The sequence below is a fragment of the Trachemys scripta genome, chromosome 1 (assembly GCF_013100865.1).
Source record: "Trachemys scripta elegans isolate TJP31775 chromosome 1, CAS_Tse_1.0, whole genome shotgun sequence".
NCBI lineage: Eukaryota > Metazoa > Chordata > Testudines > Emydidae > Trachemys > Trachemys scripta.
Genome location: NC_048298.1, coordinates 92,293,076 through 92,363,578, shown reverse-complemented (window position 1 = coordinate 92,363,578; position 70,503 = coordinate 92,293,076). Strand labels below are relative to the sequence as shown.

Sequence of the window (70,503 nt, the reverse complement as noted above, 5' to 3'; positions counted from 1 at the left end):
CCCCCAAGGCAGCAGAGAATTGGCTCTGCACCAGGTATGAAGGCTCCCTGTGCCAATGCTTATGTCTTCCTTGTGGTCCCTTTAGGTCAGGCTCCCTGGTGTAAAGGAATCACAGGGCAATGATGAAGTAGGCCCCTTGTCCATTTCACAGCTGGTGAACTGAAGGCTGGGACTATCCAGATACCAGACAGCCCCATAGCCTATAAACGAACAGCTTTCTGGTGTCAAGACTTGACCCAGTACTGACCTATGGGTGCAGAAAGCTAGTACTCCTGATGGTTGTGTGTCCCTCTGCCCTCCTGCTTGCCCTCTGCCTGGCCCCCCAACCCCCCATCTGCTGGATACTCACACAGTGGGGATGTATTCGCCTGGGAAGGCATTGGTGGTGTAGCTGATGAGGAGACAGGTTTTACCCACAGCTCTGAAAGAGACAGAAAACACACCCAGGACCTGTTACTGTGATTCCTGCTGGGGGGGGTGGGGGAGGTTATCATGCCTTCCCTGACCAGAAAGCCAGACGTAGCAGAGGGCTGGAGGAGAAGAACAGAGAATCCAGATTCTCAGCCCTAATCACTGCACAAGCAGGGTTAGAGTGTTAGAGGGAAAGGGAAGGAGAGAGGATGTTACATTGCACTCATGTCTTCTAGCCTAAAAGTCGAGGCATTTTAGGGACCTTACACAAGGATCACTTAGCTGAAATGCAGTCACTCTGGGCTGGAGCACAGCAGCTGTTTATCAGTGCACAGCAACAAAGAATTTCTGACAGGAAACGGAGGAATATATGTATCCGTTTGATACAGCAGTGACAACGTAGAGTAACCAAATGCAATAGCCCAGATGGCACCCCCAACAGGATAGCACCCTCTAATGCCACGATGGGACATGTACCAGGGAAAGGACACCTCACGCTATATGAGCACGGCACTATATTGGCTTCCCTGAGGCTACCTACCAAGCGTCATCGCGCATTCCTTCCATCTGACATGGCCCTCATGAGCGGGGCTGCCGGCAGCGAGGCTGCTCTTGGGGCTTCAGAGCAAGCAGCCAAAGCTTCCTCCCCCCTCCTCCCCTTCTCCTTTCATAGAGTCATAAGGTTTAAAGCCAGAAGGGGCCATCAGATCATCTAGTCTGACTTCCTGTATAACACAGCAACTAGACACCTGCAGCTGGCCTGTGCCCGCCGACTCAGGCTCACGGAGCAGGGCTGTTTCTTTGCTGTGTAGACGTCCGGGCTCGGGCTGGAGCACAGTGGAGGGTCTAGAGCCCAGGGTCCAGCCCGAGGCCAGAAGTCTACACAGCAATGAAACAGCCCTGTGAGCCAGAGTCGGCTGGCACAAGCAGCCATGGGTTTTTCTTTGCTGTGCAGACCTACCCTCGCAGGCCACCGGCACCACCCAGCTTTCAGTGGAGCATGGTGGAGAACTAGGTGGCCAGAGCCACAACGCATTCCAACCCCAAAAGAGGGCGCTAGTGGGAGAGAGACCAGGCCAAAGGGACTTCAAAGAAATGCAGGGAGAGCAGGGACTTGAACCTATGTCTCCCACAAACTGAGTGCTCAAACCACTAGGCTGTGTCCAGAAATTCCATCCTGGACCTGAGACACCATTCCAATGAATTGGCATTTTCTGTCACACAAAAAAAGGTTCCACGGAAAAGTTTCCAACCATCTCTAATGAAGGGCAAGGGAGCCAACTGTGAAGGAACAAAGAGATTACAGAGAGGGAAAGGAATCACAGCCAAGACAAACAGGGGAAGGATGGCCTAGTGGCTAATGGCCTGGCCTTTCCCAGCTCTGCCTCGCTGGGTGACCTTGGGAAAGTTATATAACCTTACTGTGCCTCCATTTCCCCATCTTTAAAATGGAGAAAACAATACTGACCTGCCTCCCAGGTGGGTGGCAGCACCTTAAAGCAATGGAATTAGCAGAGTTCTGGAGGAGGGTTATAGGGTTACTGTGCTGGGGGCCGGTTATGGGGATAGAGCCATTGAGCTGAAGGAGGGATATGGGGTGGCAAAGCTATGGGGGAGGGTTATGGGATTATTGTGTTGGAGGGCCATGATGGGGTCAGTGGGGAGAGATATGGGGCTAGCAGAGCTATAGGGTTTATGGGGTTAACAGTTATGGGGGAGGCTCTGGGACTGGTAGAGTTATGGGGCAGAGTACTGGCGTTGTGTTGGGGGAGGGTTGGGGGGTTAACAGAATTCTGAGGAGAGGTTGTGGGGCGGCTGTGGGGTTAGTCCCAGGGTGTTTCCTGTGCAGGTGGTTTCAGGTACTGCTCTGTAGCCCTTACTTTCTGGTCTTTACGGTACTTTCCTGGCAGGTACCAACATTTGTTTGGGGTTTGCTCTGTATTTCTTTGTCCCTCCCCCACCCTCTCGCCTGCCCCTGCCTCCAAGGTGGTTTCTATAATTTGATCGTTTGTTTGCAAACTTCCTCCTGGGGCCAGTTGAAAGGAGGAAGTGACTGCAGGGTGCTGGGCCTCTGCAAATGTCACTTCATCTGCTACCGATAGCTGCCCCAGATAACAGCATCACCAGCTCCTAGCCTGGAAGTGGCTTAACCCTCACAGTGCCAGACACTACTCTCGCCTCACAGCTCTCCTGGGCCCTGGCTGCTTGTCTCCCAGTGCCCCTGTGGGGCAGCAGCCCACTGGAGCCCACCTTGAGGAAGCTCCTGCTGTTGAAGGCCTTGGCTGGGCCATATCCACTGACAGCAGGGTGCACACTGGCCAAGCGGTGGATAAGCCAGGCAATGATTATTCTGGGTTCAGATGCCCAGGGTTTCATTGCCTCACATACCTAAGGCAGACAGAGGGCATCGCGTGTCTCAGGGGTGAAGGGGAAAGGAACATCTTCTCCCTGCTGCGCCCATGGAAGTCCCACTGAATGATCTCCGGGACAACTCATGGAGAGAGCGTGGGTTCTGAGATGCACAGAAGAGGACCCACAGTGCCATCCATGCACCACTGCCATGTGTCAGTCACCGCCCCCCACCCATGGCTTGTGGCGTGGCCCAGTAGAAGGGAAACCACAATCTCCCCCACTGTGTGTTAAACCTGACTCCAGTTCTACCAGCAATAGCTGCAGCGGGGGAGGCACTGTAGAGGGGACACCTTCATCTAGGGGAGATCGGCCAATCTACAAATAGTTCGTCCTTCAGCGGGCCTTCCCCGGAAAATGCCCGTCCCCCATCCCGACATAACGCACAACCTCCATCGCAGACTGCCCCCCTGCACGCCCTGCCTGGCAGAGAAAGAGAGCGAAAGCAGTTCAGAGGAAGTCAAAAGCAAAGAAGGTGAAATGTCACCAAGAAACTACCTTCCCCCTTCTCTGCCCCCCCCCCAAAATAGAAGGGTACGTACCCATCTCCCACCACCACACACTTGATGGCCTGCATTTCTCTGGCCTCACGGAGGAGGGCGGCTCCTGTGGCAGGAGGAGTCAGGCAGAGCTAATGCTCTCAGGGGACCAGAGGAAAGACCTGTACAAATGTAATGTCAAATCTAGCGTTGAAGGGAGCAGCAGATCGTGGGGAGGGAGGAAGTGGAAGAGAGACTGTTACTTAACCCTCCCTTTCTCGTCAGTCCCTCCCCTCTGGTAGTCCAGGCCACTGGCTGAAGGCGGGGCATGTGCAAACATGCAGTTTGAAAGACAGTTTCATGCACCAGATGACTCAAGTAATTTCTTTTCTATGCTTCCTGTCCCCAGCTTTGAGCAGCAGGGGGTGCTGTGCTGCATCCAGCCAGGGGTTAAATTAAGGAGGAGAAAGGGGGAACACCATTCCCTCCCCTTTGCAGAAAGAAGAGGGAGGGGTCCTCCTTTTCTTCCTGGCTTCCCCAGAGCTCCCTTTCCTCTCGGGCAGGTGCAGTGAGGACTCACCACTCAGGGTAATCTGCTGTGGTTGCTGGAGGAGGAGCCGGCTCCTGACTGAGGAGTTTCAGGGCCTCCCAGCCTTCCTGTTCTCAGGTGAGCATGGTAAAGAATCACAGAGAAAGCTGAACAAGGAACTTTACTGGAATTGGGAAAGCAGCGTTATCCCTACCGCTACTAACCTCTCCCTCTGCTTCACTGCTCAGCTTCTGCCTAGAACCTTCCCCACTCCCCCTCCTGCTCGGCTTGCTACTGTGGAGAAACAGTACTCACCTATAGGTGGGGCAGCAGTAGCAGCTCCTGATGGAGGAAGAAGAGGTGTCTCCTATCCATCTCCTTTCCCCTAAAGGAAGATCTATCTGTCCCAGCTAAATTCCTATACTGTGCCTGTCACTGTAGTATCTAAGTGCCTCCTTGGCTAGCTTCATGCTATATGGAGACCCAGTCCATCTTAAACAGGAGACTTTTATTAAACAAGTCAGCTACAACTACAGCAAAACCAGGCTTCCCTGCAGCTTGAGCCCCAGCTTTGTCTCCTTTGTTTACCAGGAACCACCTCCCTGCCTGGAACATGATACAATCCACAGAGACATCTAGTGGCTGAACAGCATAATTGCACGTGAACATACCATTTCAGACCCCCTTCCAGCCACTTTGCCCTGAGCAGATGGTCTCCCTTCTATCCAATCTGCTCGCATTATTCTTAAACAAGGGACCCTCAGCTGGCTGGAAGGGACATGATTATATAACAAAAGGGGAAATTAGCTTGGTCTGTGAAATACACGCACACATCCATGGAGGGCCAGACTGTGAGCCATTCAGTGAAAATATAACAAACCAAATAATGCAGGGGTTGGCGGTTCACTAGCTATATAAGCATCTCAAACCTCCTGCCATTGTCCCAGCCAGTATCACATGCCCTAATCTCCTGCCCAGCAGGGCAGGGCAGACCCTTGGATGCTGGGTCTCAGATGCTGCTCTGTGTCTCTCTCTCAGAGGGCCTAAGGACTCCTTCCTGGTAGTCTGTACAATGCAGCATCTTGAGAACCAAGCCGCATGGGGGCAGGGACTGCAGTGTTACCAATAACCAGCCTTGCCACCCGCATTGGAATTTCAGCCTGGGGTGGATGGTAGAGCCCCCTCTGATTGGCTGCTTCTGGGAAAGAGCAGCCAATCACAACTGCTGCAGCAAGCAGGCAGAGCTTTCCCCCACTCCAAAGGAGTTTTTGGGTAGGGGAACAGTGTGAGGGATTAGCCAACACCATTCTCACAGCAGGAGAGGAGGGACTAGAAAGCACCTAGCAGCTCAGGGCACTTCTTCACCTTCCTCCCTCCCCTCCTATGAACAATGGGTCAGTCTGCTCTCTGCTCTTCCTCCCCCACTCCCATTCCTGGTGCATTCTCAGGCCTGGAAGGGGGCATGGGATGCCTGGAGCTGCCGGTGGGGGAGGGCAGTGGTTCACTGAGGGGCAAGGGGCAGGTGTGGGACTGGGCCGGGGGGGGGGGGGGGGGCACAGAATTAATTAATTATAATTTTGGGGCACCATCAGGCAGCCAGAGGTAGCCCTCTGGTGGGGACAAAGGCCATCTTAGTATATAAATTTACTGCACCCTATCCCCCCCCCTCCACACACACACACACAAACTACACTGGGGCTGGGCCGGGGGAGTTCAAAAACCAGCAGACAGACCAAAACCACAATATTAGCTATAAAAAAATCTCCTAATTTTGGGGCTAATCTCCTGATTTGTTAGGATTCTTGAATTTTTGGGGTTAGCAAGACTGGGCCTTGGGAAGGTTGTTCTCCGGTGTCCTGCCTCCCACAGTGGCCAGTCACTGATCTTCCCAAGCGAGGTGCAAGAATCCCAGCAGGTAGGCAGTCACGAGATAACCTGCCCCCAGGGGAAGTTTCTCCAGTTGCTAGAGGTTGGCATTAGTGCTGAAGCATGATGGAGTGCAACCCTTCCACAACTCCTGGTTACTTATTGTAGGTGGAGCTACCAGCTATGGTTATGTCTATGCTGGAGCTGGCCGGTCTCATTCCCAGCTCAGGCAGACATACACATTCCAGCTCACGCAGCACTGGCATGCTGATGACAGGTGATGGCAGCCCCATCGGAGATAGCAGATGTATATTCAGTGGGCTAGCCCAGCCGCTGCACCGCTATTTTTAACACACTAGCTTGAGCAAAGCTAGCTAGGGTTGTGTCAGATGCTACCGGTGTGGTGCTCTGCTTTCTCCTATGTTGATATCACTCGGCTGCATGCGTGTGATCCCTCTGTGTGCTGCCCCAGCTCTGCAGATAGCTGACACAGCAAACCCGACGAGAACCCCCAATAACCACAGACTCTAGTAAGGTACGAAGGCACCTCAGCCAGGTTTATTGCGACCCTGACACAATTGCAGTTCCCTGTAGGTTTCTTAGCCTAAGTCAGGGCATACTACGAGAAAGTGCCTCTTGGCAATGGACCCGGCTCAGTCAGTGGCGGGACTTTCCACTGCCCCTACGGCTGGACAAAGACACCACCCCAGGGATATATTCTGATACACAGGTACAAACAAGTTACACATCACTCCTGACGTATTGAGGTGCAACCCCTCTACGTAGCAAGGTGCCGCCTCTCACCTTGTACAGATTGGTTCGATCAAAACAACTCTATCCATCATTTTACCCTTTTGCCCCTGTCATTGGGATGGGTCGGCCTGTTCCATGTTATCTGTGGAATGTTCCAGTATTGGAGTGTTCTAATATCTAGTGTTCAGTACTTTTTAGGTATGTCTCTTTTTGCAGCATCAGCCCTTTCCTTGCCAGCTTCTGTGAGCAGGGCCTGCCTCTGGCTCACAGCCTAACTTTGCTTTATGTTAGCGAAGTCATGACCATTACTTTAGTTCAGGCCTTAGGCCTCACACCGGGCCTCTGATACCGCGGTTTATATCTCAGGGCCTCCTCTTACTACAAGGGTGACCAGATGCCCCAATTTTATAGGGACAGTCCTGATATTTGGGGCTTTTTTTATATGGGCTCCTATTACACCCCACCCCCTGTCCCGATTTTTCATACTTGCTATCTGGGGAATTGGCGCAGTATAGATTGAGTGTAACAGCATTGAAGAACAAGGACGGAGAGACAGTAATTGACAGAGCAGGGATGAAGGAGGTCTGCAAGGACTTCTATACAGAACTGTTCAAATCAAGAATCAACGTCCCTCTCCCAATGCTCCAAGAGTCAGAAGAACGCATCCCCCCAATAATCGTCAGCGAAATCCGAAGCACACTACACCAGATGAAGAAGGGGAAAGCTCTAGGCAAAGATGGAATAACGTCAGAAATTATTTCCGCAGGAGGTGAAAAACTTTGAAAGGCCCTCGCTTTAAGATTCAGTTGATATCTTGAAGAAGGAAAAATACCATCAAGCTGGAAGGAGTTCAACACCATCTTGCTGTACAAGAAGGGGGATCGAGAAAATCTTAAGAACTATCATCCTATATGCCTGCTCTCTCATATCTATAAACTCTTTACAAAGGTGATAACGAACCGACTCTCGCAGAGTCTGGATGAACAACAGCCGAGAGAGCAGGCAGGGTTTCGAAGAAATTTCAGCACGATCGACCATATATTTACCCTTAGCCAGCTCCTAGAAAGAGCAAGGGAATACAAACTCCTGCTGTGCATTGCTTTCGTCGACTATGAAAAGGCCTTCGATAGCGTCGAGTTCAACGCAATATTAAAGGCGCTCGCAGAGCAGGGCATTAACACGCAGTACATCAGTTTGTTGAAGGAGGTGAATACTGGATGTACAACAGACATTACTCTCCTCGAAACTCCCCTCTGCATCACAATTGAGAAAGGCGTAAAGCAAGGCGATACGATTTCACCGAAACTATTTACCGCCTGCCTTGAAATGGTTATGAACAAGATCAGTTGGAGGAGTGGTGTTAATATAAATAGAGAACGATTATCTCATCTCAGATTCGCAGACGACATCATACTAATTGCCGAAAGCACCAACCAACTACAGAGCATGCTACAAAGACTTGACAAGAAAAGCAGTCAGGTCGGTCTGAAAATGAACCGTTGCAAAACGAAATACATGCAATCAGATGTCTTACGAAAAGCCCGAATAACGGTAACAGGAGAAGAAATTGAAGAAGTGGAACAGTACATATATTTGGGCCAAGAAGTTAATATTCGCCAAGACATGAACGGAGAACGCTTGCGAAGGATTCGGGCAGGATGGTGTGCGTTTAATTCCATCAGGGACATCCTCAAAGGAAAAATCGACAAGACCACACGTACAAATATCTTAAATTCAACAGTGCTGCCAGCCATGCTTTATGGCAGTGAAACGTGGGCAGGGCCGGCTTTAGCAGGTGCGGGGCCTCATGCCGGGATGCGAATTGTCTCGCGCCCCCCTGCCCCAACTCCACCCCAGCCCCACCCCGACTCCGCCCCCTCCCTAGCCCATTGGATCCCTCCCCAAATCCCCACCCTGGCCCCGCCCCTAGCCCCGCCCCTCACTGTCCCATTGGATCCCTCCCCAAATCCCTGCTCTGGCCCCGCCTCTTCCCCAAGCACACTGCATTCCTCCTCCTCACCCCTCCCTCCCAGGCTTGCGCTGATCAGCTGTATGGTGGCACAAGCGCTGGAGGGAGGGGGGAGAAGCAGGACACGGCATTTTTTTTTTTTATTTCCCGCTCTGCCGGCAGCCCCGGACGTTGCGGGGCCCTCTTAGGCGTGGGGCCCCATTCCGGGGAATCGGCCGAATCGGCTTAAAGCCGGCCCTGAACGTGGGCACTGACGAAGAGAGAAGAACAGCCGCTGTCAGTAGTTGAAAGGGCAATGGAACAAGCTCTGTTGGGAATTTCCCTTCTGGATCATATCCCAAATGAGATGATCAGAGAACGCAGTGGCGTGAAAGATATTGTCGTGGAAAGCAGATATAATAAGATACGATGGGCGGGCCACATAGCACGGTTCACGGACAATAGGTGGACAGCAATCATTACTGAGTGGTACCCACGAGAACAGAAAAGACCACCTGGTCGGCCTCCAAGAAGATGGAAGATGACATTGTTAAACGTTTCGGACGAACGTGGAGAAGAAAGGCAAGAATGCGAGAAGAATGGCGGATGTGTTGTGATCGGCGCAGTCTTAATGACAGCTGAAGACCGATCGATCCAGGTGAGGCTATCTGGTCACCCTAAAACTAGCACATATGTGTAGGGTGACCAGATGTCCTGATTTCATAGGGACAATCCTGATATGCAGGGATTTTTCTTATATAGATGCCTATTACTCCACTTCACCCCCATCCTGATTGTTCACATTTGCTGTCTGGTCACCCTACGTATACATCTACCTGAGCTGGAAATTGCACTTCCCAGCTGCAGCGCACACATACCCTGTGGCTCCAGGCACAGGAGCTGAGAGCAGGGCCACAGTGCTCCCTCTACTGGCACCGATGCAGGATGGAGGAGAAGGAGGAAGCTGTCTGTGTGGTGGGGGGTAGGAGTAGGAGCAGAGAGGGACAGATGTGGGGGGATAGGAGCAAGGGTGGAGAAGGGCAGGAACCAAGGATGAGGGAGGGTAAAAGCACGGCAGAGGGGGACGACAAGAGCCATGGAAATGGGAGGATAAGAGTGGGACGGGGTGGGGAAGATGTGCAGGAGCTGGGGACAAGGGCAGGAGTGGGAGGATGAGGCAAGGATAGGAGCCAGGGGAGGACTGGAATTGGGGGACAGGGACAGGAGTTGGACAGAGGGAGAGCAAGAAGCCAGGCGGATAGCAACAAAGGAGAGGTCAGGGGCAGGAATGGGAATAAGGATAGAAGGGAACAGAGAGAGGCTGGGGAAAAATATCTGTAACCACTAGAGCACACTCCCCTACAGAATCTGAAAGTTCACAGAACCCAAGAGTCCAGAGTTTCACCATTCCTCTGCTGTCTAACAAATAGCTGTGAAACCCCATGGCAAAGTATGTGTCTCCATCCCCCTCTACTGGCAGGTCCACAGAGAAGATAACAGACTTCTACTGCTACCAGTTACGCCATTACTTCCAGCCTAGAGGACTGTGCTGTGAATCTAAAGATTCCAACCCTGCTGATGACCCATAGGGTGGTGGGAAGGACAGTCAGTATGGTTCCATGTGAAGAAATTATTGGCTTTTAAATGTTTAAAAAACTTAGAAATTTATATTCTGAAAAATCTGTGCTAAAAGAACATTAAGGTTGCAAAGTCAAGAACAGCAGTGTTAAGACAGGCCAACATTAGACTAGGAGAATTGGTGGCATCTGCCCCCTTGAGACCTACTAGCGCAGGTGCCATGCGCTTGGAGGCCCATGGGCGGAAGAGGCTTATATCCTGGAATTACTTGGCGCAGCTACATCCTCAGCATGCTATGATTTGCCTTGTGCCCCCCTCCAGCCACCAAGGGGTGCTCTTGGCCAGGGTTTGCTGCCCTGGACGTAAGGGGGGGAAGGGGAGGCTGGCTTCCGGCATGTCTTGTTTCTCTTACAGAGTTTGAGGAAGAAGCTAGGAGGAAGAGGAAGAGGAATTTGTCGGTGAGATGGCTGTGCTCTGACAGACTCACCCAGGCCTTGCTGTATCGTCTCTGCAGCTTGGTGACCCACAGGAGGTGGGATTGCTGCGGAACCCAAAGGGGAGCAGGGGTCAGGCGGCGGAGAAGATGGGGGTTCAAATATGAGGCTTCCCCAGCCTACAAATCCAAGGGTGGGGAGAAACTTGAATTACTCCATTGCTCCCCTTTCCAGTCATCCCAGATGTCACCCTGCCCCATCGCCCAACCATTGTCCCTGTCCTTCCTTCTTACCTCAGTGTACCCTGTCCTGTCATCCCCTGACTGCTCCCCAGGCCAGGAACAGCATGTGTGGCGGCGGAGAAAGGCTCTTCCGGGGGGACTGTAGGAATGACTGGGAAGGGGAACTCCTAGCCCAGCACAGAGACATGGGGAAAGCAGGAAGTGGGAGCAGATGAAGAGGCCTGAACCCTAGCCCAGGGGATTGGAAAGGAAAGTGGGAATAGATGAGGAGTGGGTGTCTTGTATCCCGGCACAGGGACATGAGAGAGAGGACTCTACCAATCAAGGGGGGGAAGATATGTGTACCCAGGGCTCAAATGGCAATTACTTCACAAGGAGCGATGCAGCCTTCTCACATCCCACCCCACCCCGGGGAACTGGGGCATCCTTGACTGCGTGCCTGGCCAGTGCAGAAGGGCAGCGTGATGGGTTCCAGCCCCAGCTTAGGCCAAGAGCAGCCCCAGCTCTATTCCCCTTTTGCCTGCCTCACTTCCCCACCGGCTCAGCTTCCCAGCAATTGCCTCCTGCTTTTTGTTCTTCCTTTACTTCCTCCCCTCCTGCGGCTCTTTCCTGCTCGACCGCTCGCTTTCTGTGGTCTTTGATTAACTGACGTGTTCGTTTCGCCTGGGTTGAATTCAGACATAAGGTCACTAGTGAAATGAGTGCAGGGGGTTCTCAGACCAGTGATTCCTGGATGTTTAGCCGCAACACCGATTCCCCAAGACTGGCCACCTCCAATGAGGAAAGAACCTGGAACTGGAATAGCAGAGGGGACGCTGGCAGAGTTGGTGAGGGGGCCAAGAGCGAGGGGAACTGCAGGGCAGAGTCGAGGGGCAGTGGCGGAGCTGTGTCAGCAGCTAGCACTGGATGAGCAGGGAGAGCTGCAGGCCAGGGAAGTGCCTCTGAAGAGCCGTGTGGGGATCCCAGTACTGGGATAGGAAGGGGTGCTGCAAGCCAGGATACAGAGCTGTGGGAGGTCTGGAGAGCAGGTCTGAATGAGGCTCATTGGCAGAACTCAGCCAGGGCCTCTGGGGCTGAAGCGAGGGAGGGTGCTGAAGGTCAGGACTGAGCTGCATTGCCTGCACTGTGTGGGTTTCGTACAGAGGCTCCTCCCCTGGGTTGGGGGACCTAGAAATCTCAGCTTGCATTTAATAAAAGCCCCAAACAATAAGTTTCTAGCCGTTTGCCTTGTGAAAATGGCCTTGGACATGTAAACCTGAGGGGGGAGGGGATTTGTCACTGCTTCTTCCTAAAAATCGTGGGTTATTCAGGATCATCCCCCTGCCCGTGGCTGCTTGGGTTTAGCCTTTGGGACACCTGTAATCCACAGCTGTGGGGCGCTGGATTTGTGGGAGGACCCCAGGCCCCACCTGGGCTGCCACAAGCTCCCTTCCCCTTCGGTGAGCCCCAATCCTCCAGTGTATTTGGAAAATTGTCCCTTGAAAACCTGTTTTACACGGTAGCAACTGTGCACAGAGTCCAGCCCAAGCGGCCAGACTGTAGCTCTGCAGTAGGAGGCCGAGTGTGACCTGAGGAGCTTTCCAATCTCCTCGTTTTATATAAAATGAGCCAGCTAGCTTTGGGGTTGCCCCATGGAACCATCTTCCAAACCCTCCCCACAACCCGATGGCCAGTCCCGTGCACGGTGCAGTGAGTATAGCAGGCAGGGATTGGGGAAATGGCTTTGCAAGCTGCTCAAGAGAGGTAATGTTAATGCAGTAGCAGGGGGTGCTCTTGGACCGAGGGGCATGGGCACAGTTGGTGGAGGGCAGAATTGGAACAGCACAGCATGCAGCAGTGAGGTGCATAGGCGGAGCTGGGGGTGGGCTCAAGGCTGGAATAGCAGGGGGTGCTGCAGGGCCGGAGTGAGGGGCCCGGGGAGAGCTGGGAGGCAGAACTGAAGAAGCACAGAGTGCTGCTGGGCAGGAGCAAGGTGCTCTGGCAGAGCTGTCGGATGTGTGGAGGAGAAGCCTGCCAGGCACCTGCTCACGTTGTGCTCGGCTTCAGGACAGCTGGCATTGTCTTACCATCCTCAGCCATAAGCCTGACAGAGAAGTAAGTGAGAGGAATCCTGTGCCCAGGCCACCAGATCACTTCTACAATGAACTGTGTAAGGCCCTGTGAATCCCTTGCCCTGCAAGAGGCTCTCGGAATGTTGATGCCAGCTTCGAGCTCCCCCTGTGGGCACAATGCCCTCCCCTCCTTCCCTCTCAGAGCATGTCAGGGCAATCATGTACAATAGACAACAGACGTGGCAACCAAGTGCAATTACCTCAAGGGGAAGTGTGCAGCTTTCCGGGGCTGGGGGGAGGGGAAGAGAGAGCTTGACACTGACAGCCCCGGTGGTTAAAGTCCTATACTCTCCAGAACAGACACAGCACAGGCAGGGCCAGGGCAAGTACCCTCCACTGCCCTGCCGGGACAAGGCTTCCACAAGGGAGGGAGCGACTCTAGGGATGAGAGGGGAGCTCACTCACCATGGCCCAGTCAATCCTTGGTGAGGGGCCTGCCCAAAAGGGACCAGTGTGGGATGGGGAGAAAGGAACCTGGTCTGGATACAAGTCCATCAACTGTCAGCAGGGGGCAGTTCAGGACCCAGCACACACTGATTTTGGAATTCTCACCCACCCGCCACCTATTGCTGATTTCTTTTGGGAGCTTAGTGCAGGGTTTGGGGCTGGGGGGGGGCGGGTAAATGTTTCCCAGCACAAAACCATCCACTAAACAAGTTGGCTCTTTGAGTTGCCAACTTCCCTCTTCCTCTCTGCCCAGAGCACGCTGGATCAAACCAGATGACAGTGAATCTCGAGACCAACACCCGCAGCAAAGACCTGAATGGCTGCCCATGTTAAAACAGCATGGCTTTTGCTCGTGGCTTGGTCCGTTTTATTTTTAGGAAGTAACCAAGAAGGGTTTGTACGCTCTGAGAAACATGAGTTCATCACTGCCGTCACCAATATGAGCAATATGGGAAGGAGATGGGGGTGGAGCCTCTAAACAACGCAGTCCATGCAGCTGACACACTTTTAGATTGAAGTAGTGCTAATTGTGGCAGGCACTCACAAGAGCAGTGGGGAAAGAGAAACTGACGGCTGTTGGAAGAATTGTCCTTTCAGCAGGTCTCAGGATGGAGATTTGTCCCACCGGTAAGTCTTTCTCCTGTCTTGTTGCTGCAAGTGTTGCTAACCCACTAGGCTCGGCCAGGGCAGTGTCACCAGCTGGAGTGGGGTGCTGGGGAGGAAAGGGGAGACGAGGAGTTCCCCAGATGCTTTGGGTGGGATTTATAGCTTTCAGGTGTTGTGCTGTTTTCACCTCCCTCCATTCCTCCCAGTTATTCAGGACCTGATCCAGCTCCCTGCAGATGTCCCACTGACATTAATGGGACCAGGATCAAGCTGTTACTGAGCTTTGTACAGACACAACATCTCTGAGGAGGAAGGTTAAATCCCTCATGTCAGTGACCCTCAGACTAGCTAGATAACAAGGAGGCATGGAGCATGCCAGGCCCAGCCTGGGGCATCAGAGGTGTATGGGGCTCTGACTGTAAACAGCAGATTCCTTTGATGCAGCCTCGGTGTGACAGGAACAGAGGTGCAAAAGCATGACTTGCAAGTTCAAGAGCGAAATTGTGAAAGCCTTCACTTCCCTGCTCCAGCTGGGGCTAGTGCAAAGTGAGTGTGTGTAAACCCCCAGCGTTCTGATTGGGCAGTGCGTGGCACTGCTGTAAATGACGGCCTGTGGGGCACAGTAAATCAGAGGAGACAGGGAATGGCCCACAGCTATTGCCCTCTCCCCACCAGCTGGAAATGGGGGGTGGGGGAGAGGGAGCCCAAAGACTCAGCTCAGCAATAAAATCATAGGCCTGGACATATCCCTGCGAACCACAGAAACGCGACCGACTCCAAAAGAAGCTAGAAAGACAGAAGTAGCCGAGAGGCGATGAGCTAGATAAAAACTTATTTCCTGGTTTGGTAAGTGGTGGGCAACAAGGAGGGGAGCTGACAGAGAAAGGGATCCTGGCTGGCCTCACCATGGCAAGGTCAATTGTCCAAGGAAAAGGTGGATCTCAAAATTGGTTGTCCAGCACGAAAATATGGTTGCTCTAATGTTGTTAATAGCCACAGTAGGTTAGTTGACATTATTAATATTGTTCTGCTTTGTACTGCAGTAGTGCCTGGGGCCCCAATTGTAAACCAGGGGCCACAGTGCTAGGTGCGGTACAAACACACAACAAAAAGTCCTTGCCCTGAGCAGCTTAAGTGGAGTCGTTGTATTTCTGTGATTCACATGGATATATTTAGGCCTATGATTTTTATTGACGAGCTGAGCTATTGGTCTTAGGGCTTGGTTTGACACTGGCAGACATTTGGGGAAGGGTCTTCATTGGCAGGAAATCTGCCTTGAGGCCTTTGGAGCAGTGAAAGGTACCCACCCCCAACCCCATCCCGTCTGGGGACACACAGCTGGCTGGCACCGGTTCAAAAGTCAGCTGCGCTGCCTGGAGAGGAGGCGTGGTCAGAGGGCCAAGAGTTTGCCCAATTGAGTGTGTCCCTCAGGCAGCTTTCAGTGAGGAAGCTTCTGCAGTTTAAGGTTGCCCAGCCCATAGCATGACCCCAGGGAGGGGTGGGGGTGTGAATACTCCCTTGTCCTCTGCCTGGAGTGAATCCCACTGGGGCGCAGTGACACCTGCCGGTGCTGGGGGATGCCATTTGCACCTCTCTGGGCCAGCTCCGGGGAACCAAGCCCATTGTCTGTTTCTGTGGAGAAAATGTTCTACTTCCTCTCCTCCCTCACAGTCCATGGACAGGGCGAGCCTGAAAGGTGGCAACTCCCACCCTTTTCCCTTGGGAGGGGGGGTGAGGTGAGCGACTTCATCTTGTGTGTTCCTATGTGGGAGAGAGCTACACCGGCAGGGCCATGGGCTGGGCTGGGCGGTGGAGCCTGCGCTCATAGGCTGGAGTGTGGTGAGATGATCATGTCAGAATCAGAACAGTGGTGAGGCTGGAAGAGGGATCCATGCGAGGAGGAAGGTGAGGAGCTCTGGGGTCTGCTACTGCCTCTCATTGGCTGTAAACTCAGCCTCATACCGAGGTAGACCAAAGGCCTGAGTATTGTGCAGCCTGCATTTAGCCTGGCTTCTAGTATTGCCAGCACAGTTTTGTACCCATTACTGATGGAGGGAGGAAATTGCAGGTGCAGTTGTTCGTGTCTGCAGCGGTATGCATTTAGATGCCTAGCTACAGCATGTGGTTTTCGGTGGGTCTGGCTAGTTAAATCATTGTGTTCATTATTTGGCATGTGTGCTGTGTGGTCACCAAATTTGCACCATCCACGCTGGAGGTGGGTTTTGAAAATACAGGTCTGAGCCTGTCTTGGGGAGATGATAGGAGTTGATGAAACCTTTGAGGGCACTGACTCACTGGTGCATTGGACTTGACTTAACTAATTCCTGTTCAGTGTGGGTGAAATTTTACCCCTGGGCAGAGGGCCCATACATGGTCTATGCATCATTTATGTCCCAGTTAAGTCCTCAACATAGGGCTTACGTGGAACTTAGCTGGTGCCTAGACTCTGGGTGGGTCCTCTGTACCAGATGTGACCTTCTTCACCCTGTGATCGCAGTGCTACGCCCAGGCTCATCTTTAAGGTATTGGAGTGGGCCAATGCAAAGAGCCACTGGGACTCTCCCTTCCCAAGTTCTCAGGCTCCGTTGTCTATAAAAGCAGGGAATGAAAGAACGGGGAACCATTGTGCTGCTGTCAACCTCCTCTGCTGTTGGGAAAATAGAGGCCAGCTTCCTGCACTGGAGTCTATGCACATTATTATTATTTATTACCACAGTGCCTAGGAGCACTAAGCATGGACCAGGACCCCACTGTGCTAGGTGCTGTACAAACACTGAACCAAAAGATGGCCCATGCCCCAATGAGTTTATAATCTAAGTAGAATAATTGCCCCAATTTAACCATTCAATTGATTCAATGGGCAGTTCTTCAAATAAACCACTCGATTCGGGCTCATGGCAGGATTTTGTGGGCAAAAGGGTGAATTTTAGGATATTTTCTCTCCTTTCCCCACCTATTTAACTACAGAATCCAAAGCAGGCAACAAAGGACTCAAACTAGCCATCTTGTGTCTCCGCTACCAAAATGCAGAGGTTTGGGATGCTTGCTAGGGAAGCACAATGAAAGAGAGGCGCATACATTAAATTCACGTACTTATTAAGTTACTTCCAATTGGAGTTAGGCACCTCATCTGCTTAGGTGCTTCTGAAAATCCCATTAGACACGGCTCTGCATCTTTAGGTGTCTAAATCCCTTTGTAAATCTGACCCACCTGCCCCGTTTCTTGCTCACTCTCATCTTTATTCCCCTTGTCTCCCCTTCCATGTCTGACTCAGTCGGTCCATCACTTTCTCCCTGCCCTCATCCTTGTGTAAGCGGGGGAATGGTCCTGCTATTGTGGGGAACTTTCCTGGCTTATACATTACCCCGGTGAAATGGGCTAGCGAAAGGATCTGTGTCCTCACTCCCACTTCCTTTACCTAGAGGCCTGCCTGACCTTGAGGGCTCCCCTTCCACTCTCCCCCATGGCAGAGTCCTCGTAACCCCAACAAGTCTGGGCCCAGGATTCCTGGGGGGCTCGACCCCCAACCTTGTCATGGTCACATAGGGCAGGGGCTAGGGTGTCCCCACTCCGGGGTGCTCTCTCTGCACTGGATGCTTCCCTGCCCCACTAATCATTACATACAGTTCAAAGCAAATACAATGTATTAAACAGCAATCAATTTTAAAAAATAAGGAAAAAATGGGAAAGGTTAAAAGAAAACACGTCACCCCGCTCTGTGGCACGGGGACGTCACAACCAGCAGCTCTGGAATGTCAGGGCAGTTCAGTCTGTTCCTCACAAGTCCCAGGCTCCTTCTCAGGCCCTGGCTGTGCTGCAGGGATGCTGCGGGTTGGACACTTGCTCTGGCGGTGGACACACGCTCTCAGGCTCTAGGTGGCAGGACCCTTTTTCCCAGCATCTTCCCCGCCCCATTGGGGTTGCGATCCCCCTCCAAGTCTGGCCTGCAGAGCCTCTTGGCTGAGGTGTCTCCCTGTGCTGGGCCTGCTGCCCAGGGTCCCCCTTGCTCTCCCCAGCTGCTACCACACCCGGCTCCGGACAGTTCCAGCCCCAGCCCCAGCTCCAGCTCCATCACTCTGCCTCAGCTCCAGCTCCACTCTGCCTCAGCACGGCTGCTGCTGCTTCTCTGCCCCCTCGGGCTCTGGTTGCTGCAGCTCTCCTCCCAGCACAGGTCGGCTCTGTGGGCTGCTTCTGTGACTCTGCTCCCAGCTCTGACCTGCTTCCTGGGCTGTTTTTCTGGCCCCTCTGACTGGCACAGCTCTGCTCCCAGCTCAGCTTGGGCCCCCGCTTTCGCCTTAGCTTGGCCCCACTCTGTCTGACCCTGGCAATTCCAGCTCACACGGAGGACGGGATCCCTGTGGCCTCCTGACGCCCTGATTGACAGATCAGTCAGGCTAATCAGGCTGACCTAGAGCATTGGCCTCTGCCGATTGTTCCTGGGGACTATCAGTCTCAGGGTCCTGATTTCCCATCGACCTTTCCCCTTTCTTTTGGTACTGGGAGCTAGCCAACCAAAACACCCCCACTGAGTTTTAGTAAGGGGACAACAGTCCCCTTACATTTGTCTACCCTTTTCTCTTCCAGTCAGGACAGGTGGGGTTTTTTTTTTTTTTTGAAAGTGCAAATTATTTATAAACACTATCAACAAGGCAGGCAGGGAATTCATTTGTTTCTTCGGCTGTTTGGCAGCATTTGCAAGGAGAGGGAGCCCTGTTATTTCCAGCCTCAGCTTGGCCACGTGGGTCAGTGGATGTCCTCTGGGGGCCAGATCCTTGTACTCGCTACATGCTTTTAAGCTGTTTCACCAAAGCAAAGCAGCCGTAGTGCCGGCTTCACTGGTCAGTGGAAGATACCCTCAGTGATGCAGCCCATCAGCTATAACAGCACCACAGCCGTGAGGGTATGGAGCATAGCTGGGGGCGAGGCTAGGGAATACGTGTCCCTCCGCTGCTCCCCGGCTGCCTGAACAGCCCCAGGCAAAGTTTGTAGCAGCCCTGAGGCTGCTCTTGCTTGCACCAGGGGCTGGCCTGGTCTCTTGTTGACCCTGGGATAAGGGGGCATAAAAGTGACATCAAGCCACCTTTGCCCCTTTCCCCTTTTGAGCTGCACTTGGTACAGGATTGGGGCTGGGATTTTGAATTGGAGTTAGGCAGCCCGTTTGCCAGGCAGTAAGCCATCATAATTCACTTGTCGAGCCTGCAGGTCCGGTTCTCACAGATTGCTAATGCAGCCCTAGGATGCATGAGGGGAGGTGTTTCCAGCAGAGATAGGCAAGTGTTAGTACCGTTATACAAGGCACTGGTGAGACCTCATCTGGAATAGTGTGTGCAATTCTGGTCTCCTATGTTTAAGAAAGATGGATTCAAACTGGTGCAGAGAAGGGCTACTAGGATGATCAGAGGAATGGAGAACCTGCCTCCCAAGTGGAGACTTAAGGAGCTTGACTTGCTTAACTTAACAAAGTGCTTCCTGTAAATACATCACAGGCAGGGGTGGCTCCAGGCACCAGTGCAGCAAGCGCGTGCCTGGGGCGGCAAACCGCGGGGGGTGGCCTGCCGGTCGCTGTGAAGGCGGCAGTCAGGCGGCCATCAGCGGCGTGCCTGTGGGAGGTCTGCTGGTCCCACGGTTTCGGTGGCAATTCGGCGGCGGGTACGCCGAAGCCACTAGACCGGCAGAAACGCCGCCGAATCCGCGTGACTGCGGACCGCCCGCAGACATGCCGCCAAAGGCCGCCTGACTGCCGTGCTTGGGGTGGCAAAAAGCATAGAGCCGCCCCTGATCACAGGGATAAACACCAGGGAGGGAGAGGAGCTATTTAAGTTAAGGGCCCATGCTGGCACAAGAACAAATGGATAGAAACTGGCTATCAATAAATTTAGGCTAGAAATTAGACAAAGGTTTCTAACCATCAGAGGAGTGAAGTTCTGGAACAGCCTTCCAAGGGCAGAGTGGGAGCAAACACCCTAACTGGTTTTAAGACTGAGCTTGATAAGTTTATGGAGGGGATGGTATGATGAGGTTGCCTACAATGTCATATTGCCCATCCATGACCGCTATTAGCAAATCTCTCCGATGGCTAGTGATGGGACACTAGATGGGAGACGGCTCTGAGTTCTACAGAGAATTCTCTCCCAGGTGTCTGGCTGGTGGGTCTTGCCCACATGCTCAGGGTCTAAGTGATCACCATATTTGTGGTCAGGAAAGAATTTTCCCTCTGGGTCAGATTGGCAGAGCCCGTGGGAGGGTTTCACCTTCCTCTGCAGTGTGCATCGCGGGTCACCTGCAGGGTTGAACTAGAGTAAATGGTGGATTCTCTGTAATTTGAAATCTTTAAATCAAGATTTGAGGGCTTCAGTAACTCAGCCAGAGGTCATGGGCCCACTACAGGAGTGGGTGGGTGAGGTTCTGTGGCATGTGGTGGGCAGGAAATCAGATTAGCTGGTCATGATGGTTAGCCTTCTGGCCTTAGCATCTATGAGTCTATGAGAGCAGGCATTTTCCCATCCTACCTGTGTTGCATGGGGGCTTGGACAATGCAGCTTCCCCTAGGTCTCCACCAAGGCTGCCTCCAGAGTTGGGGGATATGCTCCTTCACAGCCCTAGGTTCCAAGCTCCCATCCACGCAGCTGTCCCCAGTCTCAGTGGCCTCAACTCAGTCAAGGCAATTTGTGTGCATGTATACAACTGTCTGCAGGAGCTGGGTAAGGGTTACTGCTTGGAGTGACTCTGCCCCCTTTGTCTGTGTTGGGCATCCCCAGGGCATGTGAAGCCTGGAGGGAACCCAGTAGAGTTCAGTGAGCAGCACTGGGGGGCATCAGACTCTAATCGGGCTGCCCCATTCCTCCCTCTTCTGGGAAGCTGCAGGAAACAAGCCCCTGTGCTCTGAGATCACTGTTCTTTCTTCCCCTTCTCTTTTCTCTCCCCTGCCACAGCTGATTCCTTCTCCTTTTCCACCCTATTTTTAGACATTGTTCCGTGTATGCGAGGCACACTAAGAGAGTTTCCAAGACAGCTGGTGAGACTTCCCCTTTCCCCCCAGACACGGGAGGCCCAGGGCATTTGGTGTGTGCACTAACGGAGCAGGATACCTGCTGGACTGACCTGATGCAGGAGCAGGGAAGGTGTTTGCCTACAGAGAAGCTCCTGGCCTGGGGCTGAGTGAGAGCTCTCGACACGCCAGTGCGTGTGGGTTGATCTGTGGTTCCCCTGAACTCCATGCCTTCCCTCACCGCTGATATGGACTCTCAGTTTCTGCTGCTGCAGCTTCCTATTTCTCCTCTGATTCTTGCTGAATGCTCGCTCTGGCTGGAGTGTATTTAGCTGGTCTGCTGTTGCTCCATTTCTTCTTCTAGGTCTTTTATGAATCATTCTGTGGTCTTCTCATCTCTGTCATCACTTGTCTTCCTGTGAAGAGAGGAAGCAAGAGCAGCCCTATGTTTAGCCTGTGGTCATTGGAATATCTTCCCAGCCCCATCACTCCTCTTCCTCAGATGACCCCCCAAATTCCCTCCCCTCAAAATGGCATCAACTTAGACTCTCTCTTAAACCATTTCTCTGTGTCCCATTTGCATTTGTTTCTTGCATCTGTTTCTGCATTTAATAGAAGAGCTTGAATTTCTGAGAGACCGAGAGAGATCGAGTCAATGGCTTTTGATTGGGTTAGATTTTGTATTTAGGTCACTGCTTTATCAAGTTCATTTGTCCTGATCTTGCTCGTGAAAGAAGCTCGTTTGTATGAGAAACCACAAAACAAAATTTGGCAAGATTGAACACTGCTGCTTGAGAGAGTCCTGGGAGTGAAACGGGGGGGGGAGGGATTGTTGCAAGATCAGGGCTGAGGGACATTGGCATTGAGGTGTAGTGCTCAGGACTGGTGTGTCAGGGGGTGCTGCAGGGTCAGGAGGAGCATTGGCAGAGCTGGGATTGGGTCCCAGGAATGGAATAGGAGGGCAGGGTGCAGGGCAGGAGGCAGGTGCCATGGCAGAATGTTACGGGAAGGAGCAGCTCAGGACTGGAATGGCAGGGGTTGCTTTGTCCTGCCTACAATGTTGTGGGGCTCCGCTTGCTGTGAGACAGCTCCCATTCTCACTGGCATTCATTTTCCCTTTGGTATTTCCAGGGTCATCTGATCTGAGCGAGGCTGAAGAGGCTGAAATAGACACCATCAAGCGGCACAGGATGGCACTCCTGGAGGACATTCAGGTATGGGCCACCCCGCCTCTTCCCATCTCTGGACAGGCAGATCTTCCCAGAACCTGCTCTCTGGGGGAACTCTTTACAAACATCCCATCCCATCTAGAATTGTTCCCTGGCCTGGCAGGAGATACTTTCCCAAGCACCATCAGATCTGGAATGCTGAGGTTCATATGGCACCAGTCCTACCAATAAGCAGCATCCAGCCTGGGGAACTCTCTGTTGAAAGAGATCATCAAAGCAAACACTATAACTGGACATTTTGAAAAGGCTGGCAAACTTTATGAGCCATATTACTATAAACCCAGCTCCTCAGCTGGGATAAATCGAGGTAGCTTTGTTGACATGAATGGATCTATGCCAAATTACAGCAGCTGTCCCAATATGTGGAGTTACGGTTAATTAGCATGTATTACTTGTCTAGTACCATAGCTGTGCATGGCAGTGTACAAAACCAAAACGGATCGTTTCTGTTCTATTCCATGCCCATTGTCATGGCATCTTAGCCCCTGCCCTGTGTCAAGCTCTCTGGAGTGGCTCACGAAACCTCAGGACAGCTACAAACCAGGGCACAACCCCCAAACTGGTTGTGTGTTTTTATCATTAGATTTAACCACCCATCAAGTGTGAATTCCACAGGCACTATAACAGCCTTAACACGGAGTCACAGACAGTCCTCTTGGGCACTTCAGTCTATCTTGCCACCCAGGCAAGCCTGCCTTTGTGACAGATGGTCCCTTACACCAAAAATCACAATATTCAGGTTATTCCCAGTTCCAAAGGACCAGTTACTTACCCCAGGTCATTTGTACCTTAAATCCAATACCAAAGACAATGCTTTTAGCCAATCCTATATTTAGGGCCCTACCAATTTCATGGCCATGAAAAACGTGTCATGGCCCATGGAATCAGCCCTCCCCCAAGAAAACTGATCTCCACTGCTGCTAGGAGCCCAGGGCCCTTAACTGTTAGTCCGGCCGCACTGGGGAGGGACAGGAGTTGTCCTTCCCCTGCACAGCTGCTCTTGGTGGGGAAATCTGACCCACCTCCAGAAGCAGCACAGAAATGAGGGTGGTACACCCTCCCTTCTGCAGTGCAGCAGCCTGGGAGCTGGGCTCCAGGCCTTCCATCCCCCACCCCACCCCCCCGGCCACGGGTCCTGCCGCAGCACCAGGCGCCAAGCTTGAGGCTTCCTCCCACAGTGGCTCCTGCCAGGCTGGGAGCTTTCGCTCACAGCGGCTGCAGCTGGAGCAACCTGGGCCCTGGGCTTCCACACCCCCCCCCCCACTCCAGCTGGAGCTTGGGGCAGTCTGGGCTCGAGCCTTCAGCCCTGCATCTGCAGTCGGGGCACCTAGGCTCCAGGCTTCTTCCTCTGCGGCTCCTGCCGGGACTCGGGGTGACCTGGTAGGGGCTTCTGCCCTGGCACTTCTTCCAGGGCTGGGGCAACCATTTTTCCTGGTGGGCCCACAGATTGGCCAGGGGCCCCTGCCTTAATCTGTCCCTGGCATGGACTAGCAGCTAGGAGCCCCCAGCTGGGGCACTCCCAGCAGCATTGGGGGAGATCCTACCCACCTCCACCTCTGGGAACCTCTAACTGCAGGAAGCTGGGAGGGTGCTGCCTTCAGAGCCCAGCTCTGAAGGTAGCACAGAAGTGAAGGTGGCCATCTTGGGACCCACCTACAACTTTGCAACCCCTCTCATCCCCCATGATCCCATTTTGGGTGGGGACCCCCCTGGTTACAAACCCTGAAATTTCAGATGTAAACATCTGAAATTGTGAAATTGACCCATTTAAAAACCCTCTGGCTGTGAAATTGACCACAATAGACTGTGAATTTGGTAGGGCCCTACCTATATTAAACTAACTAAAGGTTTATTAATTAGGAAAAAGAAATAAGGGAGGTATGACAAGGCTAAAGCAGGTAAACACACACACCCACATGAGTTACCATCGTAGGTTTCAAAAATAGAAGCTGCTGTAATGTTCAAGCACTAGCTGTCCTTAGGGTTAATCCAGCTAAGCACGTTGGGGATCCCTTGCTTATGCTTAGAAATACTGCCCTCTCCAAATTCCAAGCAGCACAGTGATACAGATCCTTCTGGTCAGGGATTTTTATTCCCTTCCCCCAGAGTTCAAACTGGGATGGGATGAGGGTTTGTGCAGGTCCCCTCTTCATGGGTGTGGGGGGAACAATCAGCAAAGTCTTTTGTCCACTGATGTTCCACGGTGGTTTATCTGGTGTCTATGGGCCTTCTTCTGTTGAGCAGGAGATGACACCTCTTGTGATAAACTAGTATTTCACGCTTGGTAATGCTTCTTTTCTGACTGTGGGGCTTTCCAGTTTCATAGCAAACACTTAAAAATTAGCTTATAGCTTGCGGTACAGATATTGCCAGTGAGATTAATGCATGCGGCAACTCACAAGCGTTCCATAAAGTCCAAACACATCTCTCTAAATCTAATACCCATTTTAACAATACTAATACCCAAGTGAGCCAGACTGGTTTCCAGCTATGCATTTGTCAGTGTTCCGTGAGGCCTAGGGGCCTTGCCATGACCTGGCACTTGGCCTGCCAGCATCACACCCTGAAGAGCTTATTGAGCCAGCTCGATGGCACTATGTTGATTTGCATCAGCTGAGGAGCTGGCCCACGATCTGCAGGTGCCCAGATGCGCAGGTGACAAGTGCCTTGACTAGGACAGAAGGTTACGCCAAGTGCTACCAGATAAATAATCCCATCTCGTGCTTCGTGGTGTGAAGTGATTGCCCTAGAGTCAGGAATGCAAGCCCCCTCCCCCCTTCCAGGTACAGCTTTGCACAACTGTCCATGTGCATTGTTTGTTTGCCGTCCCACTGCCAACGTAGGAGGCAGGAAACCTGAGTAGATGGACCAGAGGGCTGACCCAGTATGGCAGGAGACAAGATACTGGACTAGATGGGCCAATAGTCTGAATCAATCGTCTTCCCAAAGCTGGTTGGTAACCAGTCACTGCCCACTGGGGCAGGAGGTGCTTAGGTAACAGGATCCCAGGATGGAGATTCATCCCCTGGGGAATTTCTTCAGCAGTCTTGGTGCATTATCACTGGGGTTAAACAGCTGGGAGATCTCAAATTGCCTATTGAGCAGCTGAAGGATAGTGCCAAGAAATAGGAATAATAACAGTAAACCATTTGTATCACAGTAGCCAAGCTCAGGGCTCTGTTGTGCTAGGTGCTGTACAAACATGTTCTCAGGGACAGTCCCTGCCCTGAAGGGCTTAAAATCTAAATCAACTCACTGGGCAAAGGGTGGGAGGGGAAACAGAGGCATGGAGAGAACCCCAAGAACTTGGCTCCCTTTGTAACCCAGAGGCAGCCGATTAGGGGCCGGGAACTACCAGGTGTCCAAAGGAGCTGAATTCCATGTTTAAATGATAGAATATAACGAGGAGCAGCCCCACCAGCTCATCAGTCTGTGCGGCAACTGCTGAATGGCAGGGGCACAAGCAGCTCCCCCGATACAGGATCAGCACACCCAAGCCCCAGGTGACTCCCCCTGCTTGGTAGCTGGTTCCACTGCCTCTCTGCACACCTTTCCCAGCTGCACGGCTGGGCTACAGCAGGGAAAGGGGCACGGCGCAGCACCCAGGATCCATTCCAGAGTGGGCACAGACATGGGTCCCTGTTCTCCTGCTCCCTGGCTCGGTCTGCACTCGATTTTTCAGAACATTTGCTCCCCACCCCCGCCTTCAGCCAGCGTCCAGCATGGGTGGAGAAGGCGACCTGAGATCAGCGCCCTTTTTGATAAGACACCCTGCCTGGTCCCATTACAATGGCCAGTGAACTGGGCTGGCCCTGCCCATGCCAGCAGGTCTTGGCAGTCGCCCAGAGGTGAGGTGAGACATCTGGTCTCTCTCCCATCCCTTGGCTCGCTCTCACCCCTGTCTCTTCCTCCCACAGAAGCTGAAGGTGGAGATTGCGCAAGTGTTTGCGGAGATAGATTGCTTCCAAAGCGCAGAAGAGAGGTGAGGACCCAGCCATGTGCCTGCAGGGAGGTGGCGATTGCATGGTTGTTCCTTTGGTGCATAGGTGGCACGGCTCTTCTACAGGGTGGAGAAGGAACCAGGGGCCTGCTTTAATGCCCTAGCTGGAGCCTTTCCATTGACATCAGTGGGGGTTGGCTCATGTCCCAGGAGAGGGGAATCTTTCTGGGCACAAGGGAAATGATGGAGACAGCTGGCTTGCGCACTCTCTCTCTCATGAGATTTCTCTTTACTAGAGAGCAGTGAGTTCAGTAAAACACCAGCCCCTTGAGTGATTCCAGGCTCCATGGGGGTTAACACCCCCTGCCTTAGGATGGGCACAGGCAGGCGGGTGAGTGGCTTCTCTTCTCGGCCCTGGAGCAAGCCAGAGCTGAGATCAGGAAACTCCTGTTGGGAACTCAGCCCCCCTCCTGCCCCACCCTGGAGGGGAATACGGCCGGCCGCTTCTCTTTGTGCCAGGCTTGATTCTCCACCTTTGCATCTGCAGCAAAATGGTCCAGAGGGACAAAGATCTGTGCGTGGGCCGGAAGAAATTCAACATGGACCCTACAAAGGTAAGGTGTACTGTTCTGATTGCCACTTGTTGGCATCCCATATGGACCCCTCTTTACTACAGATCAGATGCGAGTTACCCACCCCAAAGACATTCATTCTGCCATTGGGGCAGACACACGCGGGGTGGGCCCCAGGAACTGACAACGGGGTGGGGGAGGCTGGTTTCTCAGCCCGACAGAGCACTGTCAGGCAACGCTCCACGCCACGATATCTTCTGAGAGCTCTGAGCAATGGTGCCTCCCCATGACACATTGTGCTGACACGTGTCAATCAAAGCACCCCCAAAGCAGAAGAGAAATGGAAGGAGGAGAGACAGGGCCAGACTTAATCCAACCACTAACTCTTCTGTCTGTCAAGGGAGCACAAATCCGGAGAGTCCCCAGCCCAGGCTCTCTCACCCCCGTCAGCTGAGGTTTGATATAGATTTCTCTAAAACCTATTCCTGGGTTGCCTGGGTAAGGAGGGAGGTCACCCGACAGGATGTGAGGCTTTCTTGCACTCAGAGCAGGCCTGGCCAACCCAGGCCGCCCCTGCTGCTGGCTTGGAAACAAGAGTCTGCAAAGCAAGTCCGGGTGTCCCACCCGCTGGATAACTCCCCCCACCCTCCAGTGCAACCCGCCCCACTAGCAGGAGACTCAGAGCAGGATGTAAAGGCAGAGGTGAATATGAATAACAAGAGACCTAAGAGCCGCTTTCTCTCCCCTCCCCCACTCTGCTGGACCACTCAGTCTGTGCTAAGCAAAGAAAACCACAAGCTACAACAGTAATATCAGCCCCCATCATTTTAACCACAGCAACCGTCTCACTGGCTCCGGCTCAACTGCTGCTGCTCTGACCAACTTTCCATCACGCCTCCGCCCCCTCCCACTGGCTCGCAAAAGAGGACCCTCCAGCCGAGCCGGTGCTAGGCAGACTAAGCAATTGCTTAGGGCCCCGAGCAGCTCCAGGGGGCCCCGCATTCCCTTTTTATTATGTGTTGTATGTGGTGAGGGGGAGGATATTCCTGCTTAGGGCCCCCAGTGGGCTAGCACTGCCTCTGCACTTCAGTACCATCGCAGCAACTGCTGGCAATACCCACCAGCCCACCAAAGGGGGAGAACAGTCTGGGTGACATTCACTCCAGAGCATCAGCAAACCAGCATTAGGACTTCTTTCTATTTACATCCCACCTGGCAATCCGGCCCCTTGCAGTCTCTTATGTAGAGTTAAATCAAGCCCTGTTTTGAGGCCCTAAGTGGGACTTTAGTGATGCCTGGTCTTTGTGCTGGTCCCTGTGCGCAGAGGGGGTTGCACCCATTGAGAGTGCAGACTCCGCCCAGGGGTGGTGGGGCGGGAGGAGGGCAGTGGGTGTGACTTTGGGATAGAGCTGGTTGGAAAAACTTAGAGGGAGCTATTTTCCATTGGAAAACACAGCTCTGTTGAAATCAAAACGCATCACAAAATCATGTCGATTTCATCGAAATTCTGCTTCAGAGAAAAAAAAGGCGTAGTGGGGGGAAGGGAGGGGAGTTCTGATAGTGTTGAAACACCCCATTTGGACACATTCAGAATGAAACGTTTCCATGTTTCCTTTCAAAAAGATGTTTCCTTTCGGAATGTTTTAAACTGTGCACGACGCTGTACATTATAATAGAATATGCCTTTTTTAAAAAAGTCAGAACGGAACCAAACCAGTTTTGTGGGCACAAAACATTTTGCTCAACCCAAAATGAATTTGGGGGGAGAGGGAGAGGTGTCATTTTCTTCCGTGGAGAATTTTGAAATTTTCGGGTTCCGTTGGATCGAAACAAAGAAAACTTTGAAATCGCAAAATCCTGCTTGAAACGGAATTTCTGTTCTCCGCACAGCTCTGCTCAGGAACCTGGCAGCTCCCCGACAGTAGGTGTCCCGGGCCAGACCAGGATAGGTACAGCATTAGCTCCTTTGTGGAACATGAGGGGAGGGATTAAGATGGCAAGTCTGGCTGTGTGCTCCCCAGCTGCGGTCCGAGGGGCAGGGGGAGTAGCTGGATTTGGGAGGAGGCCTGCAGAGCTGGGGAAACATGATGTCCCGAGATGGTCGGGCTGGACCCCCATTAAATTGCCCTTCCCTGGCCCCCCAGAACGTCCTCACTCATAGCCTGGGTGTGCTCTTCCCCCAGGGGATCCAGTACTTGACCGAGCACAAGGTGCTGACCTCAGACTTGCGAGAGATCGCCAGGTTCCTCTACAAGGGAGAAGGCCTGAACAAGACAGCCATCGGGGATTACCTGGGAGAGAGGTGAGCCTCCCCTAGCTGATCTAACTCTCTTAGGCCTTGTCTACAGTGGGGGTTAGACCCAATTTCAGCCGCCAGTGTAGCTGAACTGTAGCAGCCCCTAGCATAGACAGGCAGAGCTGCTACTTGCACTGGGGGAGCTCGGCCCTGCTTGAAAGGGAGATAAGTCGTGTCTAGCTCCGCTTCCGGCTGGTTACCCTGCAGGTGCAAGGGGTTAGCACTGGGGCAGCTGCACTGGTTGCTGATGGCTGTACTTGGGGCGAACCCCCGGTGCAGACAAGGCATCAGTGTAACAACGTTGCCAAAGGTCCTGGTGTCTTTTCATGGGGGGAAAGGGAGCTAGATTTGAAAAGCAGGGAGAGGGCGTGTGCAGAGATGTTCCTGGGGGAATCAAAGCTCTGAGGGGTCTGAGCCCAGCTCTGCTCTAGGTCACATAGTAAGGCTGCATCATAAAGCACCGAGTCACAGTCTCCTTCTCTCCCCACACCCTCCCACTCGGCCCTGTTTCCTCTACCAGGGACCCAGTGAACCTGCAGATCCTTCAGGCCTTTGTGGAATGCCACCCGTTCGCCAACCTCAACCTGGTGCAGGCACTAAGGTGAGTGAGCATCCGGACAGAGCGCAGCAGAGGCCTGGGAGTGGGTGCTCAGCCTGGCTGAAAAAGGCAAGTGAACGCATGCCAGAGGGCACGGGGCTAGGGAGACAGCTCAGAGCCAGGACAGAGCTTCCCAAGCATTCATCTGGGAGGGGACCCCCGCCCCCATTTTCATACTTGGGTGTCCGACTGCACCAATGCAGGGAAGCCACTTCCCAGGGCGGTGTGCCATTGCAGTGCGGTGCGTTGGGGAGCGTGACCCCCATTTCCCTGGGGGGCATCTTGCTGCAGTTCCGTGTTAGGGAAGAATCACCTATATGTCATAGGAGTGCATCCTCTCTTTCATAGGTTGGCCCCCCTTCTTCCTCCTGGGGTGTCCCAGCATGGGGGGGAGAGGACCTGCTATTTCCAGAGGTGTCCACGTGGGTAGTGTCCGTGTGCTGTGGGAGAGGGACACACCCTCCCACCCCGTTTCAAGGGCATCTCATTGAGCTCTCACATTGCCCATGCGGGCTTCTTGTCAGGCTCTTGTGCACTAGCAGCAGAGGGAGCCTGTGTCCTTGGGGGAGGCATCTCGTTTGAGGCTGTGCACTGGGGAGAGGGGTCCCCGTTTGCTAAGAGAGCATCGTGCTGGACGCCCATGTGGTGGGCAGAGAGGCCCGGGGCTCTGGAGCAGGTGTCCTGTCCTGCTCTCTTGTTTTGGGGGAGGGCCCCGTTTCTGAGGGACGGTGTCTAGTTGTTGCCCTAGGAGCTGAGGGAGGGTTCCCTGTTTCCCAGGCTGGGTGTCTCATTGGGTGCTGAGGGGAAAGCTGCCTGGGTCCTAGGCTGGGTGTCCCATTGCACCCGTCTTGGGAAGAAAGGGGCCCCTGTTACACATAAGGACGTCCTGTTGCCTTCCCTGTGTGGAGGGAGGACACCTGCATGTCCATGGGAGGAAGGAGGGCACCCCTGGGCATTAGGGGCATGAAGCCTGCCTGGCCATTGCATGACTCGCCCACGGGCCCGGTGTCCTTGCAGACAGTTCCTGTGGAGCTTCCGGCTGCCCGGGGAGGCCCAGAAGATTGATCGGATGATGGAGGCCTTCGCCAACTGGTACTGCCAGTGTAACCCAGGAGTCTTCCAGTCGACAGGTAGCTGCAGAGGAGGGGAGTGGGAATGAGCTGCCAGATGTTTGCATGATCCACCACTCACAAAATGTAGTGTTTGAACAGTAGAGGCAGCACCTCCAGCTTTAGCTTCCCTTAGGTCAGGTGATTTGGCCCTGGTCCCATATCACTTCTGCCAGTTCCTACCTGTAGGTGGTTTTTCTAGAGACAAGGGACAATGCTGATCTCCATTCACTGACAGAAACCCACTGGGCCATGTCCACAGCTGGTGTGAACCCACTCAACTGCGGGAAAGCCAGTGGAGTCTACATGGATTGACCCCAGCTGGGGATCATTAATGATCTGGATGGTGGGATGGATTTCACCCTTAGCAAGTTCGTGGATGACACTAAGCTGGGGGGAGTGGTAGATACATTGGAGGTAGGGATAGGGTCCAGAGTGACCTAGACAAATTGGAGGATTGGGCCAAAAGAAATCTGATGAGGTTCAACAAGGACAAGTGCAGAGTCCTGCACTTAGGACGGAAGAATCCCATGCACTGCTACAGCCTGGGGACCGACTGGTTAAGTGGCAGTTCTGCAGAAAAGGACAAGGGGATTACAGTGAATGAGAAGCTGGATATGAGTCAACAGTGTGCCCTTGTTGCCAAGAAGGCTAACCACATATTGGGCTGCATTAGTAGATTGAGGGAAGTGATTATTCCCCTCTATTCGGCACTGGTCAGGCCACATCTGGAGTATTGTGTTCAGTTTTGGGCCCCCCCACTACAGAAAGGATGTGGACAAATTGGAGAGAGTCCAGTAGAAGGCAATGAAAATGTTTAGGGGGCTGGGGCACATGACTTATGAGGAGAGGCTGAGGGAACTGGGGTTATTTATTCTGCAGAAGAGAAGAGTGAGGGGGGATTTGATAGCAGCCTTCAACTCAGGGCCGGCTCCAGGCACCAGCGTAGCAAGCAGGTGCCTGGGGCGGCCAATGAAGAGGGGGGCGGCAGGTCCAGCTGTTCGGCGGCAATTCGGCGGTGGGGCTGTCACTCCCTCTCGGAGCGAAGGACCTGCCTCCGAATTGCTGCCAATCACGGCTTTTTTTTTTTTTTTTTTTTGGTGTGTGCTTGGGGTGTCAAAAACACTAGAGCCGGCCCTGCTTCAACTACCTGAAAGGGGGTTCCAAAGAGGATGGAGCTCGGCTGTTCTCAGTGGTACCAGATGACAGAACAAGGAGCAATGGTCTCAAGTTGCAGTGCGGGAGGTCTAGGTTGGATATTAGGAAACACTATTTCACTAGGAGGGCAGTGAAGCACTGGAATGGGTTACCTAGGGAGGTGGTGGAATCTCCATCCTTAGAGGTTTTTAAGGCCCAGCTTGACAAAACCCTGACTGGGATGCTTTAGTTGGTGTTTGTCCTGCTTTGAGCAGGGGGTTGGACTAGATGATCTCCTGAGGTCTCTTCCAAACCTAATCTTCTATGATTCTATGATCTAGCCCAAGTTTCTAGTCTCTTACCTACAAAAGGAGTTGCCGCTTGTTGTCTTGATTTCCCTTTTCCTCCCCGTTATCTCTGATCTCTTCTTCCTTCTTTCCCCTGGCCAATTTCCTCTTCTCCTCCTTCTTGCCACTCTCCTTCCTTTCCCCTCGTGTCACACTCCATCATCACTGTCCCTCTTCAGGCAGTTGGCTCCAGAAGCCCTATCAGCACCTGACACCTTAGGATAGTGGCTCCTGGTCATCTAACAGTGGCAGTGCTGTCAGTGATCTGCACTCAGATACATTGTAATGCCAACCCAACCATCCTGTCCCAGCAGCGAAAAAGCCTGTCACCACCATCAGGCTTGTGTCTCCGGCCCACAGCTCCACTCTCTGGAATGATAGGCCCAGGCCACCCCTCTGTCCATGTATTCCTAGTTCCCACCTGTCATGCTTCACGTTCCAGCATTTCATGTGGGTTGTGATGGGCACAAAAACTGTGTCCCGGTGACTGTGTCCTCCCGCCGCTGTCCTAAATCAGCATCTGTGCCGGAGGTCAGACAGTGGTTCTCAACCGATTTACCATTGTGGGCCGCATCCAATACTATCTGTATGGCCCTGAGGATGTCACATGACCCACAGCTGTGTGCTGATGGCCGCAAGTTGAGAACCACTCGTGATCACAATGGTCCCTTCTGACCGTAATGTCTATGAGCATCGACAGCCACCTGTCTTAAATCAGCGCCGTCACATAATGGTGCAAGGTTAAGGAGGCAAATAAATGTCACCCCCTCCACCTGGGACTTGTGTTCCCTCCACACGCACGATGCTGGCCCTTGACAGGCCCCGTGTACCAGCCATCAGACCCCAGTGGGGTGTGCACCCTCCCCCGCTTTCCAAGGGCTCCATGGGATCCAAGCGCTCAGTACTGGAGCCCAAAGGAACAGGCAATCCGAGGGACAGCAAAGGGAGACAGCCTCCTCCCACTGCAGGGGGAACCGTTTCTAGAGCCTCAATGGGAACAGGGAAACCTCCCACCCACCTCCCCCCAGAACCCCAGGGGCACGGTTCCCCCTGCAGGGGTGTCTGGCGTGGCGATGCTGCCAGTCACCCACACCCCTCTGCACTCTCTCGCTTGCTGGCAGATACGTGCTACGTGCTCTCCTTCTCCGTCATCATGCTGAACACCAGCCTGCACAACCCCAACGTGAAGGACAAGCCCCCCTTCGAGAGGTTCGTGGCCATGAACCGAGGCATCAACAATGGAGGGGACCTGCCTGAAGAGCTCCTGCGGGTAAGTGCTCCTGCCTGCTTGCCTGGCCTGCTGCCGGGTGCTGAGCTGGGAGAAATACCCGACCCAGCCAAAGGCATCATCGATACGTCTCCCTAAGGCATCGCGCTGATTTCTGGGCGGTCCCTTCCTGGAGCATCCATGGTCCCCATGAGTGGGAAAGTCCAAGTATTCCTCCCTCCTCCGTGGCTCTGAGAGTGCAAGGAGACAAAGGCCTGCTAGGCCCAAGGTATATCACCCCACAAGCTTATCAGGTGTCTGGTTTTTTACAAGAACCATTAAAAGTCCGGTTGGCAGCACAGCCGGACTAAGGCAGACTCCCTGTCTACCGTGGCTCCACACGGCTCCCGGAAGCAGCCGGTATGTCCCACCCCGGCTCCTAGGCGTAGGGGCAGCCAGGGGACTCTGCACGCTGCCCTCACTCCAAGCACCAGCTCCACAGCTCCCGTTGGCCGGGAACCACGCGGCCAATGGGATCTGCGGGGGCGGCGCCTGCAGACAGGGCAGCGCACAGAGCCGCCTGGCTGCGCCTCCACATAGGAGATGTAGGGAGGACTTGCCGCTGCTTCCGGGAGCTGCCTGAGGTAAGTGTCGCCCGGAGCCTGTCGCCCTCATCCACCCCACACTCCACCCCGCTGCCCCAACCCTGATCCCCCTCCTGCCCTCCAAACCCCTCGATCCCAGCCTGAAGCACTCTCCTGCACCCCAAACCCCTCATCCCCAGCCCCACCCCAGAGTTTGCATCCCCAGCTGGAGCCCTCACCCCCTGCACCCCACCTCCCTGCCCCATCCCAGAGCCCCCTACCGCACCCTGAACCCTTCATTTCTGGCCACACCCCAGAACCCACATCCCCAGCCGAGAGCCAGTACCCTCTCCCATACCCCAACCCCCTGCCTCAGCCCAGAGCCCCCTCCCATACTCTGCGTCCGAACCCCTCGGTTCCATCTCCCAGCACGGATCCCCTTCCTGCACCCCAAATCCCTCATCCCCGGCCCCACCCTGGAGCCCACACCCCCAGCCAGTGCCCTCACCCCCTCCCACACCCCAACCCCCTGAGTCAGGCTGTGAAAATGAGTGAGTGAGTGAGGGTGGGGAGAGCGAGCGACAGAGTGGGGGGGTGGAGTGAGCAGGGGCGGGGCCTCGAAGGAGGGGTGGGGAAGGACTGGCCTCAGAGGAGGGTCAGGGCAAAGGTGTTCGGTTTTGTGCGAGTAGAAAGTTGGCAACCTTAGTGACCCAGCTGCTGAGGAAGATGGAATAAGTGGACTCTCCCATACTGGGGTAGCAGGGGTGCTCCAGGAGCGGGGTGTGACAATGCGGTTCTGGTGGAACCCAACTGAGAGTGCCAACTCAGGACAAATTGCTCAAATAGGGCAGTTACAGCCCAAGGCTGGGGTTTTTTCCACCTCTAAGGCAAACCAAACCAGCCAGACTAAGAGGACTTCAGTCTCACCCCACTGGCTAACTGCAAGTCTCACAAGCAATCTCCTTAGACATTCCAGTTTCCCAGTATTACCACCAGTACCACTCGTTATGGGGACAAATGGTTATGAAAACCAATACCCCAGTAAAAGAAAAAGGTTCTCCTGATCCCAAAGGACCAAGCCCCAGACCCAGGTCAATATACAAATCAGATCTTACCCACAAATCACGCTGTTGCCAATCCTTTAGAATCTAAATCTAAAGGTTTATTCATAAAAGGAAAAAGATAGAGATGAGAGTTAGAATTGGTTAAATGGAATCAATTACATACAGTAATGGCAAAGTTCTTGGTTCAGGCTTGCAGCAGCGATGGAATAAACTGCAGGTTCAAATCAAGTCTCTGCAATACATCCCCCGCTGGGATGGGTCCTCAGTCCTTTGTTCAAAGCTTCAGCTTGTAGCAAAGTTCCTCCAGAGGTGTGAAGCAGGATTGAAGACAAGATGGAGATGAGGCATCAGCCTTATATAGTCTTTTCCAGGTGTAAGAACACCTTTGTTCTTACTGTGGAAAATTACAGCAACATGGAGTCTGGAGTCCATGGGCCAGTCCCTGCATACTTTGCTGAGTTACAAGGCGTATCTGCCTTTTCTCAATGGGTCCATTGTATAGCTGATGGTCCTTAATGGGCCATCAAGCAGGCTAGGCAGAGCTAATCTCAGCTTGTCTGGGATGTCACCCAGAAGCATAGCATAAATTTGCCATACAGACAGTACAGAGCCAATATTCATAACTTCGACTACAAAAGTGATACACACATATAGACAGCATAATCATAACCAGTAAACCATAACCTTGTCCTAGACACCCCATTTGACCCCCTTTATACAAGATTTGGGTGCCACTACAGGACCTTGGTTGCAACAATGATCTATATGGTCCCAGATTATATCAATAACGTCACACGGGGTATGGGTGTCTGGAAGATGAGAGAATGTGCTTTGGCCGGGGGACAGGGAAGGTACATTGGAGAGAGCCTGCCAATGTGGCCTTGCTGGCCAGGGTGTGCTGCAGACTAGGAGAGTGTGGGGCGGAGAGTGTGCGGTGTGTGTGTGTGTGTATGTAACAGAGAGAGAGAACGAATCTGTGAGGGTTGCGTGCGCCTTTGCGAGTGTGGTTAGCGGTGGGTGTGTCTGTTGGGGATGTGTGGGTGGTGTGCGTGTCTGCGAGTGTGTATCTGTGTGTGGGGATGTCTGCCTTTGTCGGGCTGGGTCTTTTAATGGGCCTAATGGAGCGAGGCACCCAACGCCCAGCAACCTGCCAAGAGAGCTGGGCACCTGACTCCCTTAACCCCAGCCTTTGTCTGTAAGCTGCTCTGGGCATGGTGTGTGTACATCTGGGGCATCAAGATGCTGCTGCTGTTGCTGCTGCTGCTGCTGCTGATGATGATGATGATGATGTCATTGTGGGCCAAATTCTGACCCCCTTACTCACACTGAGTAGCACCCAGGAACATCCCCATTGACTCCCGGGGAACGACTCGCGGCGTAAGGTGCTGACGTGAATAAGGGTCTCAGAGCCTGGCTCTGCGATTGCCATGTGTCTTCGCTGAGGGGCGTTTGCTCAAAGAAGGACTCTGGCGTCTCTTTCTGCACACGTCGTGCTATTTGTAGCTCAGGTTTCTCTGATCCCAAATGGCCTTGTGCCCCTGGCCTCAGCCTCGGAAAGTCTCAAGGGATTTATTTTACCTGGTGAATTCCTGTATTGCCCGGGGGCCATTCTCCCTCTCGCTAGGCCTCCCTCTGCTGAGGATCCTGGTGGCACCCCCTGCAGGTTCACCCTCTGGCTCACTTGGCAGTATCAGTACTCAGACCAGACGGGGATCTGTACTTACGAAAGGGAGTCGTTAGGCTTGGGCAAGGAAGAGCCTTAACGGCCAGGTTTCCAAAAGAGCAGAGCAGCACCCCGTGGCCCTTGTTCAGGGGCCTAAATGGGGGCAGAAAGTCTAGCCCTAAGAGACCAAATGCTGCCGCTGGCCTGCATTGGCAGCCGCAAAGCAGTGTGTGCATACCCTGCTTCTCTCGTGCAATTCCCAGAGCTGTGGAGACCAGCCACCGCATGGCTGCGCCTCAGGGAAGGCAGCATGACAGCTCCTCCCTTCTCACACAATGCCCTACAGGGAAGGTTTAGAGCAGGGGTTCTCAAACTGGGGGTCGGGACCCCTCAGTGGGTCACGAGGTTATTACATGGGGGGTCACGAGCTGTCAGCCTCCACTCCAAACCCCGCTTTGCAGCCAGCATTTATAATGGTGTTAAATATATAAACAAGTGTTTTTAATTGATAAGGGGGGTCGCACTCAGAGGCTTGCTGTGTGAAAGGGGTCACCAGAGCAAAAGTCTGAGAACCACTGGTCTAGTGTCTCCTGCTCAGGTTTAGCCTGTGGAGAGGGGCCCTGCCCAGTGCCACAATTGTAACTCTTTCTTGGGGTGCCCAGAACTCTAAACCACTGTGTTAACCCCCCTGTCTGTCCACCTCACCAACAAACTCCTCAAGACACTGCCAGTCTTAACCTGTCCTTGCCGGTAACATTCAGTGAACCCGTTCTCAAGCCCCCAGGAAAAATGTTCCTCTGCAGCAACAAGTCCCAGCCCTGGATGCCCACAGAAATACCACGTCAGCTGGTGCCTCCAAAGAGACAGAATCCACACCAGCCAGCTGGCTCACTGAGGACACATTCTTCACCTTAATACACAGCACTGAGATGCAGCGGCGTATTACACTGCTCTACAGCCAAAATACTTCTGAAATAAATGTAGTCAAACTTTACTAATTCTGGGTCACTGAGAACGAAAATGCTGCTTAAAATTGTTGATTGGCTCTAGTTTTCAAGATATGCTATTGGGTCAGTATATACGACCCTTGACTTGGGAATGGTGGAGGATAAGTGAGTTATAAAGGGAAGGGATCTCAATTTAAACCAGAAATGACTAAAATACATCTTTGACTGGATCTATGAATAAATCTATGACTGGGTTTGGACAGTACTTGCTTTTTAGGCAAAACAATGAATGATGCAATCTGAAGCTGGTATTGCGTCATACATGATAGGAATTGCATCATGTTATTCCTAGAAGTCATGGATGATGCAATCATAATGAAGCTTACATCACTCTGCTGAACAAATTGCCCTATATCAGCTCTAGAAATCATACAGTGTCGTGCTCTCTTATTTGTCAGTGTTTGATTTTGCAAAGGGACACATTTCTGTTTAGCCAAAGTGAGCAGAGATGCCTCCTACTTGTGTGAACAGTGCAGATAACTTCTGCTATGTTTGTGGTGAAGTGACTTTTGCATCACAAAAGCGCAGTATAACCACTATGGTTAAGAAAGCCTATCACCTCTATTTTGGCTGCAAAATTGGAGATCAGGGCAAGAGGTGGGCCCCACACATATGCTGCAACACTTGTGCAACAAATCTTCGCCAGTGGTTGAACAGGAAAAGGAAATCTATGCCTTTTGCAGTGCCAATGATTTGGAGAGAGCCACCAGATCATACCAGCAATTGTTACTTCTGCATGGTGCCTCCAGTTGGGAAAGGTGTGTCAAAGAAGAAAAAGTGGACTGTGCATTATCCAAACATTCCATCAGCTATATGCCCAGTACCCCACGGAGAAGGACTGCCGGTTCCTGATGCACCAGAATCATTCTCACTTGAGTCAGACGAGGAAGAGGAAGAGGATGAAACTTCTGGTCCTGAACCATCAATGTCACAGGACCCACATTTTCTCCCATCCTCCTCCTCAGAACCACACCTCATAAGACAAGGTGAACTGAATGACCTTGTCAGGGATTTGGAACTACCCAAGAGTAAGGCAGAGCTGTTGGGCTCCAGACTACAGCAGTGGAATCTCCTGGCAGGTGATGTTAGGGTTTCCATGTTCCGTGACCGTCAAAAGGATCTTGTCCCATTCTTCTTCATGGAAGGTGATCTTGTAGCCTGCAACAACATCGATGGTGTGATGGCAGCCCTCAACATCGTTCACGATCCAGATGAGTGGAGACTGTTCATTGATTCATCGAAGACGAGTCTTAAAGCTGTTCTACTGCATAATGGCAGTGTTTTGCCATCAATTCCAGTTGGTCATGCAGTCCATATGAAGGAAACCTATGACAACATGAAAGAACTTTTGAGGTGCATAAACTATGACCAACATCAGTGGCAGCTTTGTGGCGATTTGAAGGTTGTTGCTCTCTTGCTTGGTCTGCAGACTGGATACACAAAGTACTGCTGTTTTCTCTGTGAATGGGATAGTCGTGCAAGAGATTCCCACTACATCAAGAAAGATTGGCCACTCCGACAGTCATTGGAGCCTGGGAGGAAAAGTGTTCAGCATCCACCACTTCTTGAATCAAGGAAGATTTTGTTACCACCCTTACACATCAAGCTGGGTCTGATGAAGAACTTTGTCAAGGCCATTGACAAAACACAAGCTTTCAAGTACCTCCGTGGAAAATTTCCAAGGTTAAGTGAAGCTAAGATAAAGGAAAGTGTCTTTGTTGGTCCTCAGATTCGTGAACTTCTTTGAGATGATGCATTTGACCATGCACTGCGTGGCAAGGAAAAGATGGCATGGAAAGCCTTCCAGTTAGTGGCAATACATTTTCTCGGCACCTCCTCAAGGCATACAAAAGCCTTGGTTGCAACATGTCACTAAAGATACATTTTTTGCACTCTCATCTAGACTTTTTTCCACCAAACTGCGGAGCAGTGAGCGACGAGCACGGCGAGCGATTTCACCAGGACATTGCAACAATGGAGAAACGCTATCAGGGCAAATGGAGCCCATCAATGCTTGCAGACTATTGCTGGACAGTGACAAGAGATGCTCCATTTAATGAATACAAGAGACAAGCCAAGAAGCGCCGAGTAGACACTGAATAGGACTAAACTATGTACATAATAGTTTTTTGCCTTTTGTTTCATAATCAATTTTATTTATATAACCTTTTTGCTGATTTTTAAAGTGTTACATAAACAGGACAGGTGCAATATTATCATGTAAAGCAACCATAAACACATGAAAAGACCTAGGTTTACAATTTATGATTAAAACTCTACTATCTACACAATATACATAGACATAAAATGTAAAAACTTAAATATCTTAGAAACAGTAGCCAATCAGTTGTTTTAATTGTCATATTTGAATTCAGCACATCAAAATACATAACAAATAGCACATTTTATCTCTGAAGCAGACGACTTCTCAAAAATTGTAGACCAGTGTTATCGCCTAGGCCGACAAGGCTTAGGCCTAGAGCGGCAAATTTGCAGGGGCAGCAAATTTGCTCGCGCCCCCTCCCCAACTCTGCCCCTTCCCCAAATCCCCAGCCTGCCTCCTCCCCCAGCCACACCGCACTTCCCTCCTTCCACCTCCCTCCCAGGCTTGCCGCATGAAAGCGCTGGGAGGGAGGGAGAAGCGAGTAGCGGCGCGCTTGGAGGAGGCGGAGCAGAGGTGAGCTGGGTCCCCGCAGGCGCAGGGAGTAACCCGGGTGTGGGGCCAGGAACTGCTTCCCGTCCCAGCTCACCTCTGCTCCACTGCCGCCATCCCCCGAGCATGCCGCAACTCCCCTTCTCCCTCCTCCCTCCCATGCGTGCCGCGCGAAAGCGCTGGGAGGAAGGGAGGAGAAGCGAGTAGAGAAGCGAGTAGCGGCGTGCTCGGGGGATAGCGGAGGTGAGCTGGGGCCGGCGGGCGCGGAGAGTAACTCTTAGGGAGGGGGCAGGGAACTGCTCCCTGCCCCAGCTCACCTCCACTCCACCTCCGCCATCCCCTGAGCGCACCACAACTCTTATTCTCCCCCCTCCCTCCCTCCCAGGCTTGCCGTGGAGGAGCGGAAGTGAACTGGCGCGTGGGGGTGTGGGGGGAGGCGGCAATTTTTTGAGGGCCTAGGGGCGGCAAATTCGCTAATCCGCCACTGCTGAGATGGTGTGTAGGCTTCACTGTGGTCCCGTGCTCACAACACCACACGTCGCCTGGGGAAGTGCATCAGCTACCGCTGGGAGTGGTGCGAGGAGCGCCAGGAGCTGGAAATCCGGGTGCCGCAGATCAGGTCCGACGACAACACCGTCGTTACCCTGAGGGCCAGGGGCTTGCTGGAGAGGACTCTGAAGGCCGCCATCCGCTCGCTGTACGCGGAAACCCTGAAGTGTAAACCGGACCAGGGTAAAGCCTTTGAGTTGACCAGCAAGTGGGACGCCAGCAACCACTTCCTCGAGGGGAGCAGCTTCACCCGTTTCGCCGACTGGCGGTTCATCCACCGTGCCCGGCTCAACTGCGTCCCGCTCAACGGAGCCGTCCGCCACATGAACCGAGACAAGCATTGCAGGAAGTGCAGCTACCCCAACGAGACCCTGCCCCACGTCCTGTGCAGCTGCAAACCCCACTCCAGAGCCTGGCAGCTGCGCCACAACGCCATCCAGAACCGCCTGGTGAAAGCCATTGCGCCACACCTGGGGGAGATCTCCGTGAACTGCACCATCCCCGGTACCAACAGCCAGTTACGACCTCACGTGGTCATCACCGACGAGGCCCAGAAAAAGATCATCCTCGTTGACGTCACGGTCTCCTTTGAGAACAGGACTCCGGCATTTTGCGAAGCCCGAGCTCGTAAGTTGGAAAAGTACGCCCCCCTGGCTGACACCCTGAGAGCGAAGGGCTATGAGGTGCAGATGGACGCCCTGATTGTCGGAGCCCTGGGCGCCTGGGACCCCTGCAACGAGCGTGTGCTGTGGACCTGCAGGATCAGTCGACAGTACGCACGTCTCATGCGGCGCCGCATGGTCTCAAATGCCATCCGATGGTCCAGGGACATCTACATCGAGCACATCACCGGCCACCGACAGTACCAGGAGGCGTGGGCCAGAATGACATCATTCTTCCACTACGAGAAAGGGACCAAATGACCTTCTCCGTTGGATCATATGAACTGGAACCATAAACTCCCTAAACATTAAATCTCACCAAATGAGGGTCAATCCATCCTCATCATCATATCCACTCATTATACTCCACACCCGAACACAACCACTCTATGAACTTCATACCCTCATATCTCAATGTCCGTACTTTGACCCATCAACCTTTGTGACGTTATTGATATAATCTGGGACCATATAGATCATTGTTGCAACCAAGGTCCTGTAGTGGCACGCAAATCTTGTATAAAGGGGGTCAAATGGGGTGTCTAAGACAAGGTTATGGTTTACTGGTTATGATTATGCTGTCTATATGTGTGTATCACTTTTGTAGTTGAAGTTATGAATATTGGCTCTATACTGTCTGTATTTCAAACTTATGCTGTGCTGCTGGGTGACATCCCAGACAAACTGGTGTTAGCTCTGCCTAGCCTGCTTGATGGCCCATTAAGGACCATCAGCTATACAATGGACCCATTGAGAGAAGGCAGATACGCCTTGTAACTCAGCAAAGTATGCAGGGACTGGCCCATGTGACTCCAGACTCCATTTTGCTGTAATTTTCCACAGTAAGAACAAAGAGGTGTTCTTACACCTGGAAAAGACTATATAAGGCTGATGCCTCATCTCCATCTTGTCTTCAATCCTGCTTCATACCTCTGGAGGAACTTTGCTACAAGCTGAAGCTTTGGACTGAGGACCCATCCCAGCGGGGGATGTATTCCAGAGACTTGATTTGAACCTGCAGTTTATTCCATCGCTGCTGCAAGCCTGAACCAAGAACTTTGCCATTACTGTATGTAATTGATTCCATTTAACCAATTCTAACTCTCATCTCTATCTTTTTCCTTTTATGAATAAACCTTTAGATTTTAGATTCTAAAGGATTGGCAACAGCGTGATTTGTGGGTAAGACCTGATTTGTCTATTGACCTGGGTCTGGGGCTTGGTCCTTTGGGATCAGGAGAACCTTTTTCTTTTACTGGGGTATTGGTTCTCATAACCATTTGTCCCCATAACGAGTGGCACTGGTGGGAACACTGGGAAACTGGAGTGTCTAAGGAGATTGCTTGTGAGACTTGCGGTTAGCCAGTGGGGTGAGACCGAAGTCCTCCTAGTCTGGCTGGTTTGGTTTGCCTTAGAGGTGGAAAAAACCCCAGCCTTGGGCTGTAACTGCCCTATTTGAGCAATTTGTCCTGAGTTGGCACTCTCAGTTGGGTTCCGCCAGAACCGCATTGTCACAACCTTTTACCCCCAATTGGGGATATTGCAGATTATGTATTCCTCATGCCATCTGATCTTAAGCCAAACTTTGCACCCTCGATAATCTGTATGTTATTCCCTGATAACCAGAAACTTCTATGCTCAAACTCTGTTCACAATTTTTTTAAAAAAAGAACAGGAGTACTTGTGGCACCTTAGAGACTAACAAATTTATTAGAGCATAAGCTTTCGTGGACTACAGCCCACTTCTTCGGATGCATATAGAGTGAAACATATATTGAGGAGATATATATACACACATATATACATATACATATACAGTAAGACAACTCCCACCTGTTCATGCTCTCTGAATGTGTGTATATATATCTCCTCAATATATGTTTCACTCTATATTCATCCGATGAAGTGGGCTGTAGCCCACGAAAGCTTATGCTCTAATAAATTTGTTAGTCTCTAAGGTGCCACAAGTACTCCTGTTCTTTTTGCGGATACAGACTAACATGGCTGCTACTCTGAAACCTGTCAATTTTTTTTAACATCATCTTAATAAAATTTTAAAGCCAAGCCCAAGTGTCTGAACACAGAACAGAGACTGAAGAGACCCGAAGCAGGAGGAAAAGAGATGGTTACAAACAACACAAAAAGCACACGTTTTCTAGTGACTCAAACTTAACCTTAGCAAGCAGCCATCTGCCTCAGCAGCTTTCACACCTCCATCAAGCTATCAGCGCCCCCAGCCCCTCCAGCAGGAGGACCCACCATTCACAGGGTCCCCTAAGTGATGGATAACAAAGGAGTCCCCTTGCTTCTTTTTATACTCCGTATAAATGTATTCTCCGAAAAGTAACCCCACGGCTCCTCTCCTCGGCTGCTTGTTCTTCGGGGTGCAGGTGACAAGGCCGCTCCTCATCCTCTGGTCAATTTGCTTTCTGGGTGGCTCGCTCACTTTGGATGCAAATGTACTTTCCTTGGCCTTTGCTTGTGATCAAGCCATGCTGTTGTCTCAGAGCGTGATCCATGCTGACAGGTAAAGCCACATTCCTTTCTCCAAGGCAGGCTTGCTCATCAGCTGCCTCCACAACATAGCGTAAGAACATATTGCCAGCGCCCATACACAACTCTTTATACACAACCCATACATACATCACACAATGATCTTCATGACCAGCGTGGCACCAGTTTTCATATGATACCTTACAAGACAGCATTTGGCTAAATATTCTGACAGCTGTGTGTTGGGTGTAGTGAGTTTTTCAGGCCTGCTGGGATTTATTGTTACATAACCACACGCCCTTTGCCGGTTGGCATCAGGGGGCTCGTACAGGCCATAGTGATTGTTTGGCACTCAGAACCCTGTATCGACTCTGTCCTGCTCACGACACCCACCCACCGACTCCAGCAGCAGCCCTGGCTTGATGTAGCACCCCTCAGCCCCACTCCTCCCTCAGTGGAAAGGGCTCAGCTTCCTGACAGTTGTTTGGAGGAAATTGCAGGAACCTTTTACTCAGAATTTTGCGTAATAAGTGATGTCAAGTAGCACAATGTCATACCCGTACAGGACGAGAAACCAGAATCCCCTCCCACAGCTGTGCAATGTACTGGGGTGTGCCTGGTAGCTCACACGTAGGTGTGTCTGCTTCTCATTGCTACCCTCTGCGCTTGTGCGTGGCCATGCAAAATAGCATGCTGTCCGCATGGGCATATGTGTGTGTGTGTGTGTGTGTACCCACACCTGATTGCTCACTTACAGGAGTGTTCTCCATTGAGTGTGTGTGCGTGCACATGTAACTAGGGCCTGTTTCGGCACAGGGATGTTGAACGCACACATACCACTCCCATTTTGTCCCTGTGAGATGAGCATTATGGGGTACCACGTAGCCTCAACCCCTGTCCATCCATATGTAGGGAATGTCAGTGAGTTAAGTCAGGTCACCCTATGCCAGTGTTTTCATTTCTCTCCCTCTTTCTCTGGGGCAGAATCTGTTCGAGAGCATCAAGAATGAGCCATTTTCCATCCCGGAGGATGATGGCAATGACCTCACGCACACTTTCTTCAACCCCAGCCGTGAGGGCTGGCTCCTTAAACTGGGTACGAAGCGCCTCCTTGTGCAGCTCACCACCATAAGCATCACCCCAAGAGTTTCCTATGCAACCCTGTGGAGGTCTGCAGCAGCCGCCCTTCCTTCTGCTGCCGCGGGTTGAGCCTGACCCCTGGTGTTCAAACGTACCGGCTGTTCTCTAACCAGCCCACGCCTGCACCTCCCAAAGCCAGTCTGCTGAGAAGGATGCCTCCCCTCCCCCCAGTTCTGAGCTGTGCCAGCTCCGGGGGTGCGTTCAGCATGGGGTGGAGGTTATATCCCTGGGCACTAATCTTCAGGGGGTGATTGTGAGGGGGAGCTGTCAGGGACTGACACATTTTGAATCTTGCTGCCCCTAGGAGGCCGGGTGAAGACCTGGAAGCGCCGTTGGTTCATTCTGACTGACAACTGCCTGTACTACTTTGAATACACCACGGTAAGGCTGCACTTCAGTCAAGGAGTTCTCTCCCAGGGGCTCTATATTTTCCAGGGGTAATGAGGGATGGGGATACACGCCACTCTGTCATCCCTGGACTGCAGTCAGACTGAGCCCTACCATTCCCACCCCCCGCCCCAAGCTATGACCCACAGCTGCCATTCCAGACTGATTAGAATCAACCATATGATACGTTCTGTCAGGCAGAACTCTGGCCAGCTATAGCCATGGGCACCAAGCTCCCCTTTGATTTGCTAGTGTGTTTGTGTTGGGAGCCTGCTTTGCCATAATGCTCTGGGGTGCATGCCAGGGCAATGGGGAGCAACACTTCATTGGTCTGGGCGCTGGGAGCATGTCAGACCCTCATACCTGCTTCTCGTTGGCTTCCAGGATAAAGAACCTCTGGGGATCATCCCCCTGGAGAATCTATCGGTTCGGAAAGTGGAAGACCCCAAAAAGCCAGTAAGTCTCCACCGTTTGGTACCGCGACAAGCATGTGTCGTCAGAGACGCTAGCAGGTTTATCTCCTCCGGCCCCGCTCAGCGGCATTGTCCCAGGCAGCACTCTGCTGTCTTGGAAGGCGGAGTGTCTGAACTGCCCCACCCCGGGACCCAGCCCCAGGCAGATTCTCTTTAAAGCACCACATGTGTGCAGGTGAGAAACACGGGATCAACAGCTGCAGAGACCAAACCCTCCCTTTACCTCCAAGACAGGGGCAGGCACAGCATGGGCAGCGGCAGGATAAACTTTCCACACACCTTAGCCCTGCTGATGTGCTTCAGGTCTGTCTAGGAGGGGCTGCCCCTATGGGTGGCAGGGGGAGTTCATTCCCCATAGCCTGCTCAGTGCTTGGCCTCTCTGCTGAGGTTGTCCTGGAGGTTGCAGTTCTAGTCTTTGTTACGCTGCTGTAGACCAGGAGTAATACATTAGTCAATGGCCCTTTACTTGGGTTGCACTGGTGGAAGATCAGTATCAAACTCAGTACGTTTGAGTTGCCTATTAGCAGTCCTGTCCCTCTCTATAGCAGCTCTGGGTACACTGGAGCAGGGGCTGGAACAAGACCTGATTGCTCAAGGCACAGGGGTCTTGACTTCAGGCCAGGAAGTTATGGTTCTGTTAGAGCTGGGTGGAAAAATTCCAGTGAAGTTTTTCATGGGAATTTGCCAATTAGTTGAAATTGAAACATTCTGTGGCGATGGTTCAATATGGACAGAGTTCCTCCAGAAACCAGACAGCTTTCAAAACCTGCCTGGCATCCTGCCAGCTCACCCACCCAGCACCTCTCCAGCTCACTTGGTGGGCAGACTGTCTCAGAGTTAGGGACCCCGGGCTTTCCCTTTCATGGGCACTGCTGAAATGTTTTGGTTTTGTTCTGAGTTTGAATGGAACCAGATTTTGAAATATTGGAATCCTCCACAAAACGAAACGACCTTTCTCTGCCCAGCTCTAGATTTGGTTCCTTCATCAGGAGTTTGTGCCACACCATACTGTGCTACTTTGGAGGAAGTGTATAAACTGGCCTGCGGCAAGTTTAGGCTTGAAATTAGATGAAGGTTTCTTACCATCAGAGGAGTGACGTTCTGGAACAGCCTTCCAAGCAGTGGGGGCAAAAAACCTAACTGGCTTCAAGACTGAGCTTTAGGGGGCAGGGGGGATGGTATGACGGGACTGTCTACAATGGCATGTAGCCAATCTGCGACTGCTAGCCGCAAATAACTCCAATGGCTGGTGATGGGACACTAGATGGGGAGGGCTCTGAGCTATTACAGTGGATTCTTTCACGGGTGTCTGCCTGGTGGGCCTTGCTTGGTGTCCAACTGATCTCCATATTTGGGGTCAGGAAGGAATTTTCCCCCGGGTCAGATTGGCAGAGACCTTGGGGGTTTTTCACCTTCCTCTGCAGCATAGGGCAGGGGTCACTTGCAGGTTTAAACTAGTGTAAATGATGGATTTTCTGTAATTTGAAGTCTTTAAAGCATGATTTGGGGACTCCAGTAACTCAGCCAGAGGTTAGGGGTCCATTACAGGAGTGGGTGAGCAAAGTTCTGTGGCCTGCAATGTGCAGGAGGTCAGAATTGATGATCATGATGGTCCCTTCTGGACTTAAAGTCTATGAGTAAGAAATAGTGCTGTGCTGTTAGAGAGGTTCCCCAAGAAAGCTTACCTCAACCTGCCCCCCTTTCTGTCTGTCCCTTGTGCATAGCTGGTTGCAGTATGACAGATGATGCTGTCCTGTCAGAGGTGCCCAAAAGCTGTTAGGCAGTGTTCCTGTATGACTGTCTCTGGTAGGCTGCTTGGGGTGCAGCGCAAACCACAGGGTGTTTTCCAGAGTCTCGGCCATTGTTCTCTCTCTCTGTAAAGCATGGTTTGGTGGTCACAATGGTGCAGGAGTCACTGAGTGCAGAGTGTTGTGGTTTTTACTTTGAAGTCTGAGCTACTGGCATCTAACTCAACAGTGCTGAGATCCCCAGAGCATGACAGGCAAAGTCCTGGCCCCAGTTCAGGAACAGACAAGCCCACTGCCACCTCTGCAAACTCCCTTAGCGTGACCTCCCAAAGCTGGGCCCCTGGAACAATGGACTTACTGCCTGACTCCCTCCACGTCTCTCCCTGCAGAACTGCTTCGAGCTCTTCAATCCCAACTGCAAGGGGCAGAAGATCAAAGCCTGCAAGACAGATGGGGATGGGAAGGTGGTAGAAGGCAAGCACCAGTCCTACAAGATCTCGGCAGCCACGCCAGAGGAGCGCAACCTGTGGATTGAGGCGATACGGTGAGGGGACGGGCCCTGAGGGAGACGAGAGGATTCCCCCAGGCAGGGTGAAATGGGGTGGAATGAGCTCAGGTCAGGGGAGACATGGCACTAGCAGAGGCCAGAGCTGCCTGTGGTGTGCCGGCAGGCAGAGAGGTGAATGGCAATGCTGTGCCAGCATGCAGAGCTGGAGGCCTCACCTTGCCTCTTTGGGGCACTTGGGCAGCAGCTATTTCACATGCAAGGGAGCAGAGGGGCATCACCCCTGGGGAGATAAATGTTCACACCTGTGGGCATCCCTGACCCCCTTGCCTCTCCACCCCTATGGCTCCAGTGCATTAGCCATCTAGGGCCTGGAGGCCCTTGCAGTGAATCTTCAGGCTCCTCCTCTGGCCTGCAAAGCCTGACTCTACACTAGTTGGAGGTGCCGGGTGCTGCTGAGGGGCCTGCAGATCCCCTGTTCGGGGGAGGGAGATGGTCCATTGTTTGCAGGTTCAGAGAGACCCTTGTGGCTTTCCATGTCGTTTCCCAGCCCTGAATCTCTCTCTCGTTCCTCCTCTATCCAGGACCAGCATCACCCAGGATCCCTTCTATGACTTGGTCTCAGCCCGTAAGAAAAAGATCGCCAGCAAAAACTGAGCCAGCTGCCGGCCCACTCGTTGCTGCCCAGATGATCTTTAATCACTGGGCCATATCCTCCCCCACTGGGCTCTACCAGCAAAGGACGCTCAGGAGCAGCACCTTCCCCTACCTCCTGACTGGTCAGAAGGTGACTGACAGGATGGCAAGCCCCATTTGGCTCCTCCCTTTCCAATCCGGGAGTTCAATTCTGAAGGGGAGTAGGTTGATGCGGACGTGGATCTGGAGGCCGGGACAATGGGCACAGCCTCTCCCGCACTTGAACTGACAGAGGCTCTATGACAAGACATAGCCTTATGTACACCTCACACTGGCCTCCTCACGTTGGACAGGCTGCAGGGGTCTCCAGCCCCCAGACTTGGCCAGGACAGTCCTGCAGACGTCTGGTTTCTCAGACTCCCTCCCCAGCCACTGAGCTGGGCAGCAGGCCTGCGGGCTCTTCTGGGGGAATCCCAAGAAGGTTTCCTCCCCCCAGGATTTCCTCCCCACAGGCCAGCAGCAGACTTCAAGAGCCAGCTGCAGCTCTTCTACGCAAGTAAACCTGAGAAGTGAGAGGCCTGTGACCATGAAGAGGTCGTCACTGGGGTTAAGAACCCCAGTGTGAAACCAGAGCCCAAGGGACATGACCCCGTGCACCGGGGAGCCCTCTCTGCACCAAGTCATTCCAGGGTCCCCCACACTGTGCCCCTGAAGACAGCATTAATAGTTTGGAGTCCCCAATGTGTATATATGTGAACATTGACAATGGGTTGCAGGAAGCCAAGATGGTTTCGTGGGGACAAGGAGAAATGGTGCCCTTTGGTACTGTACTGTTGGGCCAGGGTAACCGCTTTGCTCTTCTACCTCCCAAGTCTCTCATACTCAGGGCCTGGCAAACAGGTTTCTGTGAGGGGCTGAGGCTCTGGAGAGAAGCCTTAGTGTGGATCTTCAGGGTCTTCTCCCAGCCTGCAGCGCTCCCAGGGGTCACTCAGCTGCACCGTTTCAGGCCAGAAGCAGGGAGAGCAGGGAATGCCCAGCACATACAGTGCCCTAGGGTTTTGAACTCTGGTCTCTTGTGTAAAAACCCCAAACAAGCCGCAGGGTGGAATGATCATTAAAAGATAAGAATTGCACAGACGATATCAAAGGATGTCACATTGCCTTCTTTAGAAAGCTGCACGCCCAGGGTGATGATTCAGCGCAGTATCGGGACACGGAAAGGCACTGAGTAGCTGGATGCAGGCGGGAGGGGCGCGGTGAGCATGGTAACAGGCCAGGGGAGAAGTGGCAGGGAGCCATGGAAGACAATGATGCCCACTGGGAGAGGTCCCTACAAGCCGGGAGATGGTAGGTAGGAGGGGAATTGCAGGTTAGAATCATACATGCTCCCAACCCTGTAGTTTGCAGGGCCCCTGCATCTCTTCCTCCCTCCTACCAACCCCGTTTTCTGACCTCTCCCTGGCTCCTTGCTGTGCCTTCCTTCCTCCCCCTTTCCTCCTGCAGGGGGCTCTGTCCACCAGGAAATCTGCAGCAAGCCCAGCGCTGCCAGATTAGTTATTTTGCCGATGCACCAGGGATGGGGAATTAATTTCAAGAGTCAGGGACTGTATCTCGGAGTCGAAGCACGCGCTCACCCACGAGAAGGAACGTGAAGGTTTTTGTCTGGTTTCTTTTATTAATGTCTCCGGGATTGAACCTCCGAGTCTCTCATCTGTAGGGGCTCCAGTGGGGGAAGGCTGGATCATGGGGGGCAGGGGTGGGGTGGGGTAGGAGGGAGGGGCTTAGAATCTTGCCCTCAGCTGGGAACTTCTCCAAAAATCCTCTGTGAATTTTAAAAGATGCCACCAGCTTCCCAGCCTTGCCCAGAAGAAGAGATTCTGCGGATCGTTTTCAGGCCTTGTGCCCCAAGACCTGCCATATTCCACTCCAGGGGCCACAGGGCTCCAGTTCAGGTTCTGCCCTTCCTCCCGGGGGCATGGACCCAGAGTCCAGTGCAGAAATCTCGTGCAGGGCTCTTATCTCAGTCCTCCTTTGGTTAGCTTCTGCAGTTCCCCTTGGATTGCCCCCCATGCGCGCCAGAGCAGGATTATTTCGGGGTGGAGGAGGGCGAGAAGGGCAATGGGTGGGTAACACGAAAGGCGATGGAGTAGGCAGTTATTCAACTCATCCATCCAACTCATCCAGCGAGACAGGAATGGAGGTAGTGGGTTTCCCTTCTCCAGGGGGTTGAGGAGGGGAGGACAGGGGGCAGAGTTTGTCATCCTTCCAAGGCTCCAGTGTAAAAATCTCATCTCCCAAGTCGTTCATGCACCATCCGCTCTACCCAGCATAGCTCCACTACACCACTCACCTAGTGCATGCCACCCACTGACAACACAAGGCGCACTAAGTTCACTAGACGGGCACACCCGCTACCCACACACCCTGCCTGAACACATGCCTACCGAGAGCCCAACCCAGCCCCGTGCACACACAGAATGGGCACAAATGTCAATATTGGCCCCCTGGCCGGGGACGCCTCATGCTGGACAGCCAAAACTTGAGTTCCCCCAACCCCAAATCAGCACACTGTTGGCACACACATTCACAGCACCCACAAACTCACTACATGAATGATTTGTGTGGCTCCAACAGCCAGACACTGGACATTTGCTGTGTCTCACTGGCCACAGACACCCATCCTCCTGCGTCTCGCTGCTAGAAATCACAGCACGCGCACACATGCCATTAGATAGTAAATTTGACAGATTGATGGCTAGCAAAAACGCTCCGCTCTCTCGTCACCAGCGGCACCGGGTGACGCACACACATACACATACAAGCAGACACACACAGAGGAAAGGCTGACACTTGTCCCCCTCCCATCAAGGCCTCCTGCACACAGCTGGTAATTTATTTTCATAATAAATGGCCATCGATCTTGGTAAAAGGCCAGGAGGAGAACAACGCAAAGCCAGGAAATATGGCAGCTCACTGCATTGTGCCTCCGGCGCCTGCCCCTCCCAAGCCTGTTTATCGGCTCCTCCTTGGAAGGATAATACATTTTAAATGGCTTTCTAGAAATCATTTGCAAGCAAGGGAGGTGGCAGCTGGGAGGGAAGCCAGGGGTTTCAGGCACTTCAACTTAGAGAAGTGTATATATATATAGCAAGCACACTAAAAGCACAGCCCAGAGGAAGGTGCAGGGAAGCTTATGAGAGAGCTGGGCAGATGGATGGGCCCAAAACTGTATTCTGGGTTAACCTTCTGCTCCGGATCCAAATGTCATTTGCACCTATGGCTATAAAAAGGACACATTGGATCCTCAAGCCCAGCCATGCCTGAGCTCGTGGGGGGGGTGTTGGATTCTGAACCAAATTTTGTTCTGCAGTTTGTCACCAGGGGTGGTTTGTCCCCCGTCTAATGAGCTGACTGGTGCATTTCTCTCTGAGGCCTTGCTATAGTGCCCCTCACTGCAGTATCTCAGTGCTGCTGTCGCATGTTAGCCCCCTACTGGGTGGAATCAGCACTGCTCAACTATGTGTCATATGCCCCGTACTGCCGAAAACAAATGAGGTTTCTCCTTTGGCAGGGAGGTGGGTGCTTTTTGTTTTTGAAGTGGAAGAATCTGCATTTTAGGGGAAGGGGTGCACCATAGGGGGAAAGGGGAGGATCTGACTGGGGCAGGGGTTGAGGATGGTGCTCAGGCGTACTATGAGCCACGCACCCCTCCCATTCCTGAATGTCACAGGGTCTGAGCGGCTTTCCCCACCCCCCAGGGGAGGCTGGCTCCTGGAGGGGGGGGGAGCACCTGTCCGAGGTTCCTGAATGGACAGCACCATAGGCGCCCACGCTCTCGCACAGTGGCAAGGTGGCAGGGATCTAAATGACTGTGACAGGGATGCGCTGCAGTCTAATCTCACCCTGCCATTTCCAATTCTTCCCCTGCCCATTGATGAAGATGAATGGGGCCTGTCCCAGGGACTCATACGTCATTTCGTTCTCGCCGGGCCAGAATGTGTCCCCTGGACCTTCTCCCACTGTGTGCTGCCCTAGGAGATCGGACGTGATGCAATGGAAGGGGCAGGGGGAGTGCATGGGTCCTCATTAGCCACCCAGCACCCCCATGAGACCCCGGGTGGCTGGGTTGTCTGTATGGCAAGGAATAGCAGTAAAAGGCCTTCCTGGCTATGGGTCATTCTGCTTAGCTCCAGCAGGCTGTGCCTCCCCAGGGCTTTGGGGCACTGTACAGACCATGAGACTGGGGCACCAGCCATAGCCCCGTCCTTCCCGGGGAGAAGGCACGCGGCCCTCCTTCCAGCGTCTCTGTGCTCTCGGGCCCCCCACAACCCTCACCTGGCTGGGCCATTCCCTGCTGGCACCAGGGGGGCATTGCCATTCTGCACGCGCCCGCTCCCCCCACCCAGCTGGGGGCAGCCGCAAAACCAGCAAAGGCATCACTGGCTCCCTCCTGGCAAGGTGAAGGAATGGGGCTGGAAACCTGCCTGGCTCCGCTCCTCACCCCAGCTCTGTCTGCGGGCCCAGACGCAGCTCCTATCTCACCTCCCCAGGAGGCCGCAGCCGTGGTGGATCTCTGGCGTGTAGAGACTCACCCCAGTGGGGAATGGGGAGTCAAGATTAGTGAGACGGCTGCTAGCGTGGGACAGAGGGGAGTTGGAGGATATGTCTACACTGCAAAAAGGATGGGCTTAACTCCTGAGTGGGGCATGCTACAGTGTAGACACATCCCAGCTGAGTTGGAGAGTGAGATCTATAGATACAGCACCATTCCAGTCTGGCACAGGGGATTCTTGGGAGGGGGCAGCTATTGAGACAGGCCTATTCCTGGGGTGGGGCCTGGGTGCTCTTCTGGGACAAGGAGCTGTAGGGTGAGAAGATCCAAGACAGCCTTTTCCTATTAGGGACAGAGACCTCCTAATAATACCGGCAGGAGAGACACTTCTTGCTGCTGTCTTTTCTCCCCGTGCGGGTCACAGGCATATTGAGCTGGGTGAAGATGGGGTGATTTGGGTTGTAATTATGGCTAATCAATTATATGAATATTTATTTCTATTAAGAAAACTTGTCAGCTGTAGTCACAGCCCTGACAGGTTGGCATCTCACACACACACAGTCCCCCGCCCTCCCCCCTCCCCCACAGACACACACTCACTCCTCTTTGGGCAGCGCGGGGGGCCTCTGGAGGGAGGGGTCCGAGAGCTGTAACAAATGTCCAATCTCCCCACAGGGCCAGTGTGTCTGTGTCAGGGCGACTGGAGATTGTATCTGTGTCGGGGGGGCTTTGTGAGCTGGTTGATATTTGTGGTGCAATGGGAATGTGTGACATTGGCCTTTTTCTACATGAATTTACATGTGTGTCTATAATGGTTCTTTTTTTCCTAATTTTTCTGCTATTTTAACAACTGCCCCATCCACTCCCTCCCCCCCCGACCCCAAATCTAGTTTTGGTTTGTTTTCTTGCCCCCTTCCCCCACTTCTCTCCCTTTCCCTGTCCTTTTTCAGGGGCAAATGGGAAAGGGACGGATGGGAGAGGGAGAGAGAGAAAAAAGGAAACAAGAAAAAAATCTGGGCAAAATGTTTGGTGTCAATCATCAAACCAGGTTCCGTGCTCGAGGGGAGGCTGAACCAAAATGGGGAGTATTTTTGTCACAATCACTTCAAGAAAACTAGTGTTTTTTTCATGAAACACCCCTATTGCATGACTAGCTGCTATCCGAAGAGTTTGTACCCTCGCCCCTTCTCTACCCTCGCCCCTCCCCAGAGTCCCTGTGGCCCCCCAGCAGGGGTGGTGCACCTCTAGAGCTCTCTGAGGGCACTGAAGATTCCCCAAGCAGGCTGCCTTCGGGGAGCGAAGGCCCTTCCTTGGCAGAGTCCCGGGAAAGCCCCCGATTATCACCGGAAGGCAAGTCGCTGAACCGGAGCCAGACTCCGCAGCACCGGCTGCTCACCTGCAGCTCGGCTCTGTGCTGGAGGCTTTGCCAGCAGTCTGTTATTACCTAAATGGAAAAGATACACTGCTCTCTCCAAGCAGAAGGAAGTGGAGGCAGAGATTATAGTGATTTGTCTGGAGCCGGCAGGGTTCCTCTGCCTCAGCTGCTGCCTTTTGACTGGAGAAAACACCCCACCACTCTTCCAGAAGCCAGCCCTGCACAGGGCTGAGCACCTGGAAAGCCCAGGCCTGCAAGGAGAGAGGAGAACTGAGAGGGTCGGAGTGAGAAGGCCCCGAGCCTCATCTCCTGCACTGAAATAACCCCATTGACTCCTGCAGGGTCCCTCTGGATTTACTCCACTGACACTCGGCTAGGGTTGCCAGGTATCCGGTTTTCGACTGGAAATCCCAATCGAAAAGGGACCCTGGCGGCTCCAGTCAGCACTGCCGACCGGGCCATTAAAAGTCCAGTTGTCAACTCCGTGTGGCTCACAGAAGCAACCGCCAGGTCCTTGCAGCCCCTAGACGCATGGGCGGCCAGGGAGGATCTGCGCACTGCCCCTATCCCAGAGCCGGCTCTGCAGCTACCATTGGCCGGGAACTGCAACCAATGGGAGCTGTGGGGGAGGCGCCTGCAGGTGTGAGGGCAGCATGCAGAACCTTCCTGGCTACCCAGGCGTCTAGGGGCTGCAGGGACATGGCAGCCGCTTTCTGGGACCCCACACCCCGCACCCTCTCCCGCACCCAAACCGCCTGCCCCAGCTCAGAGCCCCCTCCTGCACCCCAAACCCCTCATCCCCAGCCCCACCCCAGAGCCCGCACCCCCAGCCGGAGCCCTCACCCCACACCCTGCACCCCAACCCCCTGCCCCAGCCCAGTGAAAGTGAGTGGGGGGAGGGAGAGCGAGCGACAGAGGGAGAGGATGGAGCGTTCTGACGGGCACCAGTCTAGGTCCCGGTTTAGGTTTTACCAGAACCTGGCTTTTATCATAAGGTAGTGGTTGCACTGCAATGGACCCCGTTTCATCTTTTAATTTTACTAGGGCCTCCTTTTACCACTTCTGTCCCCATTCTTCAGGCACAGGCTAGCTACCTGAAGCCTGCTGTTGATCACCAATATTTATAACGAGACGGCACATGTATTTTTTGTAGGTTCCTTCCAATTGTTTCCAATGTTTTATTCTGTTCCTGTGCTGGCTGTCTCTGGACTGCTTGCCACCCTGCAAGGGGGGCTGGGAGCATTCCAAGGCTTTGTAGCTTCTTTTGAGTCTTTGAATTCTTTTTTTGTTATGGTTACTTGCCCCGCCAGTTTTGAGGTTTGCTGTTTTAACCATTTAACAGCCATGGTTATAGTTTGCAATAGGCTACATTTCAAGGCTACTGTCTCTGTCCTGGCCTTACAAATTACATTACGTGTTTCTTCCCCATTATATTTTTTAAACTCTGTGGGGATTTGCAGGGAGGGGTTAAGGGGGTTCCCTAGCTCGTAGTTTTCTGTCATGTTAGATCGCGATGCCTACAGCGGACGGCTCGCTTACTCACCAGATCAGCGGTTGGGGTCACCAGTGTTGTCAGAAGTCCCGGGTGTGGTGCTCTGCTCTGTTCAATGTTGATAACAGTCAGCTGGGTGCGTGTTCCCTCTGTGTGCTGCCCCGGCTCTGCAGATTGCTGACACAGCAGACCCCGGGAGAACCCCCAATGACCACAGACTCCGATAAGGTACGAAGGCACCTGGCCAGGTTTATTGCCAAACGAAACACAGTCTCTAGCTCCCTGGATCAGATATCTACAGTTCTGCTAGTACATATGTGCTCCCTGACAATGGACCAGCTCAGTTAGTGGCGGGATTTACCACTGCCCCCTAGGCCGGACAAAGACATCCAGCAGTGCACAGACAATCCGGGAAGTTTTTGGAAAGTGTAGGGAACAACTTCCTGGTGCAAGTGCTGGAGGAACCAACTAGGGGCCATGCTCCTCTTGACCTGCTGCTCACAAACAGGGAAGAATTGGTAGGGGAAGCAGAAGTGGGTAGCAACCTGGGCAGCAGTGACCATGAGATGATCAGGTTCAGGATCCTGACAAAAGGAAGAAAGGAGAGCAGCTGAATATGGACTCTGGACTTCAGAAACGCAGACTTTGACTCCCTCAGGGAACTGATGGGCAGGATCCCCTGGGAGGCTAATATGAGGGGGGAAGGAGTCCAGGAGATCTGGCTGTATTTTAAAGAAGTCTTATTGAGGACGCAGGAACAAACCATCCCGATGTTCAGAAAGAATAGCAAATATGGCAGGCAACCAGCTTGGCTTACCAGAGAAATCTTTGGTGAGCTTAAACAAAAAAAGGAAGCTTACAAGAAGTGGAAATTTGGACAGATGACTAAGGAGAACTATAAAAATATTGCTTGAGCATACTGGAGTGTAATCAGGAAGGCCAAAGCACAATTGGGAGTTACAGCTAACAAGGGATTTAAAGGGTAATAAGAAGGGTTTCTACGGGTATGTTAGCAACAAGAAGAAGGTCAGGGAAATTGTGGGACCCTTTCTGAAGGGGGGGGCAACCTAGTGACAGATGATGTGGAAAAAGCTGAAGTACTCAATGCTTTTTTTGCGTCTGTCTTCACAGACAAAGTCAGCTCCCAGACTGCTTCACCAGGCAGCACAGTATGGGGAGGAGATGAGCAGCTCTCAGTGGTGAAAGAACAGGTTAAGGACTATTTAGAAAAGCTGGGCATGCACAAGTCCATTGGGCCAGATGCAATGCATCCGAGGGTGCTGAGGGAGTTGGTTGATGTGATTGCAGAGCCATTGGCCATTATCTTTGAAAACTTGTGGTGATCGGGGAAGGTCCCAGATGATTGGGAAAAGGCAAATATAATGCCCATCTTTTAAAAAGGGAAGAAGAATAATCTGGGGAACTACAAACCGGTCAGCCTCACCTCAGTCCCTGGAAAAATCATGGAGCAGATCCTCAAGGAATCCATTTTGAAGCACTTGGAGGAGAGGAAGATGATCAGGAACAGTCAACATGGATTCACCAAGGGCAAGTCATGCCTGACCAACCTGATTGCCTTCTATGATGACATAACTGGCTCTGTGGATTTGGGAAAGTGGTGGACATGATATACCTTGACTTTAGCAAAGCTTTTGATGTGTTCTCTTACAGTATTCTTGCCAGCCAGTTAAAGAAGTATGGATTGGATGAATGGACTATAAGGTGGATAGAAAGCTGGCTAGATCATCGTGCTCAATGGGTAGTGATCAATGGCTCGATGTCTAGTTGGCAGCCGGTATCAAGCAGAGTGCCGAGGGGTGATCCTGGGGCCGGTTTTGTTCAACATCTTCATTAATTATCTGTTTGCTGGGGGGAGAGGTAGATACGCTGGAGGGTAGGGATAGGGTCCAGAGTGACCTAGACAAATTGGAGGATTGGGCCAAAAGAAATCTGATGAGGTTCAACAAGGACAAGTGCAGAGTCCTGCACTTAGAACGGAAGAATCCCATGCACCGCTACAGTTCTGCAGAAAAGGACCTGGGGATTACAGTGGACGAGAAGCTGGATATGAGTCAACAGTGTGCCCTTGTTGCCAAGAAGGCTAAAGGCATATTGGGCTGTATTAGTAGGAGCATTGCCAGCAGATTGAGGGAAGTGATTATTTCCCTCTATTCAGCACTGGTGAGGCCACATCTGGAGTATTGTGTCCAGTTTGGGGCCCCGCACTGCAAAAAGGATGTGGACAAATTGGAGAGAGTCCAGCGGAAGGCAATGAAAATGTTTAGGGGGCTGGGGAACATGACTTATGAGGAGAGGCTGAGGGAACTGGGGTTATTTATTCTGCAGAAGAGAAGAGTGAGGGGGGATTTGATAGCAGCCTTCAACTACCTGAAGGGGGGTTCCAAAGAGGATGGAGATAGGTTGTTCTCAGTGGCGGCAGACGACAGAACTAGTTGCTATGGTCTCAAGTTGCAGTGGGGGAGATCTAGGTTGGATATTAGGAAACACTATTTCACTAGGAGGGTGGTGAAGCACTGGCATGGGTTACCTAGGGAGGTGGTGGAATCTCCATCCTGAAAGGTTTTTAAGGTCAGGCTTGACAAAGCCCTGGCTGGGCTGATTTTGTTGGGGTTGGTCCTGCTTTGAGCAGGGTGTAGGGCTAGATGACCTCCTGAGGTCTCTTCCAACCCTAATCTTGATTCTATTATTCTAACCCACACACACCTTTGCCCTTACACATCTACACCTCAAGAGATACACCCCCTGATCTGTCACCACTAGCTGCTTACACTCCTATCCCCAGTATTCAGCAATCATGCCCCCACCCCCAAATCCTGAGGTTCATACCTTGTCGGGTCTTTATCTTTGCCTTCTGGTTTCTGAGTCTATAGGGTGCACTTGCTTTACATTTTCAAGCGTTTCTCAGCAACCATCGGGGCTAGGCACTTGCTTTTTTCTTTAAATTGACCCCATGACTCCAGGAGCTGGGGCTTTTTAGAAAAACATGACATATCATGGCAGTCATGATAATATTGCAAGCGTTGGCAACACTGCCCACCCCTACTCCTGTGCCCTCCAAGCATAGCCACCCTTCTGCTGACACCCCTAAAGACACACAGTCCCAACAATACCTGTGACCCTAAATGCACACATTGACACTCCTATACCCTAAATGCATGCACACCTATGCCTCTAAACACACATTTCACTCTAGATAGAAATAAACTCCCATGCCCGCTGCCATAAATATAACCCCTAAACACACGGAGCCCTACATCTCCTACCCAATACAATACAAACACATACCTCTAGGAGTTTTATATTTTAGAGAGAAGGCATGGCTTAATGTTTAAAGTATGGCACCTGGGTTCTATTCCCAGCGCTGCCACAGACTTCCCCCCATGACCTTGGGCATGTCACTTTGCCTCTTTGTGCCTCATTTCCCCTCCATCTGTCAAACAGATACCCAACTAACAGGAGCTATTTTGAGTTCAGATTCCTGAGTGCAAAGCACACTGGGATTCCTGGGTGGAAGGTGCTAAAAATGTTGCTGAGGGATGTGGTGACTCAAGCTCCTCCTCTCCCCAAACTATCCAGACAGGGAGAACTAATGTGTCCTTTCCACACCTAGTCAATGTACCTACCCAGAGCACCCTGTCATACATCTACATGCATATTCACGCTGATGCAACCGTACTCTCAAGCCAGACAGCAAATCCATGGCCAAAAGAGAGGTGACAATCTGGCTGGACCATCTTTTCTTAATTTTTATTTTAGAAGCACCCAGAGGCTGCAGTCAAGAGCAGGACCTCACTGCGCTGGGTGCTGTACAAACAGCAAGACACGGTCCCCACCCCAAAAACCTTGCAGGCTAGTCAAACAAAACAGGACTACTGGCCTCATGTCGCAGATAGGAATGTCTTGAGTGTCCAAAGCCAGTGCCGTAAGCACAAAGCCATTCCTTCCTCTCCAGCATACCAGCAGCATTAGGCAGCTAGAGGTGTGGGACTCAGCAGGCAGCTCCCTGAGCCAGGAGGAGGAGGGTGTGAAATCCAGCCTGGGTGTGGGCCCATCACAAGTACCGCAGTGCAGGACCAAGCAGATGTTCCCCCCTGCTCTCTGCCAGGGGCTCCCAAGGGAGACATCTGCTCCCCATGGCCCTGCCCCTCACTGGCTTGATTTCCCAGCTGCTGAGCAGGACAGTAGCGAAGGGGAGCTGTCAGCGCTCAGCAGGCCTGCCTGTGTCTTTGCCGTGGGTGATGGGCCTTGTGGTTCTCTCCGCTAGCCCAGGAGCTGATGCTCCCCTCCTTTCCCAGCCGTGCTGCGGCCTGCCAGCTTGGAATTGCTGAGAGATTGAAAACCTGTTGGTGTGAATTACAGAGGCGCCTAGCAGGGGCAGCTGGAGCAGCGGAGGGTTCAGTGTATTAAACTCACCGTAGTAAAACCATAATGGGATTTTGCACGCTGCCGCGACCAGAATGCCCAAACCAGCTCAGCGGCTCGCCGGGCTCGTGCTGCGACAGCTGCCGCCCCCTCTGCAGCATGTTCCTCAGCCGCCACTGCTGCAGGACTGGGGACAAGGAGACGGGACTGCCTGGGGCCTGCTTCCCCCCCAGAACACAAAGGGGCAATAATGGCCCAGAATCATTGGGGGAGGGGGGAGATTCGGGAAGGTGGAAGGAGAAAATTGTTCAAGGTGGGGAGTGATTCTTGGGGGGGAGGGTGGGTTTGTGAGAGGCGCCTGAAGGAATGTAGGGAGGGGTGCTTGGGGAGAGAGCGGTTACCTGGTGGGCAGGCCAGGAGGGGGAGATTCTCTGGGGGGGAGGGTTGCTCCAGGGGGAAGGGAGGCCTGTGGTGGGGAGGGGGAGATCCTCTAGGGGAGGGTGCTCAGCAGAGAGGAATGTGGAGCTCTTTCCCTCCCAGCCTATTGCAGGGCCCTGTTTCCCATCCACCCCAGTGCAGTGCCACCTGGAGGGAGGAAAACAAAGCACATCAGGCCCCCTGGGGGGTGAGTCCTGCTGCTTTCAGAGCTGGGCAGAGGGTGCAGAATCCTGGCACCAGCGCCCCACTACGATCACAGGCTCTGCACCCAGCACCCTGGAATGAATGGGCGATGCTGCACCCGCTGCCCTTCCCTCCAGCTCTGGGTGAGGGGGTGGAGAGAACTGGGTGACTTTCCTTTCATGCCCCCGCCCTGGGTGTCTAGCGGGGAGCACCAGTGAATCCAAGCTCTGTGTGCTGATGCCTGCTTCAGAGCCAGAGAGAGCAAGGGGCAAGGATGGAAAGAGACAGAGAAGGGGAAGGAAGAAGGACGAAGCAGGTTAGTGAGGCAGAGCCAGAGGACTTGCCTCAGAGGGGCCGGGCTGGGAGGGCTCAGTGTGGGAGACTCAAGACACTGCTCCATTCCAAGGTGCAATCTCCAGCCTGCTTAGACTGTAAGCTTCTTGGAGCAGGGACCTTCTCTCACGATGTGTATGTACAGCACCCAGCACAGTGGGGCCCTGATTGCAGCTAGGGCCTCCAGGTGCTGCTGCAATACACAGACTAACAAGGGGGCTGGGGAGCTGCAGTTTCAGGAATGGCTGGTTCTTTGCACTATGACAGCTCAAACAATAGTGAGGTAAACCAGAGGCCCGGGGGGAGGTCAGACCTCCCGACTCTTCTCTCCTTTTCGTCTACCCTCTTTCCCTCTCCTCTTCCATTGTGCTTTTCTTGCCCCTCTCCAGCTCACTTGTGGCTTTCCTCACTCTCACTTTGACTTCCCTCCTTCTTTTCTTTTAGCTCTCCTGAGGTTTGGGCTGGGAGGGATGAAGCCACGGTTCCTTAGCTGCTTCTTAATAAGCGCTGTCCATTTAAGCTGAAATGAGTTCATTATCCTTTGGAGGTGTCCTGGTAACTGACTCATTGTTATGGAAACTAACCCACCAATCCGATTCAGGGCATCATGCCCCAAGACGCTGGAGCTGAAGATTCCTCTCAGCCCATTAGCCAAGCCCAAGCCATCCTGAATCAGCACCACCCATGCAGAACCTGACCTGGCTTCTCCTGCTGAACCTCCCCCTCCAGAAAACCCTGTGTTACCTCCAGCACAAGGTGGAGAGACAGATGCAGGTTAAAGTGTGGTCGGGGGTGGTAGGCCTTCTTGTGCAAAGGCAGGAAGTAGCCTTGCATAGACCATAAGCAGGGGAATACCTATGTTGTGGCACTTTAGGCTGTACCATGGGTGGGGCATTGAGGGATGGAGGAGCTCTTCCATGCACGAGTCCCTCCCAGAACTGAGAATGGGGATCTTCAGCCGAGGTCAGCTGCCATCACTTGGGTCACTGACCAGAGCCCAGAAGGGAAGGCTCTTTGGCTAGCTGGGGATGGACTGCCTGACCTGCTGTCCCTAATTGCTGTGAACATGGCAGCCAGCCATGATGAGGAGACATGGGGTCCAGAGATAGGAAAGCCAAGGGAGGCCAGGAGGAGACCAAGGCTGCCTAGCGAAGGAGGAACATTCCTATAGGGGCTTTACTCTGACTCCTAGGGGGTGAGGTTTGGGATTCACTCAGGCAGGGGATGGGTGCTGATGGATCCCATTCAAGCTACCCCACTGCACTCTTCTCTCTGACATTGAAAGGTGGGAATGGGCAAGCTGGGTGGGACTCTACCTGTCCTCCTTCAGCCTTTCCACACAGTACCCAGACTAGCCACTGGGTGTCGCCATTGCTCCACTGATAGCCCCCGCGGCAGGTGCAGTGGCGTGGTTGGGCAGGCCAGAAGGGGTAGTTGGAGGAGGGAAATGGGGACTGCTCATCTCTCCAAGAGGGGTCTTTGGGATCCCGTTCAATTCCTCCTCCTCCCTCACCAGCTCAAAGATATTACAGTCGTCCCCCCCTCCATATGAAGAGCTCTGGACCAGGTCCTCTCTGGAGCCTTGAACCAGGTTCTCTCTGGAGCCCCTCTGGACGGGGTCCCGAGCAAGGACCGGATGCTGAAGGACAGCAGTAAATTGTCACCTAGTGCAGTGCTGGGGAGCAGGGCGGGTGGTACCTCCGTCCTCCAGGGCTGGAGCACACTCAGATAAGGAAGGAGAGCTTCGCCGGGCTCCCTGGTGGGGAACTCGCCCAGGAGGCATAGGCCAGCCGCTACCCAACACTTCACCTCCTAACACCGTGATGGGGTGCAGGGAAGACAGGGCGGGCTCCAGGCTGCTGTTGAGTATCAGAACCTGCCTCCTTCTTCTCCAGCTTTAGAGGGAGACCTGCATGCCCTGCATCTACCAGCCCAACCCACTGCCCAACAGGTTGGGATGGGAGCAGAGACCACAGACCTCCTGCAAGGAGAGTGGCAACCTCATTCAACAAACCAACTGATGCACCCAATTGCCTGCTGCCTCTTCCTTTCCCCTTACCCTCCGCCCAGCCATCCCTCCCCGCCCACACACACACACACACTGGATTTGCCATGGCAAGGTGGGGACTCTTGCAAGTGAGCTCCTTGATGGGGTGGGAAGTGGCTTCTGCAACTAGCATGCACAAGCTGCTGGCTCTTCTCTCTCTCCCTTCGGGCTCCATGTGCCAGGATGAGATGGATCCGGAGAGGTACCGTTTTGCTAAATCTTGACGCTGACACTTTTAATATCCATTAGCGCCGCCAATCTGCCGGAGAGCATTAGCCGAGATATACGGATGTCTCTCTCCCCGTTCCCCTCCCCGCCAACCCAATACAGCTGCGGCATCAGCTACTGACGACTTAAGAGGCCTTGGTTATTTTTGAAACCTTCCCCCTGCCCCTCCCCTCCCCCCAGTCTCATTTTATCTCTTGGAGAAAGGCTGGTGCCCACCTCCTCCCAGCTTGAATGTGAGCAGGAGAGGGTAGCAGGGTGCCTCCCAGGTGGGTGGCGCTGTGTGTGGTGCTCCATCCCCCCAGGGCAGCTGTTATTGACTTTCAAAGATGGCAGCAGAGCTAAGGAGGCGCAGGGATGAGGGAGTGTGGAAGGAGCTGGGCTGCAAGGGGCCCTGGGAGCGGGGGAGATGGGAGACCAGAGGGTTCAGAGGGATGGAAGGGACCGACAAGATCACCCAAGATCACACGCTGCTGCTCCTGAGAATGTTTGGAAGCCAGAGGACAAGCAGAGAGGTTGCGCCCTAAAGACTCAGCGTTCCTCCGTTCAGTCCGTATTCATTATTTGCATTGCAGCAGTGCCCACAACAGAAGTCCGCCTCCCACCCACCCACCCCGGTGCTGGACACACACATAGCCAGAGACGGTCCCAGCCCTGAAGAGCTCACTAGCTAAAGAAAGCCTCAAGATTAGTGTCTTCTTCTACAGATGGGGAACAAAGGCACAGAGAGAGGACGTGAGTTACCCCAGGTGGCACAGAGAGTCAGTGGCAAAACTGGGAATTTAACCTAGATCTCCTAAGAGCCAGTCCAGTGCACCAATCACAGCTCAGGCTTCCCTTCATTCTGCCACTGACTCCCTGCCCAGCCTTGGGCACATCACTTAACAGTTCTTCGTCTCAGTTTCCACCTCTGCAAAACAGGGTTAGCCTCACAGGGGTGTCACATGAGGTTGAATTGGGGCTCTCTGGTGAAAGCTGTCAGTCACTCTCGAAAGGCCAAGTGCTCACTTGATGACAGGAGAGAGTCTGTGATGCATTCAGGGAGGTACCACTAGTTGCAAAGGGCCAGAAGCATGAAGCAAGGTGCTAGGGGAAGTGATTAAATGTAGCAAGGAAAGGGAAGGAGTTTGAGAGGCTCCACTTTGTTCAGAGAAAGGGACCAGAAGGAGGACTCTCCAGCTGGATTTTCAGCTGTCTGGCTGACTCCAAGCACCGACACACATGCTCATGCAAGGCCAAGGAGGAGTCTAAGTCAGACACGCTTCCCCAGAGGTCATTCCCTTCTTCCTAGGCTCATCGCTGAGTTCCTCCCAAGTGGAGGGTTTTATGAGGGCACTGGGGGATCTGCAGATGCTATAGCCAGTGCAAATGAGGCAATAACCGTCTGTCACTAGCACTCAGCTGTAGTGAGACACCCCTGTAAGGTAGGGAATAGCTCCAGTCTGGGGAAACTGAGGCATGGAGTACCGGCGTGACTTGCCCAAGATCACACAGGGAATCTGTGGCAGAGCTGGGACTAGAGCCCAGGGGTCGGTGTAACCACCCTAAGCAGGCATAAGATCCCAGGTGTGTGGGGGCCCAATGGACCCAATCCCATCGTCACAGTATCTGAGCACTTCACTTGGCAGCAGCTGCTGGGGGAGAGGGGGAAAGTAGCATCTTTCTCCTTCAGCTCTTGGCTCCCTGACACCCCCTGACGCATTGACACCATCCACCATGTTCCCAGCCCACCAGTTTGCACGGAGAATCTTTAGCTGCCTGGTGTTGGCACTGCTGCTCCCCTGCCCCCCCACCCCAGCTGGTGGCAGAGGTAATACTGCCGGGCTGGCGTTACCTGTGCCCTGTCACAGACATAATGCCATCTGGGCACTGGTAATTTTAATGGCCTGCCTGTTGTCATTTTTCTTGGCACTGTCCTCCCACAACATCTGGGAGCCCAGCAGCAGCTGCCTCCTTGCTCAGTGTTTCCTTTGAGGCAGTTAGCCAGCTAAAGGGGAGCCTTTCCCACACGCTGCTTCTCTCTGACCTCTGCTGCCTTCCTTGGCGCTGGGACTGGGATGTTTGTGCATGTGACATACAAGAGCATGCAGGCACAGGAGGGATTTGTCTGTGTCAGTATGTGAGACACAAGACAAGGGTGTGTGTGGGTGTGGGTGTGTGATATGTAGGACTGTGTGCAGGCCGCTGGGTATTTGTGTGACAGTGGTGGGGCATACATGGAGGAGGACCTGCAGGTCAGTTACTGAATATGATCCAGCATGAATGTGTCAGATTGTCTGTGATATGGGACTACACGCAGGCATATGGCAGTGCAGGCCTATGAAACGGGAGAGGGTGTGGATGTGGCAGAAAGAAAGAGAGATTTAGGAGAAAATGCAGCTGTCAGTACACGAATGCAGTATAACGGTGGGCGCGCTGGATTGTCAGTGTCGATATGAAACAGAAATACAAGCCTAATTTTCAACGGTGCTGGGCACCCACGGGTCCCATTGACTTCAGCTGGAGTAGCAAGAGGTCAGGACTTCTGAATACTGTAGAAGACCTCCTGTCTGTGTGTATGGTACAGGAGACCGTTTGTGTGTGTGCACCAGTGTGTGTGTGTGTATATGCACCAGTGTGTGTGCTCCAGGAGAATGTGAATGCCAGTGTGTGTGTGTGTGTGTATCATTGGGGAAGATAAAGGACAACATGTGTGTTTGCATTAGTGTGCGTTTAAATACTTACATGTTGCACCCATGTGCAGAAGCCTTTCTCTCTGTGAAATATAGAAATAAATGACTGAGCGTGGCGGAAAATATGCATGTGCTTGTCTGTCATATAGAGGAACATATGTGCATGTCAGTGTCATTGTGTGTGATGCAGTGGTGCTTGTATTTGTCGGTACTGTGTATTTGTAATTCTAGGGTATATGCTGCTGCATGTTTACTATACGCATGTGATGTAGCAGAATATGCATGTGCATGTCAGTCTGCAACGCATTATTAGGAGAGCAGGTGCGGGCATGCCTATGTGTGAGATAATACATGCATGACAGTGTGTGTATTACAGAAGTGCATGCATGTTTCTATGTGTGATATCAGAATCTAAAAATGGCACAGGAGTGCATCTATGTATTCAGTATGCTGGGATATAAAGGTACATGCATATGTGTTTGCAACAGAGGTGCATGCACATGTATATCAACATGTGGTTGTGTGGTCCAGAAGTCCAGTGCATGTGTGTGCATGTGTTTGATACAGGAACAAGTGCCTACATGGATGGGAGAGAGACTCTAGCATGGGCTCACAATTTGGCTCATGAGACCAGATGCATGATCACATCAGGAGCTGATTGAACCCCAGGGTAAGGTCTTTAAGTATATCAGTTCCCATGTTGACTCTGTCTTCAAAGCACCAATGAGTTATTTTCACCTTGTTATCACTCCCAGACCTGATGGGATGATCACTGGGAGATAAGTGCCCATGTGTCTGGGAGACAAGCAGAAAGAATCACAGGCTGCAAACCATCTGTACAGCGTTCTTCAGATTTTCTCTTGGGAAAACCCTTTCAAGAGCTTGGCTGCCTGGGATCTGATAACCGGTTTAAAGTCTCTTGTGAAGTCTCAGCCTCAGCCCCAGGCGGGTTGCTCCCCTACCCCCAAACCACCAGCTCCCTGTTCTCAGCTGCTGAGGAGCCTTTGACGCAGTTTCAATCAGGGAAGCTGTCACTCACTCCATTGCTGGCGCTAGATGTAGAATTGTGCATGTTCTTGAGTCAGTGCCCTTCTGAAAGGAACTTAATAGCTTGTCAGAGAGTCAGCTTCACTGCTATGGGGAAGTCAACAGCTCCAGATTGTCTATAAGGAAGGAAATTACACTCTGGGTGCCACCCTCAAATTAATCTAAATTTCAGTCCAGGGGGAAAAAATGTCGTCTTCTCCCCGCCAGCTGATTGTCATAGCCCATGCATCCTGATCAAGGCTGAAGTACCATGGCAGAGCCAATAGCAGGGGATGCTGCAGGTCAGGATTAAGGGTCCCTAGATGGGTTGTACTGGGAGCCGAGGACTAGAATAGCAGAGGGAGCTGAAGGCTGGCAGAGAGGGGCATTGGCAGAACTGTGGGATGGCCTGGGAATGGAATAACAGGGAGCTGCCGGGCAGAGGTAAGGGCCATTGAGGGAGCAGGGTTGGGGTGTGTCTCTGGTCTGGAACAGCAGGGGATGCTGCAGAGCAGGACTGAGAAGCATGAGCAAGGGGGAGTGATGGAAGCTTCTGAAACTCTTTGCCAAACTCGAGCTTGACCGTAGTGTTTTGTTCACCTAGCGCTATAGGTGGGCGTGGTGCTGTACAGAGATAAAAGAATACACGGTCCCCGCCTTGGAGAGTTTCCAGGCTCAGCCAGCAAACTGGCCCTGATTCCCACCTGAGGCCTCTAGACTGTACTGTAATGCCCAGTTAATACCACTAACAGAATAATAAGAATGGCAATAACAGACCCACGTCTTCACTCTCGGTCTCCGGTATTTCAAACGTCCCTGGAATTCTTCCAAATGTAACAATAACCAAGAGGGAGGCAAAATCAAGGACAAAACCTTTTGAAGCAAAGGGAGCGCGTTGAGGGAGGAGGAAATTACCTGTGATCAACCCTGCCTTTATTTCAACACACTACCGTGGGCAGGGGAAAAGGTCCGTGATCTCTCCCCCCACACATACACACAAACATGCTCATTTACCACCCGGGGTTTCCTAAGAAAGCGGGGGAAGGCCAATACCTGCAAACACACACACAAAGCAGTGTTTGAGTCAAGCACCTGTCAAAGGCACAGAAGAGGTGGACAAGTGACTGTCCTTGAGGGACAGCACCTGCTGGGCTCTGCTTCTTGGGCTCAGCATGGGATGAGATTAATTCCCTGTTCATTTGTCCCCCGGAGGGGCCCTTTTAGCTGCAGACAGCCCCTTCCTCTCTTGCTTTCCTCAGCCCGCCTCTTGCGAGATGCAAATGGACGCCTGCAAACCTAGAGAGAGCCCAGAACACCACTTGCCAGGTGTGTGTCTCCCCACCATGCTGCTGAGTCGTGACACAGGCCTGTTCAGCTGTCCTAAGATGTGGGAGACAGCTGTGACAATGGGGGCCCGCCAGCAGATTTTGGGAACAGACAAAGGAAACTGGGATGGTTCAGCGAGATTTCTCCCTTGCTCGTGAAAAGCCACGGAGCCGTGGACGCTACCATAAATCTGTGCCTCAGTGATCTCTTAATGTGGTCTGATCTATTGTGTGTCTGTCCGTTGTGTCTGTCTGTCTAGGCTATCTACAGGAGTCTATAATGTGATCCGTTCGGCCACCCATCTGAGTGTCTCCCATCATCGTGGTATCCAGGCACCAAGCAGCGGTGCTTCCGCCGCTCCCCAGAAGTGACTGCATCGAGGTTTGCTGCAGCCATTCCCACTCTAGCATCCTGCCATCCTGGCCTAGGAGAGACTCCGGTCCCCCAGGGGAGGCTACAATGATTCAGTGACTCCATGATATGCCAGAGAGCACTTGTGTAGGTTTCGTCCATGGATGGGCAGAACACTGTGGAGACAGATGGAAGGGACTGGTTTGAGTAATCCCAGTCCTCACCCGATATCTCTGTAAGCATTCATGCCACTGTTCCAGCTGGCCCTGTGTGTCTCATGCTGGTAGCGAGGATATTTTTAAATAAGCCCAATTTACCCACCCTCCCTTTCCCTTTGAATGCTCTCTCCACCCACTCAGTGGGCTCTAAAGGCATGGCACACTCTGGGGGATGACTTAAGGACACCAGGGTACAATGGTGCCAGGTTTGTGAGGTGGTGACCTCTGGTGGCAATGGGCCATGGCAGGTCTTCATGCCATGATGTTGTTATGAGGACAGGGTGCTGGCTGGCTCAAGGTGATATGGGAGCTGAGGGACATCCCGGAGTGCAGGGAGACAGCATCTGGGGGCAGTGTGAGCGTTGCGGGGATATTGGATCCTGATGGTGCATGAAGAATATCAACTCCCACTGTGGGGGATATGGAAGCGAAGGGTGACAGGTTATGATGGTGGCATGAGTGCAGGAGTGGTGACTTTGGGTGGGCAATAAGGGAGCTGGGGGCATCTAGTTCTGGCCATGCCATTAACATTATGTCAACCTCAACATGAATCAGCAATGTGATGCTGTTGCAGAAAAAGCAGATGCAATTTTAGGTTGCATCAACAGAGGGATAGCATGCAAGACACGGGAGGTGATAGTTCTGCTCTACTCGGTGCTGGTTAAGCCTCAGCTGGAGTACTGTGTCCAGTTTTGGTCACCTATGTATAGAAAGGATGGAGAGAAACTGGAAAGGACCCAGAGGCAAGCAACAAAGATGATCAAAGGGATGGAATGCAAGCTCTATGAGCAAAGGCTGAAGGGACGGGGTATGTTCAGATTGGAAAAGAGGAGATTAAGGGGGGAATATGATAGTGGTCTTCAGATACTTGAAAAGCTGCCATAAAAATGATGGAGAAAAGTTGTTCTCTTGCCCTAGAGGGCAGGACAAGAGGCAATGGGTTCACACTACAGCATAGCAGATTTGCATAAATCTCAGGAAAAACTTCCTACCTGGAAGAACAGTAGGACAATGGAACACACGCCTAGGGAGGTTGTGGAAGTTTCTTTACTGGAGGTTTTCAAAAGGAGGCTGGATCGCT

The 70,503-nt window shown here is 52.7% G+C and overlaps 2 protein-coding genes across 2 annotated transcripts in view; one reads left to right on the top strand and one right to left on the bottom strand.

Moving 5' to 3' along the window:
- RAC2 (Rac family small GTPase 2) overlaps nucleotides 1-3,560 on the bottom strand; it is a 9,729-nt gene extending 6,169 nt beyond the window's left edge. The window contains exons 1-2 of the mRNA XM_034777211.1: nucleotides 3,363-3,560; nucleotides 350-421 (exon numbers count right to left, since the gene is read on the bottom strand). Coding sequence (XP_034633102.1) covers nucleotides 350-421; nucleotides 3,363-3,397 — 107 coding nt within the window. The 5' untranslated portion in view covers nucleotides 3,398-3,560. The remainder of the gene's footprint in view (nucleotides 1-349; nucleotides 422-3,362) is intronic.
- A 10,124-nt stretch (nucleotides 3,561-13,684) lies between these two features.
- CYTH4 (cytohesin 4) lies at nucleotides 13,685-49,937 on the top strand. Its single transcript, XM_034777197.1, has 13 exons — nucleotides 13,685-13,834; nucleotides 21,934-22,016; nucleotides 25,949-26,013; nucleotides 26,519-26,585; nucleotides 28,727-28,845; nucleotides 29,360-29,440; nucleotides 30,455-30,567; nucleotides 33,152-33,300; nucleotides 44,897-45,008; nucleotides 45,357-45,433; nucleotides 45,824-45,895; nucleotides 48,050-48,204; nucleotides 48,750-49,937. Exons 1-13 carry the CDS (start codon nucleotides 13,816-13,818, stop codon nucleotides 48,820-48,822), a joined length of 1,185 nt encoding a protein of 394 aa, XP_034633088.1. The 5' UTR covers nucleotides 13,685-13,815; the 3' UTR covers nucleotides 48,823-49,937.
- Nucleotides 49,938-70,503: the final 20,566 nt, after the last annotated feature.

Bases quoted from the DNA above. Each gene is read 5' to 3' on its own strand.
- CYTH4 (XM_034777197.1), top strand. The intron at 30,568-33,151 runs GTAGCTGCAGAG...GCTTGCTGGCAG, and splicing joins AGGAGTCTTCCAGTCGACAG to ATACGTGCTACGTGCTCTCC. The intron at 33,301-44,896 runs GTAAGTGCTCCT...TCTCTGGGGCAG, and splicing joins TGCCTGAAGAGCTCCTGCGG to AATCTGTTCGAGAGCATCAA.